Source organism: Xyrauchen texanus, chromosome 28 (genome assembly GCF_025860055.1).
Source record: "Xyrauchen texanus isolate HMW12.3.18 chromosome 28, RBS_HiC_50CHRs, whole genome shotgun sequence".
Taxonomy (NCBI): Eukaryota; Metazoa; Chordata; class Actinopteri; order Cypriniformes; family Catostomidae; genus Xyrauchen; species Xyrauchen texanus.
In genome coordinates, this window is record NC_068303.1 from 31629835 (window position 1) to 31701923 (window position 72089).

Here is a 72089-nt window from a genome sequence, read left to right on the forward strand (position 1 = left end):
CAATTTCCGTTTTATTTTTTCATTTGTCTTTATGGTCCCATAACTTATTTTACATTCAGGTGACATCAATGCAACACAAATATGCTGAAAGTCCAATTTGTCTTGAAAAAAAAGAGGTGTGTCAATTGTCTGTGCACAACAGGGTTGATGTTTTACAAGCTTTTTTAGTAAATAAAACCAGACGGAAAATGAATTGTAAAAATGCCCTTAGGTCTTAAAGGGTTAAGAGAATGTCATAATCTATCTTGTCGAAGGCAGCACTAAGATCTAAAAGCTCTAGAAGAGAAGTGCAGCCATGATCTGATGATAAGAGCAAGTCATTTGTAACTCTGATGAGGCCTAAATCCTGACTGAAATTGTACATATACACCATTTCTCTGTAGAAATTATCATAGTTGGGAGGACTACATTTTCTAGTATTTTCAACATAAATTATAGATTTGAAATCAGTCTGTAATTAGCCAATTCTCCAGGATCAAGCTGTGGCTTCTTAATAAGTGGTTTTTAATGTTATGTTTTTAAAGCCATTTTAAAGTTTCTTGGGACATGTCCCAAGGATAGCGAGGGGTTAATAATATTAAGAAGAGGTTCTGAGATTACAGGGAATATGTTACACCCACAGCGCCTGCCATCTCCCTTCCCGCCGCCAGAGGTTGCCAGAGGTACATTTCCCATAATCCTCCGATTTGAATACTCACCCACCTGTTTCACATTAACTCTGTGTATTTAAGTTCCTGGTTCTCACGCATTCAGTGCGAAGTCTTGTTTGCCTGGTCTACAATTCTTAGCGTTATTGCTATCATTGATTACCCTGTTTTGACTCCTGCCTGTTCTCCGTATTCCCCAGCTTGCCTGTGTATGTTTGGATTTATTGCCTGTTTATCAAACTTGCCTTGTTTGCCTTTTTGGACTGCCTATCTGTGTACCGATCCCTTGCCTGACTTTTGTTATTGCCTTTTGTTTTGTTACTTTGTTTGAACAATTTATTGGTCTTCTTAAATTACACATGGATCTTAACACCACTGTCCCGGCGTCTTCACTACAGAATACCTCTTTTAAGAGTTTAGTTGGTATTGGATCTAACATACTTTTTGTGGCTTTTGATTTTTGATAAATTGTGTTAGCTCTTCATGGACTATGACAATGAAGGATTGAAGTTGCTCATGAGGAAAATTATGAGACACTGTTTTCTGAGGTGCTGTGACAGTTGTCTCTGGTTCAGTCAATGCTTTATTTCTAAGCAATTTAGCCACAGTCCTGAATAAACACCTAGGATAGTTGTGGTTATTTTTCTATGAGTTTGCTAAAATATGCTCACCTGGCAGCTTTTAGTGCCTGTCTGTGGCTACATACATCATCCTTCCATACCTCTAATTTTGGATTCTTCCACTTGCACTCCATTTTCCGAGCTGCTCTCTTGAAAGCATGAGTGTGATCATTGTGCGGAGATTTTTTCCTTCATCGAAGTAGGGTGATACTATCAAGAGTGCTAGAGAAGACTGTATTTATATTTTCTGTTGTTCTATCAAGTTATTCTACACTTTTTGGCTTACTGAGTATGTGAGATAGTTCTCATGACATTAGCTGATCACAGCAAACAAGAAATGGTAATGATCTGAGGTGTCATCGGTAGAATATCTATAGCATCAACAGAATTAAATCTAGAGTATGATTATGACGATGAGTTGATCCTGTCACATTTTGTCTGACTCCAAGAGAGTTGAGAATATTGATAAACGATACTCCTAATGTGTCATTTTCATTATCTATGTGAATGTTGAAGTCACCAACAATTAATAGCTATATCTACATGATTTACTAGATCTGTACGAGTATATGCTATTATTTCAGGAGCTCTGGTTTTCAAAATAGTTTTCTTGTTTAATCTTACATATATATTAAACAAATTAACTTAATATGCCTGATTCATGTTTAAATATTTGATACTGAATATTTTATTTTTGTCAACTAAAAATATTTGCCATTTTTATATTGAGTAATATTGACTAAAATAATAAATATGACATTATGAAATTCTGACTAAATTTAAAGTACATTTTCAAGGACATTTAAAAGAGATTTAAAGGACAATTTAAGATATTAAATTATAAAAAAACATGTTCATCCAATAGAAAAAAACTATTTTTTTTTTGTGCCTTCAGGAGTTTGATTGTCATGGTCAATATCAGCTGTTGATAAAAGCTGTAGAAACATTCTTCAAAAATGCCTACTTTTGTCTACCACAAAAAAAAAAAAAAAAAAAAAAGAATGGCTACAGGTTTGGAACAACATATGTAAAGGGGTAGTAAATAATGATCCCCCCCTCGGTTTGAACTATTCTTTAAATAACCATAGGCCAATTTATGAATAAATCCTGTAAAGAGTTCTCATATAAATTTCAGGATTAATCTGGTGCACAGCTGTATAATAATTATAAGCAGTTTATTTTATTCTGAGAGGAACTGCCCAGTCTATTTACTGCCTCTTACCATAGCAACAATTGATGTCTGTTCCAACTTTGTGAGCATCCAATCGGTGTGGTCAGATATCTTGGATAAGGAAAAAATAATCAGCCGAATAGGCTTTATTTATTTTATTCAGCAGATAATGCAGTGCATTTACTTGATTCTTTGAAAGAGGTGTTGCTCTCTCAGAAGTAATAATTGGTTCAAATGTTTTATATTTTTTATTTCATAAAACAAAATACTTATTTGCATCCATGCAAATTCAATATATATATGAGGTGTGAAGATGCTACTGGAAATATAACGAAACAAAGTAGTTCGCCACAAAAGGGTTCCCATGGGAACCAGCCCCAGAGTGTGTGTGTGTGTGTGTCATCATAAAACCCTCATTCTGTTCAGTCTGTGACTCATTCCACATTCCTGGCCAGGAGAAAGAGCACTCCCTCAGATGAGAGCGTTATTGGTGTGAGAGATTATCCTATTGCACTTGTGAAACCGCCTTTAGGGAGGGGGGTGGATATCAAGATTCCTGATATCGTTGCCTCAAGTGCTCACTCAGATCCTGTCACTGAAAGAGGCCACTTTTCCTGCTAGACATTTGAAGGCATGAGAGAAAAAAGGCAAACTCAGTCCACTTCAACCATCAACACACTTTGGCTACGTTCACACAGCAGCATTATTATCAACTGTCCAGATTGTGAGCGCTAAATACGGTTATGTTCACACACAGTTCAGTTATAAACGAGTGACAACTGCATTCAAAAACCAACCAAAGTGACTCCTTTTTCAGGATTCAAGTTTGAGAGTGAGTTTAATTAGACTTAGATTTGTGTACTTAACCACAGTCAATTGCATTACTTTGATTAATTAATTGAATAATCTTAAGGAGTGCTTTCTGCCCCCTGCTTACATAGCTCGTAATTGAATTGATTGACAGATTAACTCAATTGGTCTTGTTTATTAAATAACGTGTCAATTGTGTCTTATTGTCAATTGTGTCAATAAGACTTTCAAGTGTTACGGAAATCAGCATCTTTAAAATCTACTTTACTGTCAATTGAAAATTCAAAAGGCCTTCAGTTATTTAGTCACATCTGTAAATACTGTTGTCAATCCCAACCCACTGACTGTGTGAATGTAGCCAATAAGATATCATCCTTTTATAAGTGGACTTGGCTTTTTTATTTCTGGTCAGGCCATGAAAACCTAATCAACCCAAAGAACTGTAATAACATTGTATATTGACAATTCTTTCAGCAGTCTTACATCAAGGAGATACAGGAAGATACCCTGATGTGTGAAAAGCTTCTCTTCTCATAAGACCAGACCCTGTGTTATGACCCATCATGCCAATAGATCATAAAGCATCAAGAATGAAAGCATGTTGTGCTCATTCTCTCAGTTAGCAGCTTATTGGATTCCACCTCGCAGCTATAAATCAAATATCTCCAAAGCTCATAAAGGTTGAAAGGCCTTGGCTACTGTGAGTTATATTTTGCTCCTCACTCAGTAACGCACTGATGGATACAGGCAACACACACACACACACACACACACACACACACACACACACACACACACACACACACACACACACACACACAGAGATCAGATATCCGATGACACTGTTGTTTTATAAAGGTTTAACTATAACAACATATAATGACATCTGATCTATGGTAATTTAATCTCTTCATATCATATATACTGATCTTAAAAACAGCAGTATATTGGTAGTTGAAAAGAAATTTAAAACAATTTCTGCTGTGTCCTTTAGTATGACATGTTAAAATTGAAAACTAATTTAAATGTAACAATGCAGTTACATGCCGTTTTTATGACTTTATATTAATTGAGAAACTAGATTGAAGATTTTTACTTTTAAAAATTAATTTAGAAAATGGATAGTTCTGACTCTGAATTCTGATTGAATTTGTCACATCTGAAGCTGTTGTAAAATGACCATAAATGCACATTTCTGACAGACATCCCATATTATTGCATATTGCTGCAATGTTGTTTGGCAATTTCAAACAGTTGCAAACAGTTATACAGTTAACTATTTTACCTTGTGGAAGAATTGTTAAGTCATATTATTAATATTATTCATATATTTAACTGTTAATTGAACTTTGGTGTCTTTTGTCATACTGAACTGCTTTTGCCACCTTTTTATAAAAGCAATAAGCCACTCGATTTCATGTGTGATTTCACCTTATGTCAAAGCCAAGATCACCTCTTAACTGGGGTAAAATAACTTTAACGCAGACTCTAGTGGCATATTGCTTTATTGTAACACTGCAGACCTATTTAAATGAATTAATGATAGCAAAAAAGGTTATTAAAATGGTAAAAAATAAACCTTAAAGAAATTGTACCATTTCATGTCCCAGGGGTTGATTTTCATCTAAAGGAACAGATTTACTCTTTTTACATTAAGGTCTCGTTAAAACTGAATTGGAAACTTTTTTTTTCTTTCATCATATATTTTTGTTACTTTTCAAAAGCCTTATATGTATAGATTTATTGTTTTAATCATGTCCTGGACTGAGATTTTCAATATTAATGTATAAAAATACATTATAAAAATACAAATTATTACACGTTTAAAACTATGATGTTCTAAAAAAAAAAAAAGAAGTTTGAAATAAACAAACCATTTAATTATTATTGTTATAATAAATAATTTTAAATAATTATAAGTATCATAGATTTAATAATAATAATAATAATAATAATAATAATAATAATAATAATAATAATATAGAAATATCATTAAATTACATTCCATTATTGTGGCTGACGAGTAAAGCATTGATTAGACAATACAAGGCAAAATATTGTTTATTTCCATATCATTGTACATCAACCTATCATTGGCCAATCCAATTTGCATTTGAGTTCCCAAATCTGTGCGAGGTGGTCATTAAGGGCTTTTCTAAAGATGTGTTTCATGCGTCAGGCAAACGCTTTTGGAGCGTGTCACTTTACATTGCATCATAAACACAGTGTTTTTAGGACATGTATCAAGTTAAACGTAGTCTGTGTCCCATATGATGCACTATACACTTTGTACATACAATATACACTCTGCACTCAGCCATGCAGTGTATGAATTTTCAAAGTGTAATATTGTCCCAAATGGAACACTTAAATTTGTTTTACTACACAGAACCATTTGCCATTAAACAACTGACAGAAATGCATGCGGTGTTGCCACTAGCACTTTAGTGCGTTAGCGAAACTTATTTAGAAACTTGTATTACAAAAATCATAGATATTCATGCATTTTGGGATGACAATTAACTTACATTTGTTAGGTTCTGTCCTAACTAAAGTTGTACTATTTGCTACAGTCTCAATTATTAATAATTTCTTTGTCAGACCACAAGTGCTGAGTGTGTGAATTGTCCAACGTTCCACACTCAATTTTGATAGTTAAAGAAGTGCATCATCCATCTGAGCGTTGTCCCCCCCTAAAATATCATTAAAATATGTGTATTGTAAATAATATAATGATATATTCTTAAAATAATTGTTTAAGAAATAAAAGAATACAAATACAAACGGGGCAACAACAAAAAACCCCTTCAAAAATTGCTCTTGAGAATTGAGAAACCCCCCCCCCCCCAACATTTTGATGAAATTTTCGCCCCTGATCATCCGGGAACTAATAGTATACCTCTTTTGTTGCATTTTCAGTGTTTATATTACTATTCACACTACTTATACTACAAAATGACCAGGGTTGGGAAGGTTACTTTTGAGATGCATTCCACTACAGATTACAGAATACATGCTGTACAATGTAACATATTCCGTTAGATTACCTAAGGTCAGTTACATATTCTAAATACTTTGGATTACTTCTTCAGCACTGGTAGACATTTTCACTTATTTTTACCATAAAACCTGCCAGTACAGTAAGACAAAATACGTCAACCTCCATTCCCTGATAGAGGTAACGAGACGTTGTGTCGATCAGTTTACACTAGGGGTCGCCCTTGGGAGTCCCACACACCTCTGATCTTTGAGAAAAGTCCAATGAGAACTGGCGAGTGGAATTTGCTTGCCACTCCCCTGGGCAAACGGATATAAAAGGAACTGGAATACAAGCACTCATTCAGGTTTCGTACTGAGGAGCAGAGACTAGGTCCCGGCCATTTCAGTGGGTAGTTCAGTGTTGTGTCAGGAGGTACACAATGTCTCGTTCCCTCCATCAGGGAACGGAGGTTATGACAGTAACCGAGATGTTCCCCTTCTGTCACTCACTCGACTAGGAGTCCCTATAAAAACACCATGACTTTCTGAACTGTGTTACATGGACTGGTGGTGCGAGATGGGCAGCCTTCTGAGTGCCTCGTGGCTAGCGCACCAGGCCATCACGTAACCTCCCCCAGTGCTCTCACAGGCGTCAAACGGTCCCCTGCACCTCGGGGACAAGTCAACTGCCAAAAAAATAAGGACCGGCTGGGCAAAACAGATGAGGCCACATTCATGAGGTCCTTATTTTTTTTGGCAGCTCTACAGATGTCTGCAAATGAGGCACCATTGGTCAGAGCCCAGGAGGCTGCCACACTCCTGGTAGAGTGAGCATGTAGCCACGCAGGGGGTGGCACGTCCTGAGCATGATATGCCACAGCGATGACGTCAATGACCCTGTAGGAATGCATAGCCCGCAATAAGTCAGAAAACATTACTGACATGAATGATTAGCATGGGATTAAAATAAATGAGAAATTAATTGGGGTTACATTACCCCACATCCCCATATAAAATAATCACATCCAAATAGGGCAGAAGAGAACAAGGATGTTTTTTTTTTTAGTAGCCTACACCACGGCATTGTTTGTGCAGTTTTCAACTTTTGAACTTGAGCGATCGCACATGAGCATATATTTGAGCGGAGAGACAACTCGCTCCACTCCGCCCACATGCTCTGTTTGGTATGCACCGGTTGTTTGAAACATAGAAAAACACATCTCGTGACCCCTGTATTTGGTGTTGTGCTCCATCCAGCGGTGTTTGAATGCTACAAAAGAACGTGTACTCATCTTGTGCTGTCTGCTGTTGTTACTAAAGTGTGGTTTGCTCCTGTACAGCTGTGCTTTGCCCGTATAGCTAATGTTGTGCTTACTGCTCACTACAGTCTGGGCTCTTGAAAAACATGAAGATTGTACTTCAAGTGTAAATTGCTCCATAGGAATATTTCATGTTACAGTCTGGAGCAATGATTATTTGCATTAATTGGCATTTATTTTATATATAATTATTCACACTGGATTACCACGTTAATTATTTCTTTTTTTACGTGTTTTTAACCATGTCAACAAAAGTGTCAGTGATCAGCATGCTGTCAGATGTGAGACAAGTGATGTTTGGAGAAAACTTCAAGATAAATACAGTATTTTTATTAGGCGACTGTAAAAGTTAAGGGACGGGCAAGGAGGAGACGGGAACCGGCTGAACAATAAACGTAAGGTTTAATGTAAAACACAACAGACACATATGCAATGCAGCCACATGCATCTCTCTCAGTCAAACCAGCATCTGCTGCTTTAACACTGGACGTGCTCCATCACAGCCTGGCCACGCCCTCCTCCTCGTCAAACTCCTCCTCCACCTGAGTCAGGCCAGGGCACCACCGATCTGAATAACTCCCCCCCATCTCTGGGGGGAGGGGGGGCACTGCCCTTCTGGCTGTTCTGTCTGCCGGTGGCCCACCCTGCCACCAATGAACATGGGGGGAGAGGTGACGGGAGGAGTGAGGAGAGGGAAAGGGTGAGCAGAGAGAGAGAGAGAGAGGAGAGAGAGAAGAACTTGCTCGCCGGTTCCAAGATGCGCTGTCTCTCCTGCTGATCTGCTGATCAGCTGATTCAGCGGCGGCCATGCCTGACTCCTCATCACAGCATAATTTCCAATCAAGATGATGTTTTGCTAAATTCCACAAAAAGAAGTGTAAAATTATATTTTAGTTGTGTAATTAGGATACATAAAATGTTAGCTGTTAAATTAGCCCTAGCAAAACATAGGAGGTGGCCATCTTGTCTCAAAAACAATAAAACATTATTTTATATCACCATTGAAATTACACTGTGGTGTAAATTTTCATGATTTTTAGAAAAAGAAATTACAAAAATGGCATGAATCAAATGTGATGCATGTACATACACCATTGGACATTACTAGTTAACAAATATAAAATCATTGAGAATGTGAAAAAAAATATTACTCTAGAGTTCCACCATGCTAAAAGTGCCTGAAGTTAAAGATACACCAAGATATATGTAGATTCTAACCTAAAATATTGATGTTAAAGAAAAAGTTAATGAACATTGTGCTATGTCAACTATATTACTTGTAGACTGATGCCCGTCGTCACACAAGAGAATAGTGGTTTCTTGCTGAATCCTCTCACACTCCCTGGCTTAAGGCCTGATTCATTCGCCCTTAGCTCTGACATCCTGCGGCATGCCTGACTCCTCACCCCTATAACTCCCGCTTTGTTCTGCGGGATGCGACCCCATGACCTGCTGCTTCTCCTTACCTCCTCTCTCAGCCACACTTTCAGAATCTGCCAGCCCTCCGAATTCCTGTACGAGACTGAAACATGAGCCTGACCCAGTGAGCTCATCGACAGGCGTGGACTTACAAAATAACTCTGAGGAAAAAAAATAAAAAAAACACAAGAAAGAGAGTGCGCGAGAGATGGAATGTAGAAACAAAAGACAGGTTGGAAAGTGGAAGAGTCAGCTCCTGAAGAAGTTACATACAGTTAAATCTTCAGGAAACACAGAAGTATACACTTGTCAGTTGGACTCGCTGCCTCATTCTCAGGACTGACAGCATACATCTTACTTGGTAGCCTCTTCTTTAAAGTTGATGAGTTTTATTCCCTCCTGCTGGAATTGGTATCTAAAATATACGTAACTCCAGAAGGCTCCACTAGCCCCTCTGACATGCTCTGACAGAGACGCTCTGGTGGAAGTAAGTGGCTTTCGTTTAATGAACAACTGATAACATGGATAGAAAGAGAGGGAGAGGAAGACAGAAAGAGGGAGAATGCAAAAGTTTTTATGGTTTCTTTGATGCATTGAAAAGCATCTTCTCTGAATGTCTGAATTTCAAAACTAATTTTGCCAATTACAGAGTATGTCATGAAGATGAAAAGTTTAAATGTAAACAGTAATGGCAGGACTGTGTAATTAACAGCGAACTGATGCTGTGAGTGTGGACAGGCTTTTTAAAATCTAATTCATGGCAGTATAATTGGATTAACTTTAATGAATTATTTAGCCATCTTCATGTCTTTTTTTCCAGAACATTGACTGTTTTATACTGTACTGTTTTCTACCAGTTAGCACTTGTTTTCACACAAAATAAGTGTGAAGATGTGTGAACCTGCTTAAGTATGCATCTGCCACGTGATCTAGTTCGAATTTTGTATATGTATGTACAGTTCTAAAATATGTAGATTTTCTTACATTTAGACACTGAAACTTACAAAATCTAAGTACAGACTGAATCAAAAACACAAACTTTATGAATGAACAACTATTAGGTTTATAGAATATTTATGAAATTAATCTGTTGATTTTCCTCAATTTATAATAAATGAGATTTGTAATTTTTGATGTTTAACAGTATCACAGTAAACACATTTACCTCATTTTAACTTATCACGGATTCATTCTGTTATGTGTGATTTCTAGACTGGTTGGGACTATTTTGACAGCACACACTAGTAAATGAGTGAAACACAAATCTGTTACACTGTAACCAACAGAGTATCACTTTCTGTCTATTTCATAATTGTTGATCTTTCATGATAATGAAATTTAGCCATACATAGAGTGCAAATGCCTTTACTTTTATAAGTCCCATCTGGATTTCCTTAATAAATACTTTTTCCATTAAAAAGGTTTCCCCGTTATAAATGAGAGTCTCTCTATAGGATTGTGTCTGAGTATTTATCTCAGTCGACTGTGGCGTTCCCTCACAAAGGCTCTGCCACTCTCAGTTCTGATCAGTCATAAGAAGATTTGTAGAGATTTCTCTAAAGTTGTAAATAAGGACATTTTCACGTTTTAGATTCTGCCAATATGTAGATATTGTGCGTTTCGGTGTCTATCCAAACATAATAAAAGTGCATGTACACAAATGCCTATGAATACATGTGATACAGTTTCAAAAAGGCTGAGATTATACACAATGATGTAACAAGAGGAAGAGAGGGACTGAAGAAAGCTAGGAATAGATTTCTTTCATTTTGCTAATTTGGAAAATTACTGGTGTAACTGCTTTAAAGTAGGGCACCCATTTGGCTCATCAGGAAAAATGCAAGTGATTTAGTCTGGGGAATGCCATTCTCTCACATTTAGAGTTGCTGAGTTTGCAGGTTGGTCCAGAGTTCCCAAGATATTAAGCAATGTTTACATTATTTAAAACAATGACAAAAATATGAAAATATGGTTTTATTCTCTGACAAATGCTATTCATTAATTGCGTGTTCATTTATTAAATATTTTGGCTGCTCTGTTTATGCTGTCAGATACCAATGAGTGTGGTAATCTGAGCTCTGTTTTACCATGTTTATATCAATTCTGCAGAATACCACAGATTGTCCCATAAAATCAGTGCAGAAAATGAAAGGAGAACAAAAAGCAGAGGCTATTTTCACTGTAAGTGAAAGTGTAAAAATAAAAAAAGCATCTTCTTTGCGCTAGTGCAAATAGTGGCAGATAAACTTACACCCCTGTTTAAATATTAATATACAGTATAGTGGCATCACTGACACCCTACACCAACCCCTACCCTTAACCCTACCTTACAAAAATTAACCATGGTTTTACTACAGTAACCATAGTATCACCATGGCATTTTTTCTAGTAAAATCATATTAACAACTAAATTAAACATGGTTATTATTAACCACTATTAACAACATGCTACTGTAGTAACACCATGGTAAGTACATCCGAACTATATAGTTTCCACCAAAACACATGGTTAAAACAATATTACTACAGTTAAACCAAGGTTAATTTTATATGGATCAAATCCTTGCAAAGAATCTCTTTTATTTATTACTATAAGTAGGACATAGTAAATATTAAGAGTAGAGACATGAGAAAAAGTATGTCAAGGGGTGAGATTTGAACTCGGATCTCCAGCGTGACAACACATACACATACCGTCGTCACACCCAGAGCTACTACAGCTCCAGATGGTGGCACAGTTTGTCGTAAAATCCTGAGTTTCCAACTGACTATTGGCGAAATAGTCACTTAGTTATCCAATCTCTTAATCCACTAAATGTCTAACCCGTTAACCAGTTTAATGTTTCTGCCCATTTGCGAAAAATTCAAATATGCCCGCCTTCATTTGATCAGCAGTTGACCCCAGTTAAATCTGTCATGGCTGTCATGAGTTTGGTCTGAACAGTGGTGGGTGTTGTTAGTGAAAATAGCCTATGCAAACAAGATGGCTATTTGCACTTAGTGTAAATAGACACTACAAAAATAAATAAAAATCAGCAGATTCCATTTGGGCTTACATATTACCAACATGAATTTATCGTTAGTACTTTACATTAATGTTCCCTTTGTTAAGGGTTTATAACACGGTTCATTACTGACTTATAAGTCATTTACAAATGCATTATAAACAACTGATAATTTGATTTGCAGTTATAACACAATACTTGCCAAATAGTGAGGCATTTTACCCCACATTATAAATGCTTAATAATACCTATTCAACACTATTAACGAGTTGCTAACATTAAGCTGGTTCGCACATTGGACGAAAAGCGTCACGCTGCCTTTAGATCAAGTCACAGGTATCGCACAAAGATGCATCAATGTGGTTCAGTGCGGTTGGCAGTCCAACGTTGAGAACAGAAAACTGAACAGTTAGAAATGGAGGTTTACTATCTAATGTCTGTATATTTAGCCTAGGATATCCTTCATTTAAGCTGTCAAACCACAAAAAGACGTATTACTAAAAAACACTTTGTAGGCTATATGAAAGATACTTCTATACAATGTATCATCCAGTCATGGATAAAGGCAATGTCCTTTGATAATGATTTGGGTCTAATAGTTGTAGTTGGTCCGAGCAGTGACGGTGGTATGCATACATGCTTTTTTGAATTTGAGAATGAGCCGTGTCGTCCAGTGTGCAACCCCCTATAAGTTCCTATGTGCATGAAGTTTAGTATGGTTAAAAGACCTGAAAATTGTTTTTAGGTTACTAGATCTAGGCAAGTTGGGACACCACTTGGAGTTGCTTCATTCTTTGGGCATTAACGTGACAAAGAAAAGTAACAAAACAAGTGAGTAGACATACAGTACCTAGTATAAAAAAACAAAGTTGATTGTAGCAAAGTGACAGTCTCTCCTTTAAATCTCACTACAAAGGTCTATTTTTGCTATATTGTGACAAATCATGACTTAAGTGCGTTTTATGTTTTTTGATAAATATAAGTATGAATAAGTGTATTTAATAAGCATTTATAACATGTACAGTAAATTAAAATGCTCACAATTTGGCAAGTATTCCATGAAAGTTGCCTATTTTATTTATGTTGTTATAACCACATATTAATGATTTATAATACATTTGTAAATGACTTATTAGTCATTAACAAACCCATTTATAAACCCTTAACAAAGGGAATATTAATGTGAAGTGTTACCAGTATACCATATGTATTGTGAAGAATAAATGCACAGCTTCATCAGAAAACCTGTATGAAAATGTCATCAGCAGCATTTATTAAGTGACAGTCTACAAGTCCAAGCATTGTGCTTGACAAAAATGATTGTATATTAAATATTTTTTTTGGACGAATTAGAAAGTTCACTAATTCAGACTCTCTTTAATAGTATTTTCAGTGCTTTGACGTGGCAGAAACAGGTCAACTTCTTTGTTATCATCTTAATACGTATCTCAGCTATGGTGCTTTGCACGTCAGACTGCCGTTCAGCAGCTACTGCAGCCTGTGAGTCTCCTCGCATGTGTGGTCAGATCAGTGCGGGGAGTGCAGAACACAGTTCATGAATCAGATGTTTTGTGAAGCGGGACCTGGCCTGAAGGCACGGCTCACATATGCGGAGTGCAGAAGGCGATGTCACATCACAAAATGCCAGTACAAGCACAGGACTGTTCTAAAGAACCACCATAAATAGTCTTAGACTTCTAAGGGAGTGTCGCCCCCCCCCCCCCAAATACACCATTTAGATGTTAAGATGACCGCCGATCCCTCCCGCAAAAAAAGAAAAAAACAAACACGGTGGAAAGAGGGCTAATGTAATTAAGTTAAAGCGTGGGGTAGGGTATTCATTTAATTAAGTCAGCTATGCTTGCTCCTCAACAACCATCAATCATTACAACTGACAGGTCTTGTGCCGCTTGACTTGTTATTCCTCTTAATGCTGAACTATCACAAAAATGAGCTTTGTTTTAGAATACACAGCAGTTTGGCTGTATTTCTCATGTAATGGGAAATGAGGACAGCTGCTGTGTTATTTTTTATTTTTATTTTCCAAGAGAAGAGAGATTAGGATCATTACAAGAGGTACATTTGCATATTCCAAATGAATTTTGTAATACCACAGATCAGAGAGAGAAAACTAATTCAAACTATCAGAGGGTAATCATTACTCACATTAAAGTGAAAAGGGGAGGGTGGGGATTGGGCATTTTATTATATTACCAACTTCATCTGACTAAAAATTTGGAAAAGTTAACGCTTAGGAAGAAATTAAATGAAAAGGTATGGCTTCAGAGATCTTTAGAGAATATTAATTCTGATGATATTAAAGGTACTTCAGATTATTTTGTAATAATAATAATACTACTAATATAAAAATAAATAATGTATTATCAGTATTGATGCTGTTTTTTTTTTCTTGATTTCAATCAAAAACACTGGTGAGTCTCTCCAGGGTAATACATCTACATGAATAACACACAGTGGAGAAAACCCCCCAAAAAAATACATGCCTGCATGGTCGAAGACAGCGAGAGAAATTAGGGAAAATAGATGGAATGTCAGTTTCAGCTCGTCTCAAATATAATATAGCTGCTGATTCTTCCTCTCATATATGAGCTCTCAGTATTTTTTTCATCTGCTTCTGGAATTGGTGAAGACTCAGATATAGATGATAGAATGTTTTTGTATTTATTTGTATTTTTTATGTGAAGTCTGGGATTTTGTTCAGCAGGCAACAGAAAAATATTCTACTGTATACTGGCCTGCAAAGGCAAAACACATTAAATACACATTTCATATATTGACATAAATTGACATTGTAACAGTTGAGTTTATATCAGCTATGCTTATATTCAGAGAAAAAGGCAGAAACATGAATGGAGCAATCTTTTTGTTGTAAAGAATGATATGAGCGGCTAAGAGCGCCATTGAATTGCATGTGCTGTCTGCATTGTTTTAGCGTCCAATTCATTAAATTAATTATGCAAACAAGATAACAGTGTAAATGCACCCACAAAATTAGTGCTGAGAGCAATTTTCTGCAATCTTGCAGGTCGGATCTGAATGCTTGGTTGTGGAGGATGCAGCAGACGGCAACTATCTGACATACTTTACTGTTACTGTATAGTATCGCTTCACCACTGTGATCCAGGCACCTTAATGGCCTCTTTAAAACATGAAAGTGTGTTCAACTACACTTCTCACCTGGATATATATCAAGGTTATAATGCGTTGCATCACTCGGTCATCAATTCATGATTTACTACTGCCATGTTCACTGTAGAAAATGTACAAAAGCATCTGTTTTTAATAACATTCTGTTCACTGCCTGTTTTCGTGGGCTCTAATACCACAATGTTAATGTTATGATCTCTAAATATTTTACCATAATGCGTTATTTGATTTTTGATTACAGACTCACCTATATATACACACTTAATCAATGTGATTTGCTTCTGCGGTAGCTCACCTCATAGAAGTTGCCGGGGGTCGCATTGCTGTAATAATTTAAAAAGGGTCTAGAAGCTCCTAGATTGCCACTATGCATAATCTGTATATTGTACACTTAATATTATGCAAGTTTTAATTATAATCTGTGCTCTATGGTACGCTTGTTTAGGCCCTACATGTAAATAATAGATAGGGTATTTCACTCACAAAGAACACTTATAATGGAACAGTGTCTTATACAAAATATTATACTCACTTATTCACATTTCTATATTTTTTGACATAAAAAAACCTCTTTATAACTATCCAATTCTTGCTTCTGTTCTGTTGTTACTTGTGTTACAAATATGATTTTAATTAGATCAAAATTATAGCACTTAATTTTATTTTGAGTAGATGTGCATGTGCAAGCTTAGTACGTGCATCAGGCACAGATGTTCATTTGTTTTAAGCATTCTCTTCTACAGTACAGTGTGTCCTCACAAATGGCACTGGGAAGCCCGTGAATAATTTTGCTTGTTTCAATGAAATATCAGAACGAACCAATTAATTATACTTCACAGTGCTACAGAGGACGTTCTGGAAGAGTGTGCTTGGTTTGCGCGTCTCTGTGCACACTCAGTCAACTAAATGTACAGCTGCTCTCACAACAGCAGCTCTACACAATTGTATGATCTGAGTTATTGGGACATTTTAACCTGAACAAGTTTACTCCTAAAGAAATTAATAGTAATTTTGAAACATAGGTATACAGTCATGAGCAATAATCTGATATGAAGACTCTGGAAATATCAGTAATCATATAAAAGCTGTTTTATTGTGTAAATGTACATTTGTGAGCCTAAACAGAAAATTATTAGACTTCTGTTTTGTTTACCCATACAAAAATGAACCATGGTTTCACTACAGTAACTATAGTTTAACCATGGAACCTACTACAATATTATTGTAGTAAAATCATGTTTTCTGCCCCCAAAAAACATGGCTACTACAAAGTAAAACCATGGTTAACAGTTTTTTAATTACTTATTAACAAAATATTACACACAAACTTATAAGAAATGTCACCTTTATATATGTTGTTATTTTAGTGTGAATTTACTCCAGAAGCTGTTTCTCTGATTTTCTCTCATTACCTCTACAAGGCACTGATCCCTCCTGTTTGAATGAGACTTGTGACAGAGCAAGCGCTTGTCTGCTTGTGTCATTCATCATGCATGTTAAGATGAGTGGAAGAAGGAATAGTTCCCATCTTCCACAAATATTTGCTGATATGGCCTAAACCTTTTTATTTAACTTTGAAGCTTATGATTATTGTTCATGTATATGGTAAGCAAATAATATCCCAAGTTAAAAATTTTAATCAATATTTTTGTGTGAGGATCGATATTTTTGATACAACACCAGTATTGGAAGTATCAATTCTTTAGGATCCACTCATCCATATTATACCACATTGTGGGTGGTAAGTGAATCTTTGTGCAGAAATTGTGAACTCACAGCAATGTGACTTTAATTCCTGTTATTATCTCTCTCTCTCTTTTAAATCATGCCAAAGAGTCAATATATATGTTTTAGTGATTGTATGTGTATATTATGACAAAATGGGATAAGTTCCAGCTGAAGTTGGGTCTGGCTTATTCAACCTCTGTGGCTATCACCTGTGCACTCTGGGTTTCATTTTAACAGACCAAATTACAATACCACGCTCAGCTGTTGACCTGAACTTCGTAGGGTCCATAGGCAAGCTGATCCTCTCACCCCATTCTGTGCATTGGGTATAGTGTGCTTGGACACTGCCCTGAATGGAGGGTGTGGATGTGGGCCACTGCTGTTCTTGGCAACCTCTGATCATGCTGACCAGCGGGAGTGCTGGTGAAAGCAGGCATATTTCTTCTCAAACACGATGCACTCCACTGGTTCAGCTTGTATACTGTAGGTCTGCAGGTTTTGATGAGCCTTTAGAATTAAGTTGAAGGTAAAATCAGTGCATCTCTATCACCTAAGACCTTTTCTCTGCTAAAGCAGCTCTCTAATTAGGTGGTTCTCTGAATACGTATTCCTTTTGATTCCCTTTTCTATTCCTTTCGTCCTCAGTCTTGAAGGGAGAACATTTTTTATTCTCAACAACTGCTTCACGGGGAGGTTTTTTAGGGGCTAACAAAAAAACACACATTTTTCTGGAACAGAGCAGGCAGCTGTCGGAATAACAAATCTCATCAAAGGATACAGCGTGTCAAAGGAGGGCTATTCATATATTTTTGTTGTTAGTCTAATCCAAGACAAATAATCAAAGACAAGAGCTCGCATATTGAGGTAGATATTGTTTTGATCAAGGCTGAGAAAAAAGACCACCGCATACCCAAGATGTTGTTCTCACAAGGGCATATGGAGAATATTAAGGATTTTTTTGTAGATTTCTTTTTAACATTGACACTGAAACCCTTGTGAAACATGAGTCAAGATGACAGCAGCTTAAGGCCAGAGTATGTCTTCCCACACATTGTTTCTGATACAATTTATTTGTCTGTCACCTAATAAAACACATGCGCACAGCTCTCAGTGACCACATGTTGACCAGAATCAGCTGTTCACATACAACTGACTAGGTTGGGAGGTACACTTTGCGTTTTTCAAGTTGACTGACGCAACCAGAGACCACGGCACAGTTCCAGTGGAGATGTAGGAGAAGAAAACCACATGGAGATCAGATTACTTAGAAAGGACCGTCGCGTCCACGTCGTGGAATAGTATATCTGGTTCTGTCTGCTCATGGTCTTGGGTTGAAGTTGTAATAGATTTAGTTTTGGTTTCCACTTGTAGTGCAGACAGCCAGACATAACTTTATCCAGTTATGTCTGGGTTAAGCTCAGCATGACGAGGGTTGTGGGGCTGTAATGCTCATCACTGATGCCACCTGCAGTTTGAACAGAACCAAGTGACTGGCCTGCTTTCAGGACTAACTCCCGGGCAGTGGGACACTAATTGAAAACAAATTCAAGTTTAAGCACAGGCAGTTAACACAGCTTTGGTGAAATGTTCACATTGTGCAAACAGTGAAAAGTGCTGGTTTGATCCTTTACTTTTTGACTCGCATGTGTTAGAAGAGAATTTCAAATGGTAAATTGGATAAATCAGTGGTTTTTCTACTTTTTTAGGACAAGTACAACCACTGATCAAAACAGGACATCCAAGTTGTTTCAGCATTGAGAAAATTGACCTCTCTTTGAGTACAAGCATAAGGACAGTCAGTGAGTGACAAAATGCCATATTTTGATTCCTACCCTAAAATATTCTTGTAGTTAAGATCAATCAAGGGGCTGCAAGACCCTCATAGGTCTGTTGACTTTCCAGTAAATAATAAACACATAGAGATGGGTGATGCCACTTATTTTCTTTTCGATCCGATACCAACAATTTTCTTTTTCTTTTTTTTCTCGATTTCATGGGATAAATTGGGTAATTTAAAATATTATTTTTAGTCATAATTCAAGTATTTTTTTTTTTATATTTCGGTCACATAAAAATAATTTTGGTATAGTAAAGTCTTTGAGTTATGTTATCATGCTCCAAATTGAGAGCTGAATTTAGTGCAGCTCTCTTTCTGGAAATCAAACACTCAAACTCAAACATTTAGGGCAAACAGAAGGATATCTTCCTGATTCTTCATTCACCTCAGTTTGTTTTTTGTTTTTGTTTTTTTGCCTTTATCTCTTTTTAGCACACATAATAAAATTGTGATGTACAGACTAATAATTTCATCCATGCCAGCTTGCAGCTTAAGTATGGTTGGCATCTTACCTTTGCATACCCTGCAATGCAAAAATAAGAATATAGTTTTAGGTGTAGAAAGCAAGTTAAATTGTACATAAAATAGAATTTAGAAATAAAACATACCACCAATTAAATATAAAATGAACATATTTTAATAATTTTAATATTGAATTTCCAGAGTTGTGCCACGTACCACCTGCGGGGTGGACTGCACCACACTTTGAGAACCTCTGGACTAAGATCTTAAGCCTATTTAGATGAAAATGTGCCAAGATCAGTATCCCTTATGGTGTGGTCTGTCATTTTTCCTTGGTTTGTTTGCTTGAGAGTGAGGCCTGCTGTGAAGAAGCGTTGTGGCAGCGTTTGTTCAGCTGGGCAGTGGTAGGATTGCATAGCTTGGCTGTGATCCTCCTCGTGATGGCAGGCGCTCCTTTCAGGGTGAAGGCTTCGATTTCATATCCTCAGCACATTGCCTTGCAATTGTTTCCTACTGCAATCTATTGTGGCAAATTGAGAGATTCCACGAGCAGAGAGTCAGTTTGTGTTGGCTCTGTGCAACGCCGGTGGGTTTCAGTCGATGTGGCAACAGTCCAATCTCGTATTCCGTGTCATAGTGTCAGTTCCAAAAAGCTGTTACCACCTTTTTTTATACCCAAACAATATTAGGATGACAACGGCATAGAGCCAGTCCAATGTCTCTGGGGTGTATAGACTTACCAACACCATACTGCAACAACCAGCTTCAAAGAGTAGCACTACGTCTGGCGACCCAGGATAACATTGTTCTATCAGAGAGATTGTCCTGCAGACACCACGTGGAAACACTCGGATCAGAGTTACATTTTCAAAAATGTGTTCCTGCTGTGCCTGAATTTCAGAATGTGTTCTGTTCGAGCTTAATCTGATTTATAGGATGTGTTCTAAATTATAAACATTATATAGGTAAACATGTTTAGCTGTATAAGGCAAAGCATTTTATGGAAATTGAAATCTTCAACCATTGGCTTTTTTTGAAGAAGCATTACAAATATTCAATAGCTTCAACCTAGTCTCATTGAATATAACTACATGTTTGCAAACTGAGTTTTACGTATTATTTTCTACATTTCGCAGCAGATTCCTGGTAACAATTAACACTAGCGGTGCTACAACAACTGTGTGTTTTTTAACTTTCACACAAATCATGGGTACTATGGCTGTTTTTTACTTTATATACACTTGTGTTTTGCTCTATTACTCACAACCTGCTATGTTATTATAGCAAGTTTCATTTGAGAAACTGTACATTTTAACACTTGTATTACAGACCAACCTATATTTACACATTTATTCCAATATGATAAGCTTACCTGATAGAGTGTTGGACTTCGGACTTGGAGATAGAGCCTCAAGCCCAGCCAAGGATGCTCGAAACACAGTGAAAGTGAAGCAAAAGTGCCATGGAACAGGAACGAAATTACGTGATTGCTTCAGTAAATGTGCTTTTCATGCACATTTACTCATTAAAATATCCATCTAATATTTCCTTAAAAACCACATCTATTTACAACATCATTTCATTCACTTTTGGCGCCTCCTGCTGGACATTTCACTGTGAAAATGCAGTCAAACGTGTAATAAAGCATGTATTTTTGGTTTGGAAAAATGGTGCCATTTTCACTTAAATTTCATGAAATCAGACTGAATAGTTTTGTTAAAATGACAACAAATATTCTACAATATTGGAAATAGTGATACGAGTATTAGTAGTAGTGTATCCAGAGCTTTAACTTGTAGATTAGTCTGGTTCTCCTTCATTCTCCCAATGAGCAGTGGTTTTCCAATCAGATTGATTAGCTGAAAATCCAGAGCAATAGTGACATGATTGATTTTGGCTGTTTTTGACTTGGACCTCTAGACTAACTTCCAATAAAACGGACACTATAACACAAGCGTAAACTATTACTGTGGTCAAGTATTTTAGTTTTATAAACACATCATGCTAACTAAAAGAAATATAGAGAGTTCTGCTGCAGTAAAACAGTTTTATCACGGATCGCTCTCAGGAAGACCAGTTAATTTTTTATGAATAGTAATAAGATCACATGCTTCCGTTTTGAGTTTCCCTAACAACTTTGAGAGTGAAAAGTACTCAGAACCATGCTTTCTGATGCTTATTCATATCCCATATGTTGCAATGTCAAAAAGTCTTTGATGTTGTTTAAACTGCAGGGGGAAAATTGACTAACAGAAAAAGGGAAAATTGAAAAGAACCCATCCCACTCAAGTCTGTAAACAAACCGAGCGATCTGCCATGTGCGGATTAGACAAGCAGTCTGATACAGCTGAACATGCATCCTTAAAAACTGACTACATGCATTCAATCAAGATCTGCTCAAGTAAATGATATGAATCTCTGTTATTGCTTGTTGAAATTCTGTGTAGACATGTTTTCTTGAAACATAGCAACGGTGGCACACAATGAAGGCTGCAAATTAAGTCGTAAATTTGCATTTTGGACCCAGAAAATCAAGGCGCTTGACATTTTCCTTGAAATGAAGCAAACATCAGCACAGTGCACATTCTGAATCCCATTATAAATATGAACACATTTATACATACATTAATTGTACAATGAAAAGACTTATCTTTTGTGGAATCTTGTCAGTGGCACAAACAACATATGCTACCTTTATTCTCTGTTTACAGAGTGCATACTTTTTCTTTTTCTTTTTCTTCTGGAAAAGTATTATAATATAGTGTCTTATCTCTATAAAAAGTGGTAACCAGCAATTATTACCTTAAAGATCTATATGTCCACCGGACCTAACACTTAAAAATAGTTTTGTAACGTAATGGTAGGTTGAGTCAGACATGTCAAATAATTTTTTTGTCTTGAATCAAACTTGTTCATTTCATTAAAAAAAAAATAATAATTCTCAAACTAGAAGCTTAGTATACATACACGCCAAGTCCTGTGTTAGTGTGATTGGAGTTGTGTATCTATGCACAGAGAAGTCCACTGCAAATAAGAAGTGGTGTGGAGAATTTAAAGCTTATGAAATGTAAAAATGTCTACCCTTAACTCTACAGACACTACACAGGGGGCTTGTGTATATTGAGATTCTTGGTTGAGATATAACCAAAAGCTAAAAGAAATACTGTAAAAAAAAAAAAAAAAAAAAAAACTTAAGTGGCTTGTGGGGGAAGATGAGAAATAGTAAAGGAGAGCTTTTCAAGGGACATGCCAAAACGAGCCGCTCTAAGGGAATATGTCAGCACTAATGTTTGTAGGGAACAGAGTACCAGTGTTTTTGCGCACGCAGTGAACTAGCCTTTTGTACTGCGCTTTTGTGCTGTCATCTCTGAATTATAAAATACAAGGAAAATAAACTACAATGAAATAACACTGTTTCTAGCTTTTTGAAAAATAAATGCTGAAAACATAAAACAGAAAGATCCAAAAGCAAGAAAGAGGACCGTTATTGCCTCAAGTGCAAAATTTCATCCTCACAGTAAATGTTATGTATGCAGTTCTGGTAAAATGTGATTACTCATAACAATCATATGTCAGTTACAGTACCCTTAACCAGGGATACAAACATTCTAAGAAAACTGTACTCTGACAACAAGTAATTTGTTCACCTTTCACCAAAGCACACACCACATTTCCCCCTAAGGGACGGAATTAGTTAAATCTTGCTTTGCCATTCCAGAACCATGAAGTATATCATGTGATTTATGATGCCCCGTCACACGCTTTTCAAATGAAAATCTCTCAGCCTTTTCAAGAGAAATATGCACTGCAACCCCTGAAACTGTGGGCGTTACTGCTGCCAAGCCGCCAACCTATGTATAAACGTAATCTCAATCATTTCATTTTTATACCTCAATTGAGCATTATGCCCAAGCAACACAACAAAACCAAAATTGTTTCAAATTGTTATAAAATGTATAGCTTGGTTTTATGGGCTTTGTAAGATGCCAAATAGGTGATAGTGTACCTGATAACAGTAATTACCAATTTTTGTAAGGCAACAATAAAAACAATCAGGAATAACAATAAGATAAATAGAGACCATAGAGGTCTTCTGCAAAGGTCAAGAATTGATCCTGTAATTAAATTAACAAGCTAATACACACAACTTGAATGGTGTTCTTTAGAACAAAAGTGTAAACAGAATCCGAAGGTTAAACAGCTGCTATTTATTGCAATCTTAGCATGAATTAAGCATCCCTGTCAAATCTGTATATTGACATGCTGCTTCTGAAAATTCATGTACCCTGAAATGGACCCCATTCTGGCGAATTACTGACAACAACCATCCACATCAGACACATTTGCATAAATTAAAACATGTTCATCTTTCACTGTGGAGGCAAAGGTTCTAGTCCCATGTTGTGACAGCCAGAAATATTTGGGAGGGTGGGCCAAGAGAAATGATCTGTAAACTTATTTAATTTAGAATCATATATCAACTATATCTGGTTTTGATGAACAGGTCAGAAGTTTTTTTTAAATACAGGTATATATTTAATACAGTTCATAGAAGTCAATTCACATACATGACATTTGTTACAAATATGTTATTAGCCAGTGAAAATAAAGCGGTTGTAGCTGTTGCACGATACATAATGCTATCAAATGTATGCGTGTCTCATTGCCGCAACAGGTTTTATAATAAGAGTGATCTAGTTTTTTTTTATTTTATTTTTTTTAGCTGTGCTGACATCATCCCGCCCAACAGCCTCTGATATTAGCCGGTCATGGTTTGAGGCTAGTAAGCTTTTGGCTGTTGGTGGAACAGGGGCATAAGACAATTATTGGGAGGGCCTGAATGCCTAATGGGTAATGGCAGCCCAACCAGACCCTCCTTTGGCTATGCCAGTAGTCCCAATGGGAACCATCAAGTAATCACATTCACAAAAACATGGTGAACATGATTCTGAGGATGCATTTCTGCTCAAAATTTTTATTTTCACTCCACTGACAGTTAGGTTTGAGGTTGGAGTTTGGGTTAAGGCATATGTTTAAAAATATGCATTCTTTCGACTGTGTTTTATCATTTACAACATAAAATACAACTCACTTTTGGCGTCACCCTGTGGACATTTCACCTCATCAACACTTTGGTAATCACAGACCAAGTTCAGCAGCAGAACTTTTGGCCTACTGTCACCAAATTCACATTGAGATATGTTTAGTGTGTAATGGTTAGGACATTAAAGTGATAGTTCACACACACACACAAAAAAGTAATTCTTTCATCATTTACACTCCATAATGTTGTTGCAAACCTGACTGCCAAACATGAAAGGAGACATTAGAATGACAGTCTCAGTCACTATTTACTTTCATTATATATTTCAGATTCACATTTTTATTGGTTGATCTTCAAACATGACACATAACAAAGCAAAACATACATGTACAGAGTCAACCGTTATCCACCTTAAACCCCATTATTTCCCTTCCCCCCTCCCAATCCCGGAAACTCCTTTGTATGTGTAGCTACGTGTCTCTTTAAACCACTGGCTTAGAAGCTGGGCGCAGAGAGGCTGCTTTTGCCTCTGTCCACTAGTTTTGTTGACAAAATGACATCGTCGGTCATAGCCCGCTTTTTGACCAATGACGTTTGAGATTAGGTCCATGGGCGGGACTTAACATCCAGCTGTGAAACTGTAAAGGACTTCTGAGAAACTGAGTTCAATGTCTCACCTTTGATCATAGAACAAAGGGCCATTCGTCTCCACTGCCATTTTGATTGGGCAAGGACCTTCATATATATATATATATATATATATATATATATATATATATATATATATATATATATATATACACACACAAATAAAATAATAATCACACACATTTAAAACAATAAGTCTCTCTCTGCCCCATTTTTATCAAACAACTCCTGGTTGACTAGCATCAACCTACCCTCAAATGCCACAACACTGGCCATCTCTGTGCACCACTCCTGAATTGAGGGTGCTCTAGCCGACTTCCATCCCCTAAGGATGATCTATCTGTCAATCATAACACTGGCTAGGACCCAATTTTGTGGGTACTTATTCCCTATATTAATGACCACCCCATCACCTAAAATACAGAGTCTGGGGCAAAATGAAATTTGAGTCCCCCAAGACGTCACACATAAAACTCTGAACCCTCAACCAAAATTGGATCTTAACACACCACCAAAATACATGGGTTGTGTCCCCATCTTCTTTAAGACCAAGCCTATACAATCTGGGGGTCCAATAGAATCTATGTAAAATCTTAAATTGTATAAGGCACACCCTTGCATCTCTAGATGTAGATTTTATGTTTTTCACAATCCTAGCCCACACGCCCTCCTCCATTACAAAGTTTAAATCTTTCTCCCATAATCTCTTGATTAAAGTTGAAGCTCCGGCCCCCAGACTCTGAATTAGCAGGGAGTAATACACTACTGCTTTTGGAAAAGGTCATGAGGCATCAATCACTACTCCCAGAGTGTCTGCCGCTTTAGGGGTTTGTATGCTACTCCCAAAAATAGTACAAAGCAGGTGGCGCAGCTGTAAATACCCGTAGATTTGAGACCTGGGAATCCTAAAATGTTGAACGATATTTTCAAAGGATCTCAACACTCTACTATAATATAGGTCACCAAGCATATTAACCTCCATCGCAATCCACTCTGTACAGTAGAAAGGGGACTTATTAAAACATAACTTTGGGTTCAGCAATATGCTCGAAGCAACATTTAAATAAATGTCAGAATTAAACACTCTAGACACTTTTGTCCATACCACGTGCAAATGCGAGATAATGGGGTGTAACTTCTCCGGTTAGTTTGATAGAATGACTTTGCATTGGTGAAATGGGTTAAGAACCTGGGTGGGGCTCTCTCAGGTAGAAGCAACCAATGAGCCAAATGTCTGAGAATGAATGCATAACAATAAAACAAAATCTTGGGTAAGCCTAGTCCACCTTGGTCAATCGGCCTATGCAATTTTCTGAAATGTAATCTGGGACGTTTACCATTCCAAATGAATACCATCAAATTGCTTGAAGTAAAAGAAGGGAACATCTATAAGGAGAGATTGTAGCAGGTAGTTGAATTTTGGAATATAATTTATTTTAATAACATTTAACTTCCCAATCATAGACAAATGTAATGAAGCCCACCTGCCGACATCGCTCGAAAACCTTTTTTAATAAAGGGTCAAAATTTTATAAATCACACAAATTTGCTGGGAATAAAATACCCAAATACTTAATGTCCTGTTTCGGCCACTGGAAGGCACCCGGCTGAAAAGCCATTACGGTCAGAGCCAAAGCTTTGGATTTAGACCAATTAACTCTGTATTCTGGGAATGTAGAAAAAGGAATGAATAATTCTGTGGAAGCAAGTCATAGATCTAGTAGGGTCGGAGACCAATAATAAAATATCATCTGCGTAAAGCAAAAGCTTATGCACCACACCTCCTGCCACCACCCCTGGAACATCATCCTCCTTTCTTATCACAACTACTAATGGTTCCAGGGAAAGCAGAACAATAATGGGGAAATAAGATCTAACATTCAGTGACATGCAGCCGGAGCCTTGCCTGCAGGCTATTCCTTAATTACCTCGCCAAGCTCCTCCAAGGTTATCTCAGAATCAAGAGAATTATTTTGCTCATTCGTCAGTTTAGGAGGTTCTAATGATTCCACAAAGTTTCCAATATCCTCTTTAAAAGCATTATTAATATCAATGAGTAAATATTTCACCACCAGCAGATTTCACTGAGGGAATGGTAGAAAAAGACTCTCAGTTTTATATATCTAACCAGAAGTTTCCCTGCCTTGTCTTGCCCTGAAGAGCCAAAAAACTCCACCTTCCATGACAAAATAGTATTTTATCTGTATTTCAATTAGATCAATTCCCTGAGGCCATTAGACAACATTCAGCACTTCAGCTCTGCCTCTGCACTTTTAAAATTCCCTTGCAATTCCACAAGTTATTGCGCTTTGGATTTTTGGTGAATGAGGCATACTGTATGATCCGGCCCCTAAGAACCACCTCAAGTGTCTCCCAACCCACACCGACAGAGGATACTGAGGACAAGTTGGTCTCCATATAGACATTGATTTCAGCCTTTAGCATTTGTTAGAATTTAGGATTTTGCAAAAGGGATACATTAAAGCGCCAACTATATGATTTAATTTTCACCGTATTTGGCAACACCTCTAAATGCACTAGGGCATGATCTGAGACTAAAATGTTTCCAATTGAGCAATCAACAACAGATGAAATGAGAGACTTAGCTATAAAAAAAAATACATTCTAGAGTAAATCTTATGGACTGATGAAAAAATGTATAGTCCGTACCAGATGTGTTCAAAAGTCTCCAAATATCTGTAAGACCAAGATTTTTACACATTCTGTGAAGTGTCCATGTTGCCCTAGGGGGCTTACACACTTGTGCTTCACTATGATCAATCATAGAAAAAGTCCATAAAAATATTAAAGTCTCCTCCCATTATTATATCATGAGGGGTGTCAGCGGCTTGCAACATCTCTTCAAGATCTATAAAAAAGCACTGATCATCAATGTTAGGTGCATAAATATTAGCCAAAATATGACTTTGTCCCTGAATTTCAGCTAAAACAATAATGAATCTTCATAATTTATCTTTACTCTATTTGAGTCATTTGAATTGTAGATGCTTACTTGCTCATTGCTAATTCCCCTGCTCTTACTCGAGCCAGCACTATAAAAAAATGCCCACCCCATATCTTCCCAAATTTTCAGCTTCCTGCAGAGAAAGATGCATTTCTTGAAGAAACACTATATCATATTTCTTATGCTTAAGAAGAGAAATAACCTTCCTTCTTTTTATGGGGTGCCCCAACCATCCACATTCCACGTGGAGAGAGACAATCAACTCATATTAACAATTTGACATTTTGACATATAAGAAAAAATAGATTTTGTCTCAAAAACAAAATTACCACATTCCAACATTAGTGCAACCATCAAAATCCAAACATCCCCCAGAACAAAAAAAAAAAAACAACAAAAAACCTGCACTCTAACCCTGTGCACAACAGCGCCAACACTCTAAACACAAGCAGTCCATGCACGCCTACGAAAACCCCCAGGACAGCCTTGCCGTCGGATCGCTCAAGTCCGTTGTTTCTATACAAATTGTGGGAGACAGAATTACACAGAAAAAGATAATCTGGCATCATAAGCTCCACCACTGAGTGTTCTTAAACTCATTAATGAGTCTTGTTAAATTCACTGCAGAGTTTTGCTCTGTGCTCTAATGTAACATGCAGCGCAGTGGTTTCATCAAAATCAATCGGACGGCTGGATAAAAAAAGATTCACAGGTCATCCAGTTAAGGAGTTGACTCACCTGATGGGTCATTTGCCAGATACAGTCTATGAACATCACAAGGAGAAGAGAGCACTCAAGAGTTTGCATGATTCCTCTCTTCATGTCACACATGCTAACAGCATGTTTTGTTTCTAATGAATTTGAAAGGTGACTGATGCTAACATTCTGCATCTCATTTTGTACTCCAGGAAAGAAAAGGTCATACCAGTTTGGAATAACATGGGGGTGAGTATATGGTTATTTTGGTTGAATATCCCTTTAAGCCCCTCTGTCAAAGCTCCTCTGTATAGTACATCATTTTAGTGTCCGAGCATTTGTTTTTGTTGAGAACTGCTAAGTAATTAGAGTGTGTGTACAGTATGTGTGTGCAGTGGATAGGGTGTTGTTAATACGGTGGTATTGGACTCTAGACAGTATTGTGCTATTAAAGCAATTATCTCCCTAGTGCTGAACCAAACTCTGCGTGGACCATCAGCCTGCATCCAAGTCAAGACAGCTCACCTCTGCAAAGGTCAGAGTGTGTTGGCCAGAGAGTAATTGTGCAATTGGCCTTTCTGCTGCATGAGTGGTACTGTTAACTATGCTGTGCAGAAAAAAAATGGCTGCATTGACAAGACCAAAAGGACATAATTGCTTGGAAGTGAAAGAGTGTGTATATATGTGTGAAGGGACTAGGGAAAGAGCTACCTGACACTGTCCCATTTGTAATTATATGCTGTCAAAAAGGCTTTTATTTTCGCCAAAACTTAGCAAAAGAGATTAGCCTGTTAAGACTAGTGTGGGATTGTTTTCTCTAGCTGAAAGCCGTGGCTAACCAGCAGCCAAGACAAACCAAGCTGAAAAGAGTGATGGCTTTCTCCCACCTCCCTTCAGTCGCCCTGGCAATTGGGCCAGAGCTCGGCTTGACATGGAGGTTCTCGTGTTCCACGCTAGAGGAATAATAACAATGACTTTCTGCCCGTGTCACTTAAAGCACCTTGATGAGAGCCAGGAAGAGCTGCGGCAGTGTCAGCTGTGCTAAAGTGTGAGAGATTGTGTGTCTGTGTACTGTACAGAAGGCATAAAGGGCCCCATTGATAAGAACAAGTTCTTCTTGTTAACCTATCAGTTCAGCTGGCCTGAAGCCAATGCAGGCAGTCTTGAGCCATGTTCTTACATTGAGAGCAGTTACACATTACTGCATGTGCCTTGGTGGCCTAACTTCTCGAAAAGGTGTCCAGTATGTCCAAACACTTCTTGCTAATATTCAGGTGTGGTCAATTTTGACACTTCAAGTAGAGGATAACTGACTCTCTTTTCTCTGACATTTGTTAAAGAAATCCTAATCTTTATGGGTTCAGTTTATTCATGAGAAATACAATGACTGTTCTTGGCGAAACTATAGATAAAAAAAAAATACAAATAATAAAAAAGATATATACCTGAGAGTTAAAAGTTGAACTTGTTACATTAACAGGTTTAAATAAGGAAGGACAACATTGTATTGTTTTTTGTTATCTTTCCCGTGGCAACATAGAATGAACGTGACTATAACAACATTTTTGCAAACTGAGTTTAACGTGCCACATTCTACGTTTGGCCGCAGTTACAATTAACACTGCAGGCACTACAACAACTGTGTGTTTATTCACTTTCCCACAAATCACAAGTACAATGGATGAGTATGAATTTATTAATATTATTTTAACTTATTCATAACTTTTTTTTCCCTCCATTACTTACTCACTGCTATGTTATGATATTGAAACATCATTTGAAAAACTATACATTTTAATGTTTGCATTAAAGACCCACCTACAGTTACACACTCAATACAATGTGATTAGATTGCAGGGTAGCTTACCTGGTCGAGTGCTGGATTTGTCCTAGGCTCTAGATTAACCAAGCATGTAAGCTGAATCGTGAGCTGAAAGCATCATAGAAGCAACACTAAATGACAGAAAATGTTCTTTTCATGTCAGATTTGCTTTTAGAACACAATCGGTTAGGTTTAGGTTTTAATTTTAGGTTAGGGAGGTATCTTTTACTAATTAAAACCACAATTTATAGATTATGACACCATTTCACTCGCTTTTGGCACCCCTCGCTGGACATTTCACTGGGAAACTGCGGCAAAACCTGTAATGAGTCACGTAATTTTGTTCTGCAAAGAATCTTCCATGGGGTCACGTCATTTTTTAATGAGATCAGTATGTTTATTTTTACCAACCTGGTCTCATATCATGTTACTTAAAAAATATTATTTTTTCATGGCTTGCTGTACTTATTGCAGCATTTTCCTGGTGAAGCAAACACTAGACACTCTAAAAAAATTTACAAATAATTTGATTTCCCTTTTACACAAATCATAAGTAAAATGGCAAATTATCAGTTCATAAAAACTTTTTTTTTTAACTCTGTTCCACACAAAATGTTATTTATGACATCTAAATAGTAAATACATTTACAGCGCAAGACTTAATATTTGCATTACATTACCAACAACATTTATAAGCTTGTTTGACAAATTGCTAAACTAAACTAAATAGTGTTGCAATTACAATGCAAGAAGAACATGCAAGTCAACACTTGAGCTGAATGTATCATAGAAGCACTTCAAAATGATATTGTTGCATCAGAATTTTTTTTTTTAATGAGACACTTTGCTTTTTATGAAACTATCGGTTAGGCTTAGGTTTTAGATTTAGGTTAGAGAGGTCGGTTTTGTTCATTTAAAACGGAATATAGCATTAACCTTAAAAACCTTATCCGTATGGGAGAAAAAATAAACCTCACTTTTATCGCCACACTCATTTCACTGCATAACTGCATGATACACGTGAGGAACTAGATTATATCATTTAGGCAACTCAAGGCAAGGCAGGTTTATTTAGCACATTTCATACACAATGGCAATTTAAAGTGCTTTACATAAAAATTATAAAGAAAATAGAAGATGTAGTCCACAGTCATCAGCTTTGTTCACACCTGAACAACAGATTAATCTAACTGAATACAAAAATAAATAAATACATGTATCTAATTAAAGCTGTCTGAAGAACAAACCACCTGACCTGATATAAACTGTTTAAATCTCTCTCTGAAACACCTAATTAACCAGACGATCTCTCTCTGCAATGACCTCGCTTTAGAGAATGTTTCTGGCAGGGATCAAAAAGCGGAAATCTGATTTCGAACGTGTGTCACATCACACAATTCCCTTTATTAAATCCAAAGGTTTTCATGCTACATATGTTTTAGTAGACTAACTTATTTATTTATGAAGGAAATGCTAAAGAGGATCACATAACATGAAGCTGACGATAAGCCTGAATGTTTTAAGTACACATTTAGCATTCAAAGAGCTCAGCTACAGCTTTCAAGCAGTATTCCATCTTTCAACATTATAAAAGTTTGACATATCTTTGAATATTTTACATCAGGATATGCAGTTTTGTATGACATCTGAGATAAGAAAACCTGGTGTTGACTTATTTAAATATAAGTCACTCTAAAGTCATTGTTTACAGCATTTTTGTTTAAATTAACCCACATTACCGTTGCAAGTAAAAAATACACATGACATGGTGTAATGTATTATAGTATTCATACAACATTTGGAGAAAATCTGACATGACATACCCATACATTTTGCATCACAGATGTTCAAGAAAGTTACATGATAATGGTGTCCCTCTGGGCAAACCACAAGAGGGGAAAAAAAAATCAAGCCCAAAACATCTACCACATGCATTCTTAAAACAAAGAAATCAGGGCTTTTGCCAATGGCGTAAGTGTTTCAGATCTTAAAGCAGATATCGAAACCCAACTCCAATTTGAAGTTTGGTAGAATGCCACATTGTGAGCCAATGCCTTCAGTAATTACATAAAGTTATAAAGAAATAAAATATATCAAGTTGTGTTTTTTTGTAAAAGAAATGACTTGCAAGACATTCTTGGCATTGGTGCTCTGTCCTTAACTACCCAATGAAGTAATCATCTCAATACAACATAATGCACTCATTCTGTCAATTGGTTATAAAGAGTTTACAGAGATAATACATATAAATGTAAATATAAGTTGTACAGTTTTGTCATTCTAGGAAATGTCTCAGAAAAGTCTGATTGCCAAAATGATATGTAGTGTTCAAATGCAAAAACATCAAGGCAAAGAGCTGTTGAGCCTCATCAAGTCATAATGTAGTGATATTAAATTATAGCGCAGTTGGAAAAAGACCTGAAGGGGAAACTGATTTCATCAACAACAAGAAAAAAAAAAAAAACAGGTTAAATTAAGAGTATTTGTTCAACTGGGGAAATTATGAATATGTCATCGGCCTCATGTTTTGCTGCCTGGTATTTTGATTTTATTTGAACCCGATTTAATCTGATACATATAAATAAATATATAAAAATATCTTTAGGGACATTCTCTATCTAAATAAATAAATAATAAAGTATATATATATATATATATATATATATATATATATATATATATATATATATATATATATATATATATTTGGAACCACTTTATATTAGGTGTCTTTAAATAATATATACTAAAAGGTGCTGTAAATTATTTTAGCAGTTCTACTTCCTTGAGACTGAGCCATTGGATTAGCCACGCCCACTCTTTCCAAAACCTGGACTCCAAAGATATCAAATGAGCTTTACTGAGATCGACATCATGCAGAAATGGTTGTTAAAAACAATAGCAGTAAAATAGCACCCTCAAATGACAACTGTTATGAACAACATGGCACAATAATGGCAGTAAATCTCAATAATTCGCTGTAACTACAACACTATGAAAACATGCACAAATGTACACGCACACATTTTTGTTTGTTATTTACAGAGTTTTATAGCTGTTGCAGAGAGGTGAGATGTCTTACACTTATTTCAGTAATATCTCTCAGGGAGTAGGAACATTTTTTGCGTACCTTTCAATGAAAACAATGTTTACAGCACCTTTAAGCATTTAATAAAATGTACTTATTAAGTACATTTGTGTCATTGCATTGTACTCACATTAAAAGTACCTACATCTGTAGTTAAACTTTTTATCTTACCCCTAATCCTGAACCTACACATACCCTAACCCTTTACCTAATCTCTAACCTTAGCCTACTCCTAAACCTACCCATGCAGAACAACATAGTTACACAATAAATACATTGTATTGTATGAATTATAACGTTAGAACATTGTAGGTAAAGACACCTGATATAACCTTGTGCGACCCTGTGTGCACATGCGTGGACATTGTATTTGTCTTCACTATACACAATGCATAATTTAAATTCATGTAAACCATATGATCTCATATCTGGGGACTCTGTGCTGTCAGTAAAGAGTTCATCTTTTGAGTCATGTGACAAAACAACATGGCGCCGATCATAGGGGTCAAATGGCGATGAACAAATCTACATCTGGTAAGAGGTCTAATTAAGTTTTTACATTTAAACCAGTTTAAGACAAAAGATTAGAGCATCTAGTTTCATCCGATATGCTATTATTACATTTTCTGCGATTTATCTCAAAATCAGAATAAGAATACCATGCTGCCAACACAATGTACACTAATGTGTACTTTAGCACATTTTTTCCTCACAAATACTATATTTAATGTGCAATATCACATTGAGAATCAATGGGTTCATCACAAAGATGAACATTTTTGCTTTCAGGGGTTTTATATGGAGTTAGGATGAAAATAAGGTGCATTTAGGACTGTTCTGAGACCAGTGCAGACAGACAGCACACTGGAGGTTAAGTCATTCACTAAATAGAGAGGAAGGGATCATCCTATAGTTTTCCTATGTAGCTAAGTGCATTCACTCATAAAATATGACCAGAAGTTAAGTTTCAGGCTGCAAATGGTGTTTGGACCATGTTTGGTAGACATGGGACAATGATAATCAGTTCATAGATTCAGAATTTATAATGTATCATTTTATTTTAACATGGTTGGTACTGATTGGATGATGCTGACCATGACTTTGAATCAGATTTATTTATGCTAATTTCTGATGTAATGTCTAACAACTAAAAAACATCACTTCTGGAAACATAATAAACAATTAGATTAAAAAAGAAATCTGACTTTTTTTTAATTTAAAATTTAAATAAAAGTCCTGCTCTCCACATATGTTGCTATTGATTTTTAAGAAAACTATATAGTCAAGAATTTGATTCCATCTAAAATGTAAGGAAAAGAGGTGAAAAATAATTAGCATATGTGGGTAGCCCTGAAAAGCCCATTTTTTCTGATTGGTCAAACTGCAACGTCATCTGTTCTGTTAAATTGTTCATCTGAATTTTCCTCAGTTAATATTACCGAAATAACGAAAATAACCATAAATCCACAAGACTATTGGGGCATAAACCTACACTGTAAATAAATAGGCTTAATTTCAGGTGAACGAGCGAGCACTTGGGTGTGAGTGACTTGCTCATCATATAAAGTTCATGATGAATGCTCGTCTCTCAAAAGCTTGACCAGTGCATTTAAAATCAGCATTTACACATTGCCTTCATATTTGTCCGTTAATAAAGCACACAATACTGCCGTTTAGTAGCCTCCTATTCAAAACCCCAGTATAATAGGTTATCCATGTTCCCATCCCATTTAAAAATAGGGGATGGTCTAAATGCTCTGAGCTGGCTCTTCAAATCATAGTCATATCCATGTAAATACTTATGGTTTTATATTAAATGTAGGCTATATATATATCTTCCAATGTATACATTTGTGATTTACTGTTGTAGCAGTTATAATTCACTGCCATGAATGCAGCCTGTGACTTTCATCTGTCTACTTGGATGCAGCAGTTCCGCATTTCATTTTGTTCATTGCTCTGCAATATGTAAAACGAAAATAAACCCGACTGAAGCAGCTCAGTTAACAGGTAGGCCTATTTTACTAAATTAAGTGAGAATTATCATAATGTTTTAGTTTAGATTAAACGCAAGTAGAGAGAGGGAAAACTGGCAGAAACGGTGGCCCGACTTTTTTTACACTTTCTATTTGTTCTATACTTTGTGCGCTTCATCATGCATGAAACACAGAAGCATGTTAGCATAAGATAACATTTATTTATATTACAATGCTCTATTTAGCATTAGATGCATTTCCTTCTCGATGTTGGCATCTATCAGGTAATGGAACAAGGAATGATAACTGTAAGAAAACATTTGGCATATAGGCCTACGTTTGGCATACAGTCTGGAGGACAAATTTATATATATATATATATATATATATATATATATATATATATATATATATACACACACATATATGCCTATATAGAGCATAGATATTCATCCATCTCACTATTATCACTTCCCTTGCCAATAATTGTCCCAATGCTGAATCGCATGCTTGAGGTCGCTAGCACGAAGGCGAAGCCCCTTCATCAGTAACTAAATTCAGTGAACATTTTACTGTTAGCTATGTGGTATAGGTATTGTTTTGAGAGAGACAGCACAGTTGCAATAAAAATGGCATATTTTGGAGAATATATGATAAAGAATTTAATATTAACAGCAGTGAACTTTTATTTTGTTTCACAGTTTTGAGGAAGAACAGACGACAGGTGCAGGTTGACCAGTCAGAAGAAAGGGGTGTTTCAGGGCCACCCACATGTGCAAATACATTTTCACCTCTTTCAGTTTCTTTTAGATGGAAAATCAAGTGATTGAAACTAACAGTGTCCTTGTTGTTGAAAAAATGGCCATTTTTCCAATATCCAATTTTAACTTGAGCATAAAATCGAAAGTACGAAAAACAAGTCGTTATTTTTTGAATATGGAAATAACAAAGGATACACAGATTGAAAATGCACACAGCAGTCATGCTCAGGTCTCAGGAGGACAAAGTGGGACTGTTTTTTTTTCAAGTCTAAAATACAGAAATATTTCTTTTAGATTTAGGGATACAATTTGGATAAGGGTTCTAAATGGAAATTACAATCTAATGTTGCAATTATAAACAGCATCTCTAAAAGTATATGTCCTCATTTAGCTAGTTAAGGAAAAGTGTGTGTCTGGGGGATACCTGGGGACATCCTCATAGGAAAAGTTATCCGTAAATACACTCAAATTATAGTAATAAGAACATTATAATAAATATATTTTTAGTCTATAATAATTATTAACTCTGTACATACTATAGAACTCTATGGTATGCCATTATTTGGATGTAAGGTAGGCATGTGTGTTAAGACCTAATGGATTAATCCAGTTTTCCAGCAGAGTTACTGTATAATAATGGATACCACTGTACTCAGTTTAACCCTCTAGTTTCACTCAGGTGTTGGTACCTAGCTCTCTCCAGCTTCTCTGAATAATGAACGCAGGGTTGCGATCTCTTCATCTTGAATCACGGTGGTGTGAGGATAGTCCAGCTCACTGGAACAGTGCAATTTATCTTAGGTGCCACAGTCTAAAGGAAGAGGGGAAAAAATGAGTTAAATGGAGGACGCAAGTCATGAATTATACAAAGGGCCCAGACACACACTGACCTTGGCTCCCTTTAATTTTTCCTTGTTCATTTCCTCTCTATTTTTTCTTCCCCTTTCTTCCCTTTTCTTCTTATTTTGATGCACAGTGTCTAATGAGTAGAGGAGAGAACAGAGGTCATTTTAGTTTTTCTCTGAAGCAAAGTAGGATGATTAGCAAAAGGTGATTTGCAGTGTCATGCCTCAGTAAAGTTGTCTGGTGTGCTAGGCACCAGGGCTTGGACCTACTAAAAAACAATACTAAAACAAGATGAGGAAAGACAGAGTTTGTCAGAGGACTAACGTGCCTCTGAGGTGCAACTGAGGATCAAATCGATAGTGTAAATCAATAAACTTTACATCATCTCTCACTGCGCCTCCCTCGGTGCCGAGAAGATCATAACATAACACACTTCTCAGTCACACTGAGTGTGTTTTTAACACCAGCATTACCATATTCCGGCATTCCTAGCAAGCCTCCCCGGGAGATATCGAAGACTTCTCTTCAAAAGTCGTCTCTCTCAGCTAGAAGCAAACTGTTTTGTGCTAAACCGCAGGGAGCAGATGGAGGTACAGATTGGGATGAAGGGGGTTTTTGCCTGAGCAAAGCCATATGGGGGAAAAAATGTTATTTGCGGATCTTTCGTACTTTTTGTAGATGATCGAGGCGATAGCAGCGGATCATAAACAAAATATCCCAACAGCCAACAAGGAAGTACAGCAAAGCAGCCGTCTCTGAAAAACCAGAGCTGCGTAATCTCAACCAAATCACATTTGTCTTGAGGCAAGGGAACTATTTGGGCAATTTGTAAAATGTAAATAACACAACTGAAGTAAGAGATCCGTACTGTCTGACTGGATCAAGCTGTATAAACAGTCTCACATTCACACCCTTGTTGAGACAGTTACAGTCATTACTTGTAAACAATGGCAACAAAAACATGGCACAATAACCGTGAAAGTGAAACATATCTCCGTAGCACTATTAGTTTCAGCACATAAATCACTAAACTTGGATGATGGCAGTGTCTGAAGCATTAACCCCAAATCAGACATGGCTTTCAGGTGTGAAATAATTTTTTTTAAAGATGTAATCGGAGATTAACAAAATTATTATCCTGCCAAAGAGAATTTTAGTGTGGATTGTCATCAGACCAGGCAAATGGCAGTTAGTCATCAGAGTTAAACCCATTCTTAAAAGCTTTAATACAATTGGAAATTATTTAATCCTTACAGCCCACCATATGAAAGCGATTATCTTCTCCACACTCTGAGAAATAAACAAAAGTCAGCTAAACCATTTGGCTTAAAGCGGCTCACAAACGACACTCAAGTATTGCTATTTAATGAGCTGGATATGAGCTATAAGCATCCAGTGCTGATCAGCAGGCAATAGATTTTTAATTTAACTTAATAATTACAACCAGATGAACTTCATTGAAATTCTCAAACTGAGGAGATTTTAGGTGGTGGTTTCTAAACATTCTCTTCGCCGGAGAAAGAGCTTTGTTTATAATTTCCTCTTTGGATTGATGGATTCATGGTTCCCAATTGAGCAAATGGTTATTTAAAAAAATAAAAACGCTGTCACTCTATGGATAGACTGAAGCTCGAGCTGACATGTGTGGCAGACATTCTGACTCGGCCTGTCAGTCTGACTGAAACAGATTATGTCACAATGGCTTATGCTCTCACTAGATGACTGCTGGCACATATTCTGTGAAGTTCAGAGTTTTTCATGATGCCCTCCAGTATATAAATACATTCCCATAATGCACACCAACCTAACACCATTTTATGCACAAGTGTCACCACATTGAGATACTGTTTTCTTTTTAGTTATCAAAAGGGAATATGCTGACAAATCCTTAAGTGTTAATAGATAAAGTCTCTCTCTATTCCATTTTCTCTTAATCATGCTAGACTGAGCACAGGAGAGTGGTTTTGACAACAAGATCGACCGTGTGTGTGTGTATGTGTGTGTGTGTGTGTCATTCAGCCTCATTTGCAACAAAGCTGATTCACTTATTGACTTGTATGCAGACCCTCATTTGCTCAATGCTCATTAACTAAAAGACTTGATTTTGCATTTATGAAATCTCAAAATAACCCTCCAGAGGTAATTTCTAAAAGAGACAAGCAGATAAATGTATGTACTGAGAATTACCCATGGGGCTGACTCACAGATATTGGCTCTGGCACACCAAATACCCTGAAGTCAGTGGCATATTACCTCATATTAACTCATAGTAACTAAAGTCAGCATATACAATATAGGTCGGAAACAAAAGTGCTGACCTAGGATCAGGTCAACCACTACAATCCTCATAAATAATTAATACCAATATTATGAATATTCAATGATTAATAATCTTAAACACTTAACAGTATTCATATTGTGTCAGTGTAATTATAAGTACTAAATAATACAAGCAAATGGCATTTACATGGGTAGTTGAACTTTAAAGAGGTGGCACGATATAATACATCAAAAACTATTTAAAAAATGAATATATAAATATTATATAATTATTACCTATATATTAACTAAGAGACAATTTGTCCTAAAGATGATTAAAATAGAAATGGTAAAAAGTTTAAAAGAAATGGTGACCAGTTACAGGACATAGATTTTTCCCTATACATACTTTTACATTTTTTATGTTATGCCAAAAAAAAAAACGTATTAAAAAATACATTAAACGTACTGTAATTTACACAAAACAATTACTTGAATACACCTCTTCTATGATGAATATGTTTTCAATTACCGAGTCATTTTGTCATTTTTTGGTTCCGTCATTTTTGCAAGCCATATTTATTTATGGGGTTTAAACAAAAAAAACGTCATGTAATCTAACCGGACAGAGACACTAAAAATAATAAATAAATCAATCTCATTCAAAGCTGGAATTCCTGATTTTTTTTTTAATAAATGTTGGCATGAGGAGTGCATCGTATTTTGTCCTGGTCATATGGAGTAACCCTGAGAAAACTTTTTGCTCTTCTTGACTTAAAAATGCATGATGCAAAAACAAATCTATTGATTACATTGTGTAAACTCTCATGTAAAAGTATTTCATTATTTTATTTGATGGTTACACCACATCACATTTGTAATTTATAGACTATATTTATAAAATATAAATCAAAAAATATGATACCAACATGGACACAAAGATAACTGTCTAAAAGATTTTTTGAAGATTTATCATTTATATCACCTTGGACAACCTTCTTTGTCAATTACCCACATGTCAATTATTCACACTTATTATGCAGCGCTGATTGTAAATATACTTTGTTAGTATTATTACTATTGTAATTAGTCTTATTTATATGTAATATAAACACTGTAATGTAAAATGACACCATACAGTATAATCATATCCAAAATGGTATGACAAATAACATCTGGTCCTAGATCAGCACTGTTCCTTTGAGTACATTGAACCACCCAGCCGTGTGAATACTGGTCCGGTGCCGATGACCCAGAATAAGGGTCAAGCAAGTCTGGAGATCTCAGCACCACCCGGGGAAACCCACCCCCCACAGACTTAAGACTTCCTCCTGCCAGAGCTCGGCAGAGGAAAATGTACAGCAGATGTGACATCAAACGGCAGAGCTCCCAGCAGGATTCGGCCGCTGGATAAGACCCATCCTCTGGCTGCCTCTCTAACCCCAGTCTCACTATCTTTCTCCGCCAAGTCGGCAGGAAAAAAACAAGGCCTTGCTTGTTGCGAGCCCCTGTTTTTACAGCTTTCTGAAGCTGTCTCGCTCGGCCGAGTGAAACATTGCAAACTTTGACTGTCCTCTTGTGAAAAGGCTGGAGGCCCATTGAACACTTGCTCTCTCACCATCTTGTAAAGATGTGTTCCTAAGTGTAAAGGAAATGAGGAGCTGAGAAAGGGTTATCTTTTTACTACTTCCTAATATGTGCAAGATCTAATGCCGTGGAGCACTGGCTTAAGCACAAATTAAAAAACGTTTTTATGTCCTTATGTTAAGCTGCTTGCAAATCTCTGGGATGAAAACACGCATATAGACACAGTTTCTTAACATTTTCAGCACAAGTACTATAAAGTACTACTAAAAGTATCAGAGATGTTGTCTGACAAAATGAACATTATTTTACTCTATGTTTGATAACATTTATCTCCCTAGTAGATTTTTTTTTTTCCCCGTTATATTGGACATTAGCTGGTCTAAATGGAAAATGGAATTGGCAGAATTCTGAAAAATGGACTTAAATTTGTATTAAAGGAACTGAATCTTGTTGGTAGCCAAAAACTATGTATATACATACAGCTCTGTAAAAAATTAAGAAACCATTGCAAAATTATCAGTTTTCAGAGCTCGAATGATGCAAAGAAAACAAGATCATATTCATTTTTAAACACAATACTAATATTTTAAGTGACATTAAAAATTCAAAAATTCAAGCAGCTTGGCTTTGTGTGACCATCCATCTTCCTCTTGATCGCATTCCAGATGTTTTCAGTGGGATACAGGTCTGGAGTTGGGCTGGCCATGACAGGGTCTTGATCTGGTGGTCATCCATCCATATCTTGATTGACCTGGCTGCGTGGCATGGAGCATTGTCCTGTGTGCAAAACCAATCCACAGCATTGGAGAACATTGTCAAAGCAAAAGGAAGCAAGTTTTCTTCCAGGATAACTGTGATGTGGTGGAGGGCATGGCCGGGCCATGATGGAGCATGGCCGGTGCTGAATCAGCTGATCAGCGGGGAATCGAGATAAAGGGTGGACAGAGATGGCGGTTTGACATAGAGAAACCCACGCGGCCACGTTGCATGCGTGTCTGTGTTTGTTTATGTTAGTTTCAAGTCAAGTTTCTGATTAAACTTCAAGTTGACCGTTCAGCCGGTTCCCACCTCCTCCTTGCCTGACTTTTGAACTTAACTTAAAACAAACAAAAACACAGAAACACATGCAACGCGTCCACGTGCGTTTCTCTCTCTCAAACCGGCATCTCCGACTGCCCCTTACCTTGCTCTCAGTGTTGGCCATGCTCCATCACGGCCCGGCCACGACCTCCTCCTCGTCACAATAACCTTAGATGTGGCTTGATTCATGCATCCTTCACAAAGACGAATCTGCCGGATTCCAGCTTTGCCAAATTTCACAGTGGGTGTGAGACACTGTAGCTTATAGGCCTCTCCAGGTCTCTGCCTAACCATTAGATGACCAGGTGTTGGGCAAAGTTGAAATTGGACTCATCAGAGAAGATGGCCTTTCTCCAGTCCTCTACAGTACACTCTTTATGGTCTTTTGCAAACCTCAGTCTGGCTTTTGTAGCTTTGTTATATATATATATATAATTATTTATAAGGCCTTATAATTCAATTACAATATGTAAATGTAAACATGCATTTACTACTACTAATCACATATAGAAGTGAAGTGCAAGTTTATCAGGAGAGCGAGTGGGTATCTTTCTCTTTCTGTAGTGCTCTGATTGTGGATTGGGTCCATGAGGGGTCAGTGAGTGAGGGCTTTGATCCAGATTTTAAGCTCTGCCTCACAGACACCCACTGAGTGCTCAACCATCAGAATAAATGTGACCTGAAGCCTATTTTCTGTCAAATGTATCAGCAGCAGAGCACTTTTTATCAAATGATTTGCTATGAGTTAATGTAATACTACAGAATGTTGCATTTAGAAATAAAGATGCTTGCAGCCACAGAGTATTTACTCTCAGCTATCATATATAGCTTATTGTTTTACAGTAAGTATCTGCATTTAAAATACTAAAGTAAAAAAAAAAAAAAGTATTTAATTAATGGGTATTGACTGTTGTATACATAAGTAACTGGCTCTGTACAGTTTTCACAATGTTTTTGGGAATATAATCACAGAAACTGAAAGTCATGACCTAAAACTTTCTGCTGTGTGAGCAAATGCTATCCATTCTGGTAATCTAGGATTTGAGAATTTTCCAGTAAATGTAATTTAATGTAAAAAATATGATAGGGCCTACCTTTTTACTCCTGCATATTTTTTGTGGTTCGGTACATAATTCATTGTCTGTATGGCAGACAGATTTATGTCTAAATTAAATTTTGTGGACTGAGAAGGACGATGCAGTCAATCATTGACATTTAGAAGATAAAATTAAATAAAAAGACATCTGGAAAGTAACTAAAAGGGCTCTTCACAACCTGATACGATGAAGACAATAACTCCAAACTGGGAACCTGCAAGTGATGTGATCTCCTCTTCACTCAATTTATTTTCAATAAGGCGGGAGACACTATTTCTCAGTGTTCACCGATTATAATTATCCGCCCTTTCTTGTCATTTAAAACTAACGATCGCAAATTGATTGCCATGGGCCCTAATATGTGTGTGAGAGTTTTCCCTCCCAGTGGATTTAGACCCGCGTAAAGCTGTCCCTTCACTGTTAGTCGGCCTCTATTTAAATATCATGTCGCGTTTACAGTAATCTGGCCCTAATTAAAATGTATAGTCTGACAGAGTGCTTTATCGGCACATTTTGTGCGTCATGCGCGCTAGTGAGGGATTAATGAGCGTTCTGTATCGAGTTTGAAAGAGAGAGAGAGAGAGAGAGAGAGAAATTCCAAGTATTTTAGACCAACAATGGCTGAGAGAAATGAATTAATCCAGGTGAGCGGGAAGCGCGTGACTACATCACAGTGCTTCATCAATGTAAAATCCTGTTTAATTGCTCTCATAAAATTAGCAGTCATTCTCCTCATGTTTTTCAGCTCACTGCAATTACCATATAAATGTCAATTGACCGAATCTCCAGAGGTTTCATTCGCGTTTGTATATTTTTAACGACTTTAAAATAAAACTCACAGGTAGGCTAACACATAATGTTAGTGTCTCGATAACTCATCTCAGGGAAACACATTTTCCAAAACAAGCAGTGTATCTTTCGACGTTTTAGGTAAAATATAATTAATTAAAGAAAGCGCTATTTGTATGTTCATTCCAATTTAAGAAAATATAAAATATGCATGCTGCTAAAGGCAGTGGTAAATATATTAACACGAAAAGAAAGCTCGTAATCTTAAATAGAGATGAGCGATTTAAAATGTAAGCGTCATTCTACCCCAGCCTGTAATCTCTTTACTCAGGACAGTGTGGGAGGACCGACCGAGAAACTGTGCAAACCAAAGGGAGAGAATGAGCGAGAGAACGGGAGAGTGAGAGACACGGAGGTGTGCGGTAAACAGCTCATTACCAGCGCAATTTTCATCCGTAAACATCCCTTGGAGATAAATCGTTGAACTCTTGTTTTTCGCTTTCAAGAAGTATGATGATGTGAAACGTGATGACGTGGATGTATTTTTGGCTTTTTGGGCGAGTTTCCCGTTTCGGCTAAAGACTTCTTGGAAAAGTGGATGCTGCACGTTTGAATTTGATTTAAATTGAAAGTTTAAACGAGGGCTCAGTTGTGGTAAGAGGAACAGAGAGAGCTGATTTTGCTAAAAAGTACTGAGCGCGGACATTGCGCTCTCCATACGGGAGCCAGTATGCTGTCCGGAGGCGCAGCGGGCGGAGAGGAGCTCGGAACCGATTCGTTACAACAGTATATTACCGGAATAGCGCTGGATGTTTACCTGTCCATTCCACCGAGCGCATGAAGAACAAGAAGAGACGGCTATTTGAAGTATTGGCTTTATCTCGGATACAATCATGTTTCATGAGGTAGGCTGCTTTAATGGGACAATGCATTTATTCTCTGCTGGATTAAGTCTATTTACCCATCCGAATCCAGATATATACTGTATGTGACCTCTATATATCACGTTAAAAAGTTTGGAAATAAATGGCTACTCTTTAGCTGTTGTGCCATTTGTATATTTGATGGGCATTCGTCCGAAACTATTGTGCTGTTCAACCATGGGCTTTTACTTACCCCCACACTATTTCAACACATATGAATATGATAAGGCTTGCCCAGTCATATTTGAAATAACATGTAGGTAATACATTTTACACTTGTAACTAAAGCGGGTTATCTGGTCAAACATCACTGCGTGACGTTTCTCTTCTTGTTTGGCTGAAGCACTCTGTGCTCGTTGCGCGGCTCCCTGTACCAATAATTATTCATTCACATCAACAGTCTTCGCTGCTCGTCCGACTTCACATGATCCACTTCGAAATATTGTCTATGCTACAAACTTTGAATTTAGTATTTTATTTTCCCCTTGCTCATTTTGTTTGTCTTCTTTGATCATTTTTGGATCTGCTTTATAAATTTATATTGGACTCACTTGAGCATTAAAAAAAAATAAATAAATAAATAAAAAGGGGAGGGGGTAAAAAATAGTTATGTAGGCCGTGTGGAACGGTTATGTCATGTCTGCTTATGGTTAACTGTACACCCCTTACTATCTTTGAATAGCCTATGTGTTATTTTTTCTCTCTTACTCTTCTTATTTAAATCACACCGCTGCCACCATCTGTCAAACCTTGGTTCTTGGTAACGTACGTTCTCTTGCCAGGCATCGATTCTCTTAACTCTATTAACAAAGCAGATGGTATAGGCCACAATAGCACATCACAATAGCAAATGTGTTTACTGAACATTCCAGATGCGAAAATGTGTGTTAATGTATTTTACAGTGCCAGAAATGCATAATAGATGGAGGAAAGTTTTTTTTAATTACTCACAGATCCATGTACAGTTTGTCCAATTCTGTCATATTCCATGCTTTACTAGGTAGCATCTGTGCATTATAGTTTTTTTGGATGGTCTGCTACAACATTTACATTTTTGTGAAATATGACAGCAGTATAAATGTCTGCCAAAAAGCCTGTTTTCTGTCTCCAGATACAAAATGAAAGTTTCTTCCATCCAGTCTTGATTAAAGGGCTGCAGCTGCCTTGCCCAATTATAAAAGAGTTTGTTTTGATAAAAAACGGTACACATGCAGCTTACTTTGAATTTTAACTTTAGCAGGTCACAGATTTAAATCACCTGGAAATGAAGCAGTAAAATCCAAACAGTAGATTCTGAGACCTTAGAGAATGCAAAACCTTTTCACTGAGAGAAAAGGCTGTATTGATCATACATTCCAGATAGAGGGACTCAATTATACCCTAACACCATTTAATTTGACAGGCAGTATTCATCAGGTTGAGCTTTGAGAGGACATCCTGCACTCTCAACTCATTTGATTGTTTTTTCCCTTGAGCTATGCTCAACGAGGACGTGCATGTTCTGTGATGCACCATGAAGACGCCATATGCAGTATTTCAAATTCATATGAAAAAGCAGTAGCCAAAGACTTATAATGAACACAAACGTACTGTCAGTGATTTCTTACAGCATGCAGCTTCCCTTATGTTAGGCTAGAGCAGGGTTGTTCAAAGTGTGTGGTGTGCCTCCCCGGGGGGCACTAGGGCATGTCAGAGGAGAGTCAGGGAGAGTGGTACATTTTTGTATTAAATAATTTATATATATATATATATATATATATATTGAGATTAAGTATTATTTTTTTTTTTAAACATTATTTAAACAGTTCTGAAAATAATAGGCAATTCTTTTATTATTAGTTTTATCAAGAATCTTTGTGAGGATTCCCTGAAATGTATCAAGCTCGCAAGTAAAGCAGACATAACATATTAGTCTGTAATTACAATGGAGTGGTTTCTGAGACCACCAAATTCAAATACTTCAGTTTCAAGGGTAAAACCCAAAAGATGACGATACGATGAACAGTATTTTAGATTAAGATTTATATGGACAGGATCAGTTGATGCACCACAACGTTTATGTGTTGTTTGTCAGGAGATTTTAGCTAATGACAGCATGCGATTCCGCAGACAAGGAGTTTATCCATCGTGCACATTTTGTCACAAGGGAGGCCCCCTCTCTTTGACTTTGAAAACACCTGGGCTAGAGTTCTTTTTTTTTTTTATTGTACATTGCTATTGGTACTTTCATTTGTTTTGTTTTTTTCTGAAATGTGAACTAAATTCCACCCATTTATGCATGTTTACATCTTACTAATGCTCTTGAGTACTAATAGTTTTGGTGATTTTTTTTTTTTAGCTTTTAAGATGTTTGAAATGATTGTAATATGTGTGTCTCATGTAATCAGATGAATGTATGGAGGCTTAGGCCTGCTACCCACAATTTTTTTTGTATTCTAATTCCTCCATTTTTTTAACAGGCTACTGGACCCAAATGTCAGATCTTCCGGCAGCAACTTGGGCTGGGGCCCATCAGCACTTGACAGCAGGCTGGGAGGTGGCCAATGTGGCTCAGTGCTTCAGCATACTCGCAGTCACACCCTGCTTGGGGCCTGCACTGAGTGAGAGCAGTTCTGGTATGATCTGATATCTCAGCATGGATAGCTTAAGTGAGAGAGCCCATGCACTCTGATGAGACCACCTCTCCAGAAACAGACTAGAAATTATCGAGGGATTACTCCTCAAATTCCTGATTTATCTGTGAACTGCACATTTAGTCTTTTCTTGCCATTTCCTCTTCCTCCTTCTCTTTTTCATTATGGAGTTTCAAGCTGGATTTTGGAATAACGATTGGACTTCATTTCTTAGCTTTTGGTTGACAGTGTTGTTGAGCTTGCATGTGCAGTTCAGCCCCGTCTCCTCCTGTCCAGAGGAGTGCCGCTGTGATAAAACATTTGTTTACTGTAATGAGAGGAGCTTGACGTCTGTGCCTCTGGGGGTACAAGAGGGATATAAGACCCTCTTCCTCCACAACAACCAGATCAACAATGCCGGCTTTCCAATGGAGCTACACAATGTTGCCTCAGTAGATACTGTTCACCTATATGGGAACCAGCTGGATGAGTTTCCCCTCAACCTTCCCAGGAATGTTCGAGTGCTGCACCTCCAAGAAAACAACATCCAGACTATCTCTAGTGCTGCGCTAGCCCAACTACCCATGCTGGAGGAACTCCACCTGGATGACAACTCCATCTCTACTGTAGGAGTAGAGGAGGGGGCTTTCAGGGAGGCTATCAGCCTCAAGCTTCTTTTCCTAACCAAAAACCACCTGAGCAGCATTCCTAACGGATTACCGGCTGATCTCAAGGAGCTGCGATTGGATGAGAATCGCATTGCAGACATTGATGGGGATGCCTTCCAGAATGTCACCACCCTGCAGCGACTGTTGCTGGATGGGAACCTCCTAGAGGATGAGGCCATCGCTCCTGGGACCTTCCAGGATCTGGTGAACCTCAAAGAGCTGTCCCTGGCACGTAACTCACTCACCACTCCACCACCATTGCTCCCTGGTGTAGCCCTGACCAAACTCAACCTGCAAGACAATCAGATTGATAATATTGAAGTGAGAGCCTTTTCTGGGCTCAGTGAACTGGAGAGATTGGATATCTCTAGCAACCAGCTTCAATTTCTTCCGCCGGGTGTCTTTGATGGCTTGAGAAACCTGAGGTCCCTAAATGTGAGGAACAACCTCTGGCGATGTGATTGCAGCATTAAGTGGGTCATTGCATGGCTCAGGTCTTTGCCATCTGTGATAAATGTCCGCGGGTTCACATGCCATAGTCCGGAGAGGGTGCGTGGCATGGTAATTAGAGAACTTACATTAGATGCCATTGACTGCCCTGCAGGCACAGTGTTGAATCCTTGGCCAACCCATTCATATCCATCCACATTACCACCTCGCAAAACCACCACAACCCCAACCCCCACACCCAGAACCACCCACTTCACCACAATTTTATCCACTGCTTTTTACCCCCCCTCAGCCAACCCCACACCCCCAGTACCACATTTCCCTCCCGGGCCCTTACCTCCCTATGAAGACCCCTTGAAAATCTCTGTTCATGTTGTTAATTCTACCTGCATTGATGTGAGTTGGGAATCTTACTTCACTGTGACAGCTTACAAAGTGACATGGGTCAAGATGGGTCAGAGCTTAATGAGTGACATCACTCGAGAAAGAACCATTCCAGGATACCAGCGAAGGCTCAGCCTGTTGAAGTTGGAGCCCAGGTCTCTCTATCGCATCTGTGTGTATGTTCTGGATACTCTTAACACATACAGACCAGGGGAGGATACTATCTGTTCCGAGGCTAAGACCAAGTCCACATCCACATACTCTGAATCAGAGCAGGCTGCCCAGCAAGACAACACCTCTACACTCCTATTGGCTGGAGTGATAGGTGGGGCAGTGTTGGTGGTCTTAGTGACACTTCTGAGCTTGTTTTGCTGGCACATGCACAAGAAAAGCAGGTCAGAGTCGTCCAAATGGAAATATAATCGTGGCAGGAGAAAAGATGACTACTGTGAGGCTGGCACCAAAAAGGATAACTCCATCCTAGAAATGACTGAAACAAGCTTTCAGATAGTGTCGCTTAACAACGAGCAGCTTTTAAAAGGAGACTTCAGAATTCAGCCCATCTACACACCTAATGGAGGAATTGGCCTCAGAGACTGTCACTTAAGTGACAATAGCATAAGCTACTGCAAGAGCAGTAACGTTCCCAGTGTGGACTTCTGCCACACATGATGCTCTTCAATGGAAGCTACATTGAAGAAATATATTTGTTTAAAAGAAAAATGTAGTTCAATATACTGTACAACACACACACACATATATATATATATATATATATATATATATATATATATATATATATATATATATATATATACACACACACACTTTTACACACACACACACACATATATATATATATATATGTATATATATATATATATATATATATATATATATATATATGTAAAAGTATACTGTATATATATATATATATATATATATATATATATATATATATATATATATATATATAATTTTTTTTTTCCAGGTTCAATCAACATGGTAATTTATACTGTGGACAAGTATGTGAAATTCTGCAATATTTTATATTCTTAGTAAACATGAAATGGTTTTGTAATTTGTGAGGCTCAAAGTGGTTTGGCTCAAGGACACAGCAGTTATTTTGTATATTGAGATAGCGCTGGCTACATGCTGCATATGCAGTCCACAAGTTTGCCTCTTGACCACTTTCAGATCCTGAAAACTTTGCTAACCACAGAAACAAAATATATCCTTTGTGCTGAAATACGGCTACCCTTTCACACAACAGTAGTTAAGATAACAGAGTGGTCAGGGGTCTGTGTAGATTTTGACCATTTCCTATTTGAAAAGGAATAGCGAGAAAGGAAAAAAATGGCTAATTTTCTCATTTATTTTAACAAACGGAAAATGAGAATTCGGCTAGATTTCTCCTTCATTGTTTAAAAATTGGTTTTGCACATGTGTGCGGCACTGAAACGCCCCTTTCATCTGATTGGTCAATGTGCCCTGTCTTCTGCATGGCCTTAATTCTGTCAGGTAGAATAAGAGTCGCTATGGCTTTGCCAATGTGATTACACTTTCATAAATTAATGTCGCGAACCGCCACTCACTGTTAACTTCGTTTGCCATTTGAAGCCAAAATGTGTCGCTGTGCACGTAATTAGTGCTGTTGCAACTTGCGAATCATTACCTCTAATTAAGGACGTGTGAGAGATCGCAAGCCCAGACTATATGCTATGCTGACACAGAGTTTGGTGTATTAGTTAATATTTTTACATTTAATAACATTGTATGATTTTGTCATGTCACATTGATAAATGCAATTAAGATAGTTCTGTCACTTTGGATAAAAGTGTAAACTAAATAATGTTTGGGTATTAGCCTACTGTAAGAGCAACAAGTGGAGTGAATGTACAAATCTAATAAACATTACCATGATAACATAAACATTTTAAATTTCCCACTCATCTTGAGTGAACGTTTAATGAGCTCACTAGGTATTTGTTTTTGTGTTTGTTTGTTCTGGGCCGTATTTGTGCTATAGGGCCTATGGCAAAAAGCAAAACTTGTTACAACTGTTCTTTACAAGTTGAAACAAAAAAAAGTGTGGCGGATTAAAAATAGACCAGACAAATTGTTTGCATCTTTTATGTGTTAAGTGTTTTTGTTTAGTTTTTGCCAATTCCTGCAGTCACAATTGTTTAGAAAGTAAGGTTCAAGCAGGGTATGTGCAATGGAGAAAGTTGTTCAGTGAAGACATCTTAAAAAATCAAGTTCAGTTTTGGTTGCATGCATTGTTGTAAGGATAAAATAAAGTTGTTGTACATTACATTTTCCATTGTTTTGACTGAACTACACATCTGCCTGCAGACACCTAGCTGTGTGAATTAATTAATATATTTAACAAGATTAACATTAGCTCTTCACATTAATTAAATGTGATTTATACCTAGTACATCTTAAAATTTAGAAATCATGACAAATTAAGAAACTGCCAACAGCACACATAATGAGCAATCTTCAGTTTGCAGAAATAATGTTGCACTTGTACCCAATTATAGAGTGCTAACAGTAGCATCTGCCCAATGGTATGTGACACACACACACAGGTTGGTGTGGCTATCCTTATGAGGACTCTCCATAGACTGATTTTTATACTGTACGAACTACAGATTATTTTCCCTAACCCTCAAAAAAACTTTCTGCATTTTTACAAAACATTGTTTAGTGTGTTTTTTTTAAGTGATTTGAATTATGGGGTCACTAGAAATGTCCTCATATACAACATTTATAGCACAATACGCTTGTAATTACTCATTTGTATCCTAAAAGTCATCCTCATAAACCACCCAACCCTGCCCCCACACAAACACCTTGTGAGCTCATTAAACGTTAACTCAAGATGTGTGGGAAATGTTACAGACATGTTATCATGGTAATATTTATACTTTTATCCAAAGTGACAGAACTATCTTCATTGCATTTATCAATGTGACATGGAAACACAGGTAGGTCCTACTACAAAATCATACAATGTTTTTTTAAATATACAAATAATAATAATATGCCGAACTCCGTTTCAGCATATTTAAATTGCCTTTAAATTGTTTAATCTGGGTCAAATATTTTGGGTACCCTTCCATAAGCTTCTCACAATAAGTTGCTGAAATTTTGGCCCAATCCTTCAGACAGAACTGGTGTAACTGAGTCAGGTTTGTAGACCTCCTTGCACACACACGCTTTGTCAGTTCTGCCCACAAATATTCTATCGATTGATTGAAATACCTTGACTTTGTTGACCTCTCCACAAATTTGGAGGTATGCTTGGGGTCATTGTCCATTTGGAAGACCCATTTGCAACCAAGCTTTAACTTCCTGGCTGATTTCTTCAGATGTTGCTTTAATATATCCACATCATTTTCCTTTCTCATGATGCCATCTATTACATGAAGTGCACCAGTCCCTCCTGCAGCAAAGCACCCCCTTGCTACACCCATGCTTCACAGTTGGGATGGTGTTCTTCGGCTTGCAATCCTCACCCTTTTTTCTCCAAACATAACGATGGTCATTATGGCCAAACAGTTCAATTTTTGCTTCATTAGACCAGAAGATATTTGTCCCCATGTGAACTTGCAAACTGTAGTCTGGCTTTTTTATGGTGTTTTGGAGCAGTGGCTTTTTCCTTGCAGAGCAGTCTTTCAGGTTATGTCAATATAGGACTCGTTTCACTGTGGATATAGATACTTGTTTATCTGTTTCTTCCAGCATCATCACAAGGTCCTTTGTTGTAGTTCTGGCATTGATTTGCACTTTTCGCACCAAACTACATTCATCTCTAGGAGACAGAATGAGTAGTATGATGGTTGCATGGTCCCATGGTGTTTATACTTGCATACTATTCTTTGTACAGATGAACGAGGTACCTTCAGGTGTTTGGAAATTGCTCCCAAGGATGAAATCCACAATTTGTTTTATTAGGCCTTGGCTGATTTCTTTAGATTTTCCCATGATGTCAAGCAAAGAGGCACTGAGTTTGAAGGTAGGCCTTAAAATACATCCACAGGTAGACTTCAAATTCAGAACACCACCTCTCAGAAGCTAAATGGCTAACTGTCTAAAGGCTTGATGTAAATTTCTGGAATTGTTCAAGCTGCTTAAAGGCACAGTTAACTTAGTGTATGTTAACTTCCGACCCACTGGAATTGCGATATAGTCAATTAAAAGTGAAACAATCTGTCTGTAAACAATTGTTGGAAAAATTACTCATGTCATGCACAAAGTGTATGTCCTAAACGACTTGCCAAAACTATAGTTTGCTAATATTAAATCTGTGGAGTGGATTTGTTTTTATGACTTCAACCTAAGTGTATGTAAACTTCTGACTTCAACTGTATGTGCCCAGCGACACATTTTGGCTTCAAATGGCATGTGTAGTTAACAGTAAGTGGTGGCTTGTGACATTTATTTATTACAGTGTAAACACACTGGCAGAGCCATACCGACTCTTATTCTGCCTGATAGAATTACAGCAATACAGAAGACTGGCCAGTTTGACCAATAAGATGAAAGGTGTGGTTCTGTGCGCCCACATGTGTGAATGAAATATTCAATCCATAAACCAATTTTTAAACAATAAAGGTGAAATCAAGCCGAATTCTTATTTTCCGTTTGTTAAACTAAACGAAAAGCGAGATGTCTTTTCCGTTCTAGTTATTCCTTTCCAAAAAGGAAATGAAATGGACAAAACGTACATGAACCTTCAGGAAATCCAAACAGTGCTGATTAAGCTGCAGTAGAAAAAACGAGTGGAGTATTCTTTCTTTTCTTTTCTTTTTTTTTTTTTGAATTGAAGTGCACTTTGCAGCAGAGAGCATGAGCAGTCATTCAGAAAATGAGCTTTTATGGAAATCACATTTAAAGCAAAAAGGGACCACTCTTCAACACCCTGCAGTTTCTCACAGAGAGAGACCAACAGCAGTGAATGCGGTAGGGAGATGATCAGAAGGGTTCCTTTTCAAGCGTTTTCCAAGGCATGTATATTTTTATTTTTGTCCACCAGGGGGCAGCTTGTTTCAGTTATGTTACAGAGTATATATAACAGCTAAATAGACAAAAAAAGAAAAGAAAAAAAAAACACACTCTTTAACACATTACATATTCATTTTTTCCTTCTTCTGCTAATTTACAACCCAAACATAAATTGCTTATATGATGTAATATAATGAGGTATATCCCAAGGTAAACAAGTAATATCCTAAGGGACCTCTTCAAGCTTCATACAGTTTTTGTTAACTTTAATTGTTAACTTTAATTATGAATCATTAAACATACAATGATTAAATACAGCAGATTTAACCCTTCTGTTCTGGAGATAAATCCAAACAACTGTTATGTTAAGTTAAAAAAAGACCCAGTAGAGTACGTTACCATACATATACCACATACCTTATATATATATATATATATATATATATATATATATATATATATATATACACACACACACACATGAACATTGCCATAAAAGCTTTTTAAAATAGCTTTTCATCTGGAAAGAGTGCTACTTATATATCAGTGGTGGTACTTTTTCTTTTTTTACAGTAGATATACATAAATACATTACTGTATATTTTGAGTAAAAATTATGAAAGAAAAATAGTACATACAAATTGTATTTGTTGAAACAAGTACAAAATCATGGTTTTATTTTAAATAAGATATACATATATTTTAGAATAGTTTGCCTGGCCGAAAAAGAAAAAATTAGAGAATAATCCCATAGATTTCCATTGAAAAGATGCCGTAGAGACTTGATGTTTTCTTTTTTCTTACTTGGAAAACCAAGTAACCTGCCTAATGATCCCTAACACCCAGACATTACATAAATATAAACAAGCATTAATTAAATATAATGATTTTGTGAAAAATCTAAAGCCATTTTGACCTAAAAAAATAAATAAAGGTAAGGTATTTCAATGTTTTTAACCCATAAACGGGTCAAATTGACCCAAACATAATAGGAGGGTACAGTCTTCACTTTTATTTATTTCAAATGCTCCTTTTAAATAATTTCTGCAAATCACAAATTAGGCCAGGACATTACAAACAGCTCACTCTGACTATGCCCTCAAATAAATGTTTTCAGGAACATTCGACAGTAAAATGATGTTCTGAACATCCACATTCAGCTCTTCCTTTACTGATCAAGAGCTTTTTTAATCATGCATCACATCAGGAGGGATGATGAATGGTTTGTCTTTGAAAGAGTTTCAGGTCCCTGCATGAGTGCAATTAGGACCGTTTTTTTAATGTTACACCAGTTTTCCAGGACAGAGAGCCAAGTTTGGAATGCAGGCTTGCTGTGGAGAAATACTTATCATGTGCTGTTACTCATAGACATTACTTGCTTTGACATTATTTTATTTTGTGGGTCGAGTTCAAACCCCCAATTCATAATCCCTGGTCCAAGAAAGGGAGAAATCCCTGGTCCAAGAAAGGGAGAAAATATGCAGAGGCTATTTTCGCTTGGCAGGAGGATTCAGGGTTGGGAATGGGGGCCCCTAATTGACAGTTGTTAACCCTTCATCACTCTCTGGTTTGACAATAAAGTTAGACTAGATGGTTGGATACTTGTTTACATCCAAATAGCCATTACATGGGATATAAACATGTCTGCATTTGAATAGTACATGGATGAGCTTGGAGCTTGCACAGGTTACAAAAGCATTGTTTTTGTGGCACAAACAAAATGGTCTCTAAAAGGGATAAAAAGGGCTACTGCAGTTCTGTGGGAATGAAAGTATTTCTCCTCAGCATTCAACATGCTGTTCCGACCACCCCGTCCTACTTTACTTGTAATCTGGGACATCCTCGAGATCCATTTCTCATCTGAAAGCTTTTAACTGATGTTATACTCCATTAACATTTCATTTCAAATCCTGTGGCCACCCGTAAGTCTTTATAACAGACTTCCTCCACACAGTCTGAAGTCCAGTGTGGTTGTCAAGCTCAGGTTCCCCTAGAGGAGGTGGTTGTGATAGCGGAGACCCGAATAAATAGCTGTGAAGTTAACCCATTAGTGTGATAAATCTTTACCGAGCCTCTCTCTGACATATTTTCACAGAGAGAAAAGTAATGGCAGGTGAATAAGCAGTGGAACTTATATGTGCCACAATACACTACATCATTCCCTCTACTGAAGTCCTCAGAGCTTGTGTGGAGGGTGTTTTTGCTGGGCCATCACCAAAACCAAAAATGTTTCATTCTACACATGAACAGTTTTATCTATTGCCTTACTGCAACTTAGCAGTATTTCTTAATCTGGTTAATTTGAAGGATTTGACATCACAAAATGAGATCGGCATATTACAGCAGTAGTCTGTAGTCAGTGTTGAATGCAAAGCACACGTTTTGAAAGGCAGTTGCAAACAACATCCTGACAGACATCAATAGATGACATTGCTAAGAAGCCAAGGTCTATCCTCCAGACAAGAATTACATTTCGTGATTCAGAGTGACTCATTGCCTCGGTCGTGTGGTAAACATTGTTCTTTATTTACTATGAATGAGCTGAAAATCACAGTAACGGCCCTGTAGTCAGATGGTTGTATTACACAAAAGGACTGTGAGCAATGACTCATGGCCGTAATCCTACCCAACAGTCAATCCATCTCCTTGAAAAAGCACATTGATTTGGTTTGAAATAATTACTCTAAATGATTGTGAGGTCAGTCTGAACAAAGCACTACCACAAACGTGGCTGAATATGTCTTAGATCTTTGTGTGTCACTTAAATTATTTCATTGTTTCGAAAGTTGTTGCCTGTGTGATTTGTTCATCTATAATTAAACCTTATTTAATACAGACCTCAACATATTGGTTAACATAATGGTGTTACATTAGGTAAAAGCAAAATCTATCTGATATTTAAATGAACAGATTGTTCAAAACAGTACCGGGTTGCTTAGGGAGTGACAGTTCATTCTAATAAGATTTATGTATTTTAACATTCTGGGTGTGTTTTCTTCAGAATGAGAATGGGCAGTGATTTTATACTCTCGTGCTACAGTGTGTTGGTCAGCAGACTGGGTTTTGCAGTATAATCCATTGGGAACCAAAGTAACTTTTAATTGCTACATTTAATTTTCTTTTGTTTGTTTCCACTAACTGTTGTTGTTGTTGTTGTCCCATGTATGTGCCTTGAAACTTACAATGTAAAGTCCTTGAAACCTTTAAATGTTTTTGCACAAGTTGTAAATAGGGAAACTGAGCTTTTTGAAAATAAAACAACCATCAGAATGGACCAGTGACTTTTTTCTTCCCATTATCCACCTTTACATGACCTCTCAGTGAGCTGCGGCATTAATGGTGAGAGGCTCGGCACTTCTGCTTAGTTGTCGTTATCTGCTAGACTAACGTTGCTGGCGAGCAGCAGAGGCTCTGAATGAATCTGTTCTTTTAGAGGGTGTTTTTACAACTACAGGTGGCTTAAAAACTACTGGAAAATTAATGTGTAAAGGGATCAATGGAAAGGAGGAGGCGAGAACCGGCTTGACAATATAAATAATAGTTTTAATGAGGTATACAGAATACTCATTAGCACCTCTCAATGGGAGGTGTTAATCACTTGACCGTCGGGACTCCCTGCTGAGTTAATGGCTTCAAGCACTGAAAAGACACATATGTTTTGTTTGAAAAAATCTTTCTGTCACTGAAAAGAACTGGCAAGATGACAAGCTGATTAGAACTTTTTTTTTTTAATCACACTGAACTGAATATCATCACTAATGCTGATTAAAATCCATACCCAGATAGCAAAAAATGTCCGCACGGCTTCTTTTTGCCGCCGTCCCCAAGCTGTCGGCTATAGGTGCGTCCCACTGGCGGGGATGAAGCGTTTGCCGCCGAATTCGTCACTCCCATTTCTTGCGAGATGCCGCCGGCGGTCAGACGGCGGGCCGCCCGCTTCATTTTCTCTGGCGGTTGCCTCGCGGCAATCGACCATGTCGGCCGGCGGCAAGCCGCTTTGAAATAGCCTACAAGGACAGCTTAGACTCTCAAAATCGACCAGCCATGTTGGCTATTATTATTTTTTGCTCCAAAGCAATAACAGATTCTGTTGTTTATAACAGATTCTTGACTCTTGATTCCATGATAAGGTAAGGTTTAGGAAATGACATTTAAATTACTTTGAAACTCTGAAGCGATTATACAGTAATATATGTAAAATATATTGAATTATTTATGCACAGGTGAAAATTGTTTACATTTCTTTGATTGATGCACATTGAGACATGCAATAAACCAAAAATAATTCCTTTTTGTAAAACTTACTTGGCAATAAATATCTTTCTGATTCTGATTAGGTTTTAAAATAGATATTTAATACAGGGTATGAACAATTTAGCAGAATAAATTGATGAAGTTAGACTTTTCACCAATGCCTGTATCAGTGAACAGTGAAAGACATCTGCAACATGGCCAAAATATCGGGTATACTTTAATTCTTTTTTATTAATTTGCAACCATGGTGATATCTATCATAAACATGAAAATCCCTGTTTTGACGTGAAGGATAAACTCAATGAAAAAGCGAAATTATCCTCTGGTTTCACAGTTATGCAGAAATTTCGTTTATGTCTACATTTTTTCCAACCTCGATTTTTTTTGTTGTTTTACCTTTTACAGGTTTTGCAATTATGACCTGTACAAATGTTTAAGAAAGTGTTAAAGTCCCTGTAAAGGCAATAAAAAAAATCTAAACGCATTATAAATGTTAAAAATGTATTGCTAAAACACATGACAAAGACTGAACTGTGAAGTTCCGCTGTCGCCATATCTGTTTCCGGTTTACTTGCGCGTCGCCCAAAATGTCTTTTTACTCGATGTCTCCAGAATCTTCCGAAAATACTGGCGTCAGCGATGTTCATCGCATTGTTGATGCCTGGTCCCCTGCTCCGACAAGCAAGAGGGACAAGGGCTTTAAACTCTACATATCGAGTTATCTGCACAACTACAAGGGTAAGTATTTTAATCTAATGTGGTGTGCCGGCAGATAGCGGCTAAGCTAGTTCAGCCACGTGTTCATTTTTAATGTAACGTTAGTATAGAAGCTTGTTTTTTCTTAGTTTTAAAGCAGACTGTTTGTTAATTTTTGTGATAATTGTGATATCAATTATATTAACTTGGTCTCCTCTCAGTTTCTAATAAAGATCAGGACACCGGTGAAGTCACTGTCAGGGCATTGTGTTACAGGTCCATGAGAAAATCAGAATCAGCTTTATTGCCAAGTATGCTTACACATACAAGGAATTTGTCTAGGTGACAGGAGCTACCAGTCAACAACAATACAAACAATACCAAAAAAACAGCATAGCAGCAAGACATAGGTAATTAAAAACAAAAAAGAACACAAAATAAATAATTATACATATACATACCCACATACACACACGTAGTGCAAATCTAATACAATCTGTATATAAAGAACAAAAAACAGTATATTATGTACAGAGCAATGTAAGTAAAAGCAGATAAACCTCACAGTTTGAGTGTATGGTGAAGCTAGAATTAATAAGACCGCAGTTGTAGGCTTGTTACTTTAATAGCCCGATGTTCCTGGGGACTCGGCTAAGGTTATTCATGTTTAATGTAACTCAAATCAAATGAAAACAGTTATTGTAGGCAGGTAAGTTTCCCTAGCTGGTCCCCTCTGTGTAAAATGCGTTCTTATTCAAGTTTTCAACTCAGTCATTCGTTTAAGATGCAATCTTGTGTTATAAGTATTAGGCTATCATGATTATACAGTGAGCAAGCTATATAAATAAGTATTTAATATAATAAAAGTGTAGAGCAACAACCGAGGGTGTAAGGTAAAGGCTGAATATTGTAGATTTATTACAATATGTTGCATGTTTGAATTAAAATACATGTGGATATGCAACTTCCCACTAATGAAAGTTTTATTCAAAAGGAGCACACACTCTACAAAGGCCTGACTGGAGATTTGCCTGATCTATCCGTCCTTCAGGTGAGTAGGGATATAACAATAGCACATTTCACTGTACAGTATGATATATCAACCAAAATCTGTATACCAATATTTCATTTTCTTTTTCCTCCCCTTTTACAAACAAATATTCTGCTTCAAAGAAAACATTAACTAGTACCAAAAATTCTACTTTCATTCCATCACAGTGCTTAACTGTTATTCTATTGTTAAATATAGCTTGTAAATCCTTGTGCCACAGGTCAGCATTGTAGTTATAATGGTATATTCTACTCCAGAGCTTTACTCTAAATTATTACCACTTAACCTATTGTTAGAAATGACTTGTAAATATGATGTTATACCTCAATTTATTTGGTATCCTGCACTTTATTTGGTACCAAATATCCTCATTGCTTGTGTTTACTGGTAATTCTTTTCATCACAGAGCTGACCTCTTTATATTATTAACAATTATTGTAAGTGTTACAATAGTGTTTTTTAAAAAAAAAAAGAAATTGGAAACCTGCATGTTCTTTTTGTGTGTGTGTGTATATATAATGTTTGTATTTTTCTGTTATTTATATTTCAGTGATCTGACATCTTGTTTCAGTGACAGTTACTGTACTTTGAAATGTGGAATTAAAACGCCAAATGGAAATTTGTCTGGTTTGATCAATCATTATTCTTGATAAACTGCATGCTATAAATATATATATATATATATATATATATATATACAATAAGCGGCGACAGATCGCTCGAAAAAAGCGTTTGCCTCCGACGGTCCGCCTTCGATGGAGCGGCGGCTGGCCAGCGGGCCGTCCGCGTATCGAAGGCGGTAGGAAGGCGGCTGCCGCTTTTAAAAAGCGGCTGCCGCCGGCGGACCGCCGTGAAACGTGTTTGCAATATCGCCATTCTGCCGCTTCTACTGCCGCCGGCGCACCGCCAGCGGACCGCCGACTTATTGCTATCTGGGTAGTGATTCTGTCATTCTGCATAAATAATAAAAAAAGCAACTAATGATGGACTAATAACCTTGACGGACATTTTACAGTTTTGGTGCATTTTAAAATATAACCTTGTGAAAGCCAACCTAACCATGAAGAAAATGCAACATTGCCCCTGTTTTGGAACAATCAAGCAAGCTACAGGTCTGAAAACGCCCCAAATCACTGTATTGCAATTTTGCTCATGTTGTTATTTTGTCAGCGAAAGGTAGTTGCTGTGAGTCGTTATGTGTGTCACCCATCCACCATTTTTTAATCTGCAAGTTATGAATGAAGAGAGTGAGATCTCAGCAAAACAGTCTGCATGTGTGACACCAACGGCCAAAATGAGTAGTTTCGAGGCTGCTAGTCTAGAGCCAGCTTTAAGTAAGCACAGACTGCTCTGCCGTTTGACTGTTGTTAGTGATATTATACTGCTGGGTAATGGGAATAAGCTGCACAGCGCAAGTATGCAGTAAGCACAATGGGTCATTTCACTGCCTGTGAAAAGGTTGGAAGCAGAATTGCACATTCTTTTTTAATGTATTTTTTTAAATGATGTTTGATCCATTCATTAGTATGTTGTCCCTGTAGACATCCAACACTGTTATCTAGTGTGAAGATATGTTTGTTGATTAATGATGTTAATTATTATTAATTACCTACAATCTGGCTACTTCATGTGTTTGAAGCTTCGTTCACACTTCAGAGTAAAGCGAAAAAGGTGTAGATGTGCATTGTAAAAGACGGCTGCTTAAACAAAAATTAATAATGTAAACAAATTACTATGAGAAAATATAAAATGGCTTGTATTGTATAGTGTGATGAAAACATTTGTTTATCTGACCAATAGCCTGTTTAATAGCGGTCTTGTCATCCTGAATTCTGGGACCTCATGTTATATAAATGTATGTTTTGATAGATTGCATCAAGAGGCCTTTTTCACTTCACTGAGTAGGTGTGCTTTCTGTATGGGAAGATTTTGTCCCACACCTACACTTTGTTTCATTTTTTACATTTTGCCATGGAGTCGTATACCAGCATTGTCAGCAGACAGCACGCTTCTGATTCTCACAAACATTTTTTCCTCGAAGCAAAGACAAGGAGGGTAATGTTTCTGTGAAACTATAGTCAGCTCTCTTACTTTCATACTGAGATGACGCCAAAATAGGTACACTATTTGAAAGGAAAAATATGCCAAGTGCCATGAGCCTTTGCCTATTCAATGAGCAGATCTGAGGGTTAAAATTAACCTTCCTACTTTCTGGGCTGATCTGCCAGGTCAGTCATCTTTTGTCTGTCTGACTTTATTGAAAAGGGTCACAATTATTATTATTATTATTTTCTCCCCATTTTGGAATGCCCAATTCCCAATGCGCTCTAGGTCCTCGTGGTGGCGTAGTGACTCGCCTAAATCCGGGTGATGGAGTTGCCTCCGTATCTGTCCCTGCATCTGAGACAGTCAATCCACACATTTTAACACGTCGCTTGTTGAGCGCGTTACCGTGGAGACATATTGAGGCATATTGAGGCTCACGCTATTCTCCGTGGCGTTCATGCACAACTCACCACACACCCAGCCGAGAGCGAGAACCACATTATAGCGACCATGAGGAGGTTACCGCACGTGACTCTACCCTCCCTAGCAATCAGGGAATTTGGTTGTTTAGGAGACCTGGCTGGAGTTACTCAGCATACCTTGGATTCGAACTCACAACTCCAAAGTTGGTAGTGAGCATCTTTTCTCGCTGAGCTACCCAGGCCCCCGAACAGGGTCACAATTATTAAGAAGATCAAGCGCCACCATCGATCATGCATAATTTCCTGTTTTAGTAAGGAGCCCAACAAGAATGGTTTGAATGCATTTTTATCAGAACATGAAGAATGAATACAGGTTTTTAAATCTATCCAGAGGACAAAATCTGCTAAACAACAAATTAACATAAGCTGAGCTCCAGGTTTGAAATAGGAAAAATCAACCACAAAGTATAAACAATCTCAGCACCAACCTAATCCTTAAAAATTCTTATTCCATGGAGCTGCTAAGTCTGAATTAACAATTTCTTGTAATAATGGCAATGCAAGGCAGTAGTTGTGGCTCTTGTCATGTCTGTTCTGTTGTCTGTTTACTTGTATCACAACTTTTAAATTCACTGCAATGTTTGTGTCTATTTTAATGGTGTGACACTGTTATGGTAGCACCACGAGTTGATGCTAATACATAGTTTTATTCCATACAAGCAGATAAAAAATCTTTGCAAGTTTTTCCCAAAATGAGAACATCTTACTCTCTCTCTCACTCATTCACAACAGGGAAATCTTCCATTAACATTTTTTTGGGAATTCTTTGGCATTCTTGTAGCTTCTTTGCTGCCCTTCTTGACACCAGGCCATTGTCCAAAAGTCTTCACTTCACTGTGCATGCAGATGCACTCACACCAACCTGCTGCCAATATTGAGCAAGTTCTGCACTGGTGGGGACATGATTCCGTAGCTGACTCCTCAAGAGGAGATGGTCCTGGTGCTTGCTGGACACTCTGGGACATCCTGAAGCCTTCTTGAGTACAGTTGAACCTCTCTCCTTGAAGTCCTTGATGATCCGGTAAATGGTTATTTCAGGTGCAATGTTCTTTGCAGCAATTTCTTTGCATGTGAGGCCATTTTGATGCAAAGTGATGATGGCTGCACATCTTTATTTAGAGGTAACCATTGCTAACAAGAACACAATGATTGGAAACAATTCTTCCCTCCTTTTATAGCAATCAGTGTGCTCTTATAATCCAATCAGAATGATAGAGTGATTTCACATGGGTAGTATTAATTCACACTTTCCCAGGTGCTGCTGAAATAATTAGTGAAATGATGTTAGCTGGTCATTTTGTGCCAGGGCCAAAAAACAGTGAAATTTGGTTTTTTGTGATAAAGTAAATTTTTTGGGATCAAATAAGCTTTTTGCAATTATTTAAAATGTGTCTGATCACTCTGAATAATAATCTAGAAACAATGTGAATCAACACCACAACAACGGAAGCAGAAAACTTTGCGAAACACAAAATGTCACTGCAATACTTTTGGCCACAGCTGTAGTCTCATAGCATGAACGTTCCTATAACTATATTTTTGCAATCTAACTTTTATATGTCGCATTCTACACTTCACTGCAGTATCCTAGTGAAATAACACGAGGCGCTATAACAACTGTTTTCTTCCCTTTCACACAAATAATGACAACAACTTCATTAACACATATTTGTCACACCATTACTCACAAACTGCTATTTTATATCGAAACAACTATAACTCATTATTTTAAAAACTATATATTTTAACGCTTGTATTGAAGACCCACCAACTATTACACACGTATTCCAGTGTGATTAGCTTCTATGGTAGCTAACCTCATAAAGTGGACTCAAGCAAACATGCAAGCAGACACATGAGACTAAAATGTCATAAAAAGCAACACAAATTGATGTGGTTGCTTAAGAAAATGTGCCATTTTGATTTTCTACACCATCGGTTAGGTTTAGATGTTGTAAAGTGTAAGGATGTCTGATTTCTTCACCTCTCATTTGATTTTTTATCTGATTTAGTCTTCCTGGTCAAAAATGACCGGCCTATTAAAAATTGCTAAAAAGTCTCTCATTATGCTCAACAAATATTGGATTACATCTTTTTGTCAACTTGTTTGGTTTTTTTTTCCAATAAAAGGACAGGTTTAGCATTTCTTTTTGGAACTTATTGATCATAGGCCTCACTGACCTGAGCTTATGCACCTAATTTTTGAGTGAAAAAATAATTATTTGTGGATAATGTTGGCAATATTAAATAAAAATATGAAACCACACTAGTGTGCTTTAATTTTTAACAGGGAAGTTTGTTTTGAATCACTTTTATTTTGTAAAAATAGCAAAAAATTTGTGGCCAATGAAAAGGAGTGGGGAAGATCACAAAAACAAGACTTTTATTTTGAAATGAACCAGGGCAAGTGGTCTAGTGTTATGATCAAGGATTTGATCAAGAGCCTCATGCACAGAGAACCGCTTGGCCATAGTACAGCCACAAAGTGAATGATGAGCAAGGCCCTATGAGGATTTATATTTACCATGATTACCTTTATGCCAAACAAGGCCAACCGGGGACTGAGGCAGGTACATTGTCAAAGGTGGAGTTTCTCCAATTTTGTCAGTATATGTATACATTGCACAATGCTACAGGTTTGGGGGGGAAACAATTATAATAAAATGTGGGTACAGAACAAAGCGGCTCCCAAAGAAATGACTTACTATGGTTTGGTGAACTTTCAAGGTGGTGTGCTCGGACATCGTCCCGCTGTTATTGGAGAGACCACTCAGGACATCATGGCAGTTAGATTCGATGAGTTGTTATTGCTAATTTATCTTACTAGCTAGCTAATGATTACATTAGATATAAACTCAATATTCTAGATAACTAGATAACATGATACCTCAGCTTGAGCTCCCCTTTTGCTTGTGAAATGGGCAAGGTGTGTTGTTGACACCAGCTATTGGCCCCGGCGGTCCAGTTGATTGCCCAGGCTGGCGCACTGGCCCGATAGTGGAAAAACATCTATTGATCTGCTTCTTTGTGAAAGCATAATTTTGCAAAACACATTGTCATAATATTTTGTCTGAAAGTTGTGATGAAAGAAGAATTATATTGAGAGGAGTCACTGTGAGGCAAAGAAAGTTCAGGTGAGTGTGTGTGTCTGTGATAATGTTGGATGGATAAATGGATGTTGGATAAAGTTCAGGGTAGGATACAAATCCTAAAAAGAAAGCATGTACTACTCAAATGTGTAAGTGTGCACGCAGGTCCGAGGCCTTTATGTATCACACATGTGCTCATCTAATGGATGAACGTGCTCCTGAACACTCAGTTCTTCTCTTATGTGCGATCTCCCACATTCATTTTCAATGGCTGGTCATTTCTGACTGGAAACACAAGTGTGACTTTGTGCCATTGTACAAAATAAAAGTATTTTAAAACAAACTTCCTGGTTAAACATTGAAGCACACTAGTGTAATGAAAAGTACAGAATTGCCCAACTAATCAACAAATAATGCTTTTTTTTCACTCAAAATGTAAGTGCATAAACTCAGATCAATGAGGCCTACGATCAGTAAGTTCCAAATAATACAATACCTGCGCTAATTCAAAGAAAACAAGTTGACAAAAATATCTAATCCAGTATTTGGTAATAATATAGCATAATGAGAGATTTATTCAAAATTTTGAACAGGCTGGTCATTTTTGACCGGGAAGACCACAAGTGTAAATGTGGAAAAAATAAAAAATATTTAAGCAATTTTGTGTGGGGATATATTAATACCCTGTGTGAACAAACTCAGAAAGTTTTAGTCCAATAGGATTACATTAAAAAGAGAATCCTCTTCGGGTCAAAATGACCAGAAGGTAATATGAGGGTTAAAACACTATTGGATAGGTTAGTATTATGTTGTAGGTAAGGGAGGTATGTATTAAAACCTCCATCACCTAAAAACCTCGTCTGATTATGACACAATTTCACTTACTTTTGGTGCCCCCTGCTGGACATTTTACTTGGAAACTGCAGCAAAATGTGTAATAAAGCATGTAAATTAGTTTGGCAAAAAATGTTGCCACAGTCACGTAACTTTCATGAGATCAGCCTGCTTGATTTCCAAGGGATGTGTGAGAGAGGGGTTCATAAAAAAAAAGCATACTTTCTTTACCGTTACTAAATTTAAATATAAATGTACTCTAAATAAATATTAAATTCAAAATATGTAAAAAAAAACAAACAGATTTATACACTGTGACGAGGTGGAGGGTGTGGCCGGGCCGTGAGGATGCAAGCCCGATGCTGAATCATCCTTATCAACTGGGAGGGGGATAAGGATGAGCCGGAGATGCCAGTTCGGGAGAGAGAGATGCACAAAGCCATGTGTGTGCATCTTTGTTTGTTTAGCAGTTTATGTTATATTTGAGTTCAGTTTGTTATTAAAGTTTTACTTTAGTTGACAATTCAGCTGCATCCTGCCTCCTCCTTGCCCATCTAAAAAACTTCATTACACTGGTGCTGAAACCTGGGAAGGAGGAGAGATGTGCTGTCATGGAGTCCAGGGGGCAGAGTGTGGCTGATGATCCGGCGAAAGCGTGTCCGGGGATCAGCGAGCCACTTTCTCTCTCTCTCTCTCTCCCTCTCCTTGTCTCTCCCAGGGTCCAAAGAGGCGGGAATGACCTGCGGGCAGAAGGATGGCTGGAAAGGCTACACCTCCCCTCAAGGGAGGGAGGGGAGTACATCATGCCGGAGGTTTCCCCAGCCTGAATCGGGTGGTGGAGTGTGACGAGGAGGAGGGCGTGGCCTGGCCACGAGGACGCACGCCCGGCGCTGAATCATCCTAATCAGCCAGGAGGGGGATAAGGACGAGTTCAGGAGAGAGATGCACAAATATGTGTGTGTGTGTGTGTGCGTCTTTATTTGTTTTGCAAACAAAGTCTTTTCAGCTGGTTCTAGCCTCCTCAGCCATCCTAAGAACCTCATTACACACTCCTAAATAATGTGGAAATGCCTCCTCACAGTCTGTGAAAAGGGTCCATGGCAAATGTTAATAAAGCAGTGTATTGTTTTTTTCCCAGTGCAATGTGGGAAATATTCCTAATGATGTTTAAAAGACAGTATTTGTCAAAATATAACACTCAAATAATGAACATGTAAATTCAATATAAATTTGGCCTATATTAAAGATTCTACAAAGCAGTTTTATCTTTCTCTTGTTGTTGCTAATAGTAAATTAACCAAGGAAGGTTAATCCCCTGTGATGATTGTACTAATAGTACATACATATGGAGTTTAATCAGCAATCATCATGGACAATTAACACAGCATGGACCATTTCAAGTGGTTTTGTTTCACCCCATAGAATATTCACCTCAAATGAGCTGCTCATTCTAAACCTGCTAGTCGAATTTCATCATTATATACTGATTAAACAGGAAATATCCAAAGACTCTCCACATGTTGTGGATCTCCAGGTGTTTCAAATCAAATACACAACACTGGTTTAAACATTCAAATTTGAGACTATAAATGTCTGGTATTTCGATGTGCTTGTGAAGATAATTAAATCAGATAGAGGTTTATGCAAACTTGACATACTAAGCTAAATTTAAAGAAAATGCAAAGCTATTCTGACATTCCAGGGTATAATATGTATGTGAGAAGGAATTATGTAATATATGGAATTATTTAATAGAAAGGAATTTATCTTTAAAACAACTACACATTTATAGGTTTGTCGTCTCATTTCAGTTTGTTCTAATAAAAAAAGCCATAGCTGGTTTACCATCATGTGACAAACCATTTAAATCATTAACACCAGCTGTCAGGGCCCATTGGCACACAGCAATACAAATGTAGCTTTTTTGCACAATACAGTCTGAAACTGAAGACCTCCATATGTGTGAAAAGGGTCAGGCTGTGGCCGCCCAAGTGTAACTCGCCAGATGTAACCTTGAACGAATCACTCAATGTGAGCAAGACCCATGATGCTCAACAGGGTATCCGCGGCTCCATAAAAAGTGTTGTTTTAAAATGTACTTTTTAAAATGTAAGGCCTTAAAAAGTCTTAAATATCTTAAATAAATCACAAGAAGTCTTACATTTCGTTTGCTGAGGTCTTACATTTTGGGGCGTGAATAGAGGAGACGCTTAAAACAGCAGAATCTGAGCGAGGCAAAATCATCTCTCTCTCTCTCTCTCTCTCTCTCTCTTGTGCATCCGTCATTTAGCAGCTGATGCTTGAGTTTAGTGTGAGCGTGTGATGGGAAGTGCATTTTTACTGAACTTATGATGTTACACATGTATAAACCTTCATAAACCCTTTAATCAGAAATACAAATGGCATTTTTTGCGTCTCTAATACTGTCGCTCCTGCTTATAATTGACAAAGGGTTTAACGTTACAATTTGCAAGCACGCAAGGTTGGAACGATATTATGATGCTTTTCAAATCATTGCACTTCCTTACTACCTTAATTGTAAAGCTAACAGAACTACTCAGCTGCAGAGTTACACCTGTTATATCTCTCATCTCCATCTCACTAGATCTAGGGCTGCCAACGCAGTTGACACTGTTCTCACTCTCGCACGCCACATGTCCCTTGACACTGACAGTGCACGGACAGTCAAGACAGAGCAGCCTGCATGATGCTGCGAATTATTCAGACCAATCGGTGGAAAGAAGCAGCACAGGGTCTCTCCCTCTCCTTCTTTTTCATAATTGAATCTGTTAAAATTTTCAGTACATCGTGTCAACTTTAAACGGACATATTAATAACTGATGAGTTTTTATTAGAGATATTTCACTCAAAAATGAAAATTGTCATCACTTACCTTCATGCTGTTGCAAACCTGTATGACTTTCTTATTTCAGTGGATATCAAAAGGCGACATTAGGGAGTTTCAGTCACCATTCACTTACATTGAGTGATAAACAAGATGCATTGACAGTGACTTGTCAATGAGATTTAATGTTTTGCTTATGTAAAGCGATCAATGGAAAGGAGGAGGCGAGAACCGGCTTTTCAATATAAATAATAGTTTAATGATAAACTTAAAAGACAACATAAACACACACATGACGGACATGTCCGTTAACGATCTCTCTCTCCCGCACGATCCTCTGCAGTCGACCTTTATCCCTCATGGAGGCTTAATTAGGCTAAGACGGGACCGGGTGTGTAGGATCACGAGCCGGCCCCGCCCTCCACCCTGCCACATTCCTCCCTCGTTCTCTCAGGCTGGGGAGCCCCTTCTCCCCTCGCGGTCGGCTCCGTTGGGGTGGACGGTAGTGGCGAGAACTCTACTACGGCGTGTCCCTCCTCCTTCCCGGGTTTCCGGCACCAGTGTAAAGCGATCAATGGAAAGGAGGAGGCAAGAACTGGCTTTATAATAGTTTAATGATATATAAGGCAACATAAACACACACACGACGGACATGTCCGTTAACGATCTCTCTCCCTAATACGGGACCGGGTGTGTAGGATCACGACCCGGCCCCGCCCTCCGCCCTGCCACAGCTTAACCTCTCCTTTTTTGTTCCATGGCAGAGAAAAACTCATTCAGACTTAAGGGTGAGCATTGATGACAGAAAGTTCATTTTTAAATGAACTGCCCTTTAACTGCCTGTTAAAGTATTTGTTAAAGGTATCTGCCAAGAAAACAAATATATAAATGTTATTCAGCACATGATAGACCTTATTCACAGCAGCGGTATCTTTGGTATATTTTGAATGACAACAAGGCAGTGTGGGTTAGACGATGAGATGTTCTGCAATTTAAAGTGTTTTTGGATCCTTCCGTGTACAAAACATTGAAAAACTATCTTTTTAAGGACACTCAGTTGACAAACCCCAGACAACATGGGTTGTAGGAAAACAGATGGGATATTGGTGCTATTTACATGTTTACAATTGCATGATATTGAAAAAATGGTAAGTCAATCCATCACAACCTCATTTCCATTCCCATTAAAAATCAAACATGGCGCTAATGTGAATAAGGTCTATAGACCAATCCTCTTATTTACAAAAATGTCAGCGCACGTGCAGTAAGTGACTGTTGCGTTAGATTTGACAGGTAAGAGGATTAAACGAAAGTATGACACAAAACCATCATAAATACAAACATATTTTTAGATACGATTACTATAATGAAAGGAGTTAAAAACAAACATGTAATCATGTTCACTATAAATGTATGCTGCAAAGTTATGAGTTGAAATGATCTCCTCAGTCCAGTCAGCTCTGTTTGATGATCTTGAAGCCACAGCAGTCAACTAGAGCCCTCTGATAACAACGTAATCTGATAAAAGTGTACCTTTTTTCATGGTTTTTGCCACCATTTCTTTGATTGACATAAGCGGTGACATTGCCAAAGCATTGGTCTAATGCGTCATGTCTTTCGTCAATGTTATGTGTCAAGTAACTAAAGAGAATGGTCACAATATAGGCTACATACTTAAGGCTACATGCATTCTTTATTAATTTAGAGTTTTAATGTTGTATTAACTTATTAGTTAATTAAATTAGTTAATTAAATTAGTTAATACAACATTATAACTCTAAACTAATAATGAATGCATGTAGTCTAAGTGGTTTTGTATTTACCAGCTAATGAATTAATGTGTGTTTCTCTTTATCGCGAAAGTGGTCTTAAATTGTTCTTTTATTTGGCCTTAAAAAGTCAAAAAAAGTCTTAAATGTCATTCCTTCGAACCTGCAGATACCCTGCTCCAGTACTCTAATGAATTGAGGAGGTTAAAGTACTCTAGTGGGAGGAACTTAACTTACATTCAGGCAAGCTGGTGTAGTACTACTTTTCTCCTCACTGGTGTAACCATGAAAAAAAAAAAAGAGGGATGCTATTACATTTACTGTGACAAATAGTACATTTCCATTCAGAAAGAGCTAAAGAGGAAATATTTGTTAATGAAGAGCTTTGCCATTCTCTGCGTGTTTACTTGCTTTTTACAATCCTCTCATGATAATTTGTTTGTGCTATTCTCTCAAACAGGTCTTACAGCATAGCAAAATATCTCCTTTTGGCCATTAGTCCTTATAAAATGGATTTTACATTTATGTTCTTGGTTGATGCTTTCTTACCAAATCAATTTAAAAGAAAATTCAAATAATATGAGTGGCCATTACAAGAGCAGGAAGCGAAGAATGAATGCAAGTTACAGCAGAAAATAAATATTGCATACTTTACAAGAAAAGCAGGAACAGATTAGGGTTGTTTAGGATGTCGACTTCTGAGGACGTTAGAAAACTTGTCAACAATACAAAGGAGTGAAACAAGTACCAGATATGGCTCAAAATGCAATCAAAAGATAAAGACATCATGGTATGTTATTAGAGTTGCCACTTTTTAAGTTTTAAAATAAGGGACACTTAAAATGAGGGTTGGGTTACCCCCTGAACTCCTCGCCGCTCATGGCCGCGCCCTTCCCCTTTACCTTTCTTCCCTGAAGTGCATGATGAGCTCACAAGTTCGCAGTGGGCACCTTTTACTGCCTGGTCCCGGTACGCGGGCTCATCCGCTCTCACTACCCTCGACGGTGGGGCTGCCAGGCAGTGCTCGGTGACTCCTGAGGTGGTTAGCGTGATTGCAGTGCACCTGTGTCCGCAGAGCACCACCATCTGGTGGAGCCAGCCAAGAATCCCATCCAGGGCCTGTAGGTTTACGTCGTCACTGATGATTAGG

The 72089-nt window shown here is 37.4% G+C and overlaps 1 protein-coding gene across 2 annotated transcripts; it reads left to right on the forward strand.

Annotated features, from left to right (window-relative positions):
• Nucleotides 1-9308: 9308 nt before the first annotated feature.
• LOC127622221 (leucine-rich repeat transmembrane protein FLRT2-like) lies at nt 9309-49611 on the forward strand. 2 transcript variants are annotated; one of them, XM_052096241.1, is made up of 2 exons: nt 9309-9452; nt 47206-49611. In XM_052096241.1, exon 2 carries the CDS (start codon nt 47544-47546, stop codon nt 49530-49532), a length of 1989 nt encoding a protein of 662 aa, XP_051952201.1. In that variant the 5' UTR covers nt 9309-9452; nt 47206-47543; the 3' UTR covers nt 49533-49611. The 2 variants fall into 2 exon arrangements, with proteins under 2 accessions (XP_051952201.1, XP_051952200.1); XM_052096240.1 differs by lacking the exon at nt 9309-9452 and adding an exon at nt 44224-44728.
• Nucleotides 49612-72089: the final 22478 nt, after the last annotated feature.

Coding starts and splice junctions, on each gene's coding strand:
- LOC127622221 (XM_052096241.1), top strand. CDS start 47,544: ATGGAGTTTCAAGCTGGATTTTGGAATAACGATTGGACTTCATTTCTT.